General features: G+C 52.2%; 3 protein-coding genes and 1 long non-coding RNA gene across 10 annotated transcripts; 1 reads left to right on the forward strand and 3 right to left on the reverse strand.

The window, feature by feature from the left end:
* Positions 1-306: 306 nt before the first annotated feature.
* CPNE6 (copine 6) lies at positions 307-6,863 on the reverse strand. Its single transcript, XM_027570958.1, has 17 exons — positions 6,737-6,863; positions 5,227-5,398; positions 4,607-4,786; positions 4,193-4,267; positions 3,950-4,024; positions 3,711-3,794; positions 3,530-3,619; positions 3,071-3,175; positions 2,783-2,869; positions 2,508-2,567; positions 2,108-2,241; positions 1,970-2,024; positions 1,835-1,886; positions 1,380-1,513; positions 988-1,224; positions 606-780; positions 307-489 (listed from the first exon to the last, which is right to left on the reverse strand). The coding sequence occupies exons 2-16, from the start codon at positions 5,392-5,394 to the stop codon at positions 643-645; spliced, it is 1,674 nt and encodes a 557-aa protein (XP_027426759.1). The 5' UTR covers positions 5,395-5,398; positions 6,737-6,863; the 3' UTR covers positions 307-489; positions 606-642.
* A 1,931-nt stretch (positions 6,864-8,794) lies between these two features.
* CARMIL3 (capping protein regulator and myosin 1 linker 3) lies at positions 8,795-25,826 on the reverse strand. Of its 4 annotated transcripts, none has more exons than XM_027568843.2 (40): positions 25,648-25,826; positions 24,027-24,121; positions 23,645-23,695; positions 23,472-23,531; positions 23,271-23,386; positions 22,958-23,055; positions 22,647-22,717; positions 22,472-22,545; positions 22,177-22,252; positions 22,004-22,092; positions 21,432-21,526; positions 21,105-21,191; positions 20,785-20,894; positions 20,571-20,648; positions 19,927-20,003; positions 19,741-19,845; positions 19,578-19,647; positions 19,013-19,094; positions 18,790-18,886; positions 18,571-18,625; positions 18,318-18,490; positions 17,957-18,025; positions 17,647-17,740; positions 17,448-17,546; positions 16,897-17,025; positions 16,588-16,701; positions 15,968-16,143; positions 15,090-15,177; positions 14,814-14,951; positions 14,474-14,537; positions 14,122-14,330; positions 13,633-13,733; positions 12,637-12,952; positions 12,131-12,262; positions 11,406-11,472; positions 11,212-11,301; positions 9,629-9,747; positions 9,365-9,545; positions 9,083-9,193; positions 8,795-8,966 (listed from the first exon to the last, which is right to left on the reverse strand). In XM_027568843.2, the coding sequence occupies exons 1-40, from the start codon at positions 25,685-25,687 to the stop codon at positions 8,941-8,943; spliced, it is 4,122 nt and encodes a 1,373-aa protein (XP_027424644.1). In that variant the 5' UTR covers positions 25,688-25,826; the 3' UTR covers positions 8,795-8,940. The 4 variants fall into 4 exon arrangements, 3 of the variants coding, with proteins under 3 accessions (XP_027424644.1, XP_027424643.1, XP_027424642.1); XM_027568842.2 differs by having other exon boundaries at positions 13,633-13,736; XM_027568841.2 differs by having other exon boundaries at positions 8,795-8,969; positions 13,633-13,736.
* A 687-nt stretch (positions 25,827-26,513) lies between these two features.
* Positions 26,514-38,400, reverse strand: LOC113910299 (dehydrogenase/reductase SDR family member 4). 4 transcript variants are annotated; one of them, XM_027572304.2, is made up of 8 exons: positions 38,197-38,397; positions 36,958-37,135; positions 31,644-31,745; positions 29,568-29,638; positions 29,415-29,466; positions 28,979-29,113; positions 28,499-28,554; positions 26,514-27,038 (listed from the first exon to the last, which is right to left on the reverse strand). In XM_027572304.2, the coding sequence occupies exons 1-8, from the start codon at positions 38,325-38,327 to the stop codon at positions 26,924-26,926; spliced, it is 840 nt and encodes a 279-aa protein (XP_027428105.1). In that variant the 5' UTR covers positions 38,328-38,397; the 3' UTR covers positions 26,514-26,923. The 4 variants fall into 4 exon arrangements, with proteins under 4 accessions (XP_027428105.1, XP_027428106.1, XP_027428107.1 ...); XM_027572305.1 differs by lacking the exon at positions 31,644-31,745 and having other exon boundaries at positions 38,197-38,400; XM_027572306.1 differs by lacking the exon at positions 28,979-29,113 and having other exon boundaries at positions 38,197-38,400.
* A 19,041-nt stretch (positions 38,401-57,441) lies between these two features.
* Positions 57,442-59,850, forward strand: LOC113908823. Its single transcript, XR_003515600.1, has 4 exons — positions 57,442-57,502; positions 58,610-58,697; positions 58,952-59,041; positions 59,749-59,850. It is a non-coding gene; the product is annotated as an uncharacterized LOC113908823 (long non-coding RNA).
* Positions 59,851-67,915: the final 8,065 nt, after the last annotated feature.

Consider the following 67,915-nt stretch of genomic DNA (forward strand, 5'->3'; position numbering starts at 1 on the left):
TCTCTAGAGACAGCTGCAAGAGGGCATCAACCTGCCCCTTTGACAGCCCCTCATTACCACCCCGCATCTCTGGTAATTAACCTCCATGGTGCTGGGCCCCCTGGGGTTGGGAGGTGAGGGTAGGGGCTCCTCAGATCCCACTGGCACACAGTTGGGGTGAAACCGCTGAGATACCAGGCTGCGTGGGAGCTCTGGGTCAGATCTGAAAGGTGCTGGTCCTCATTTCTTAATGGTGTGTGTGGATGGGTGGGCGTTATGGACTGTCCATGGACATCTGAGGCATGATAGACAGAGGCTGAGGTGCTAGGAGTGGTTCCCTTTATTAACGACCAGAAAGTCAGGATCACTGAAGAAAATCACAAGGCTGAGGGGTATGGGGCCTGGAGAGAAAGAGCAGGGCTCACCACGCACTTCCAGGACCTAGGGGCCACAGCTGGTCCAAGAGGGAGAGGCACTGGTCACTCGAGTCACAAGGGTCAGGACAGGCACCTGGGACAGGGTGGGATAGTCATCAGCACCTTCCTCCACACCACACCGAGCCCAGATGCGCTCCACCAAGCCCCACCTTGCGCCCCTGTCCACTCCTTTGGGCCCCCGGGACTCACTGAGAGGCTGAGGGAGGGCTGGTCCGGTGGGAGGCAGTCACGGGCTAGGGCTGGGGGTCGTGGCCGGTGTGCAGGGCCTGGGAGCCCCGGGGCTGATGCCCTGGCTGGCGTAGTACTCCACCACCTGCCTGGGCACCTCAGCCAGGACGCACTTGGCAAGCGCAGAAGGTGCGGCCTGGGCGTGGGGGCGGTGACGGGGTTAGCGGGTTAGCTGGCCGGAGAGTGGGGGGCGGGGTCAGGCAAGGGGGCGGGGCTTAGGGGTGGCCTGCGGGGCTCCAGCGTCCTCCGCAGGCCACCAACCCGGTGTGGGAGAGACGGGTCAGATTTGAGGGCCTGAGGAGCTGAGGAGTCCTTCGGCCGGGAGGGGGCGCCGGGCACTCACATCCTTGAAGTCCCGAAAGGGCACGAACTGGACGATGTCGCGGGCCGCAGGCACCCCTCGAGGGCAGCGCAAGGGACCGTCGTCGCCATCCAGCAGCCGCATGTCGGAGAAGTCGGCATTGCCCACACCCACGATGATGATGGACATGGGCAGGCGGGAGGCGCGCACGATGGCTGCGCGGGTCTCGGCCATGTCGCTCACCACGCCGTCCGTGAGCACCAGCAGCACGGAGTACTTCTGAGGGCAGGCAGCGGGGAGGAAGGGTAGGCTCTGTGTGCAAGGGCGTTGGCACCCGCCCCAAGCCCAGGCCCTGGCCCGGCCCCCCCCCCGCCCCCCCGCCCCGGGAGGACACCCCGTGGGGCAGCGCCTGGTTGCCTGCTTCCTCTCCTCACCGTGGCTTGGCCAGTGCTCTGCTCGCGCTGAGCTGGCCCGGCCACGCGGTTGATGATGGGGGCCACGTTGGTGGGGCCATAGAGCTGGATCTGGGGTAGGCACCGGCGGTAGGAGGCAATGACCCCTGAGATCTCTGTAGGTGAGGAGGTGAGGCCAGCAGAGATTAGCAGGGAGCCCTTTTTGACACCCTTAAAGCAAGGAGGTCCTTCCCTGTCTCAGTTCTGCCTGGCCCCCTAAATTCCTGACTAAGTGGGCAAGTTGGATGGTCCAGGCTCTGGGAGAGGAGGCTGGGCAGATGCTGGGCCAGGGGCCCAGAGTCCCAGGAAAGACAGGAGCTGAGTGGTGGGTTGGGCAGGGGCTGTGCTCAGGAGGGTGGAGTCTGTGCCCCTGCATGGGGTGCACAGGCTGTGCAAGCTGTTTGGGGGGGCGGGGCTGGGAAAATCTCCCCTCTTACCTTCACATTCAGGGTTTTCCGGGTCAAAGTTGATAGCAAAGTCATGGGACACCTGTGAGGGTAAGGTGAGAGCAGCAAGATGTCTTTCCTCCTACTCTCCCACCAGATCCTCCCTTCCTCTCAAACCCAGCCTACCTCAAAGTTGGGGGGGATTCGAGCGCCAAAGCCAAACGCTGGAAACCGCTTATCACTGAGGAGAAGAAAAGGCTGTGGGGCCCATTGGGCAAGGCCTCCTTCTCCGTCTCCCTCCTCCCCAGCCTACCCTCCTCCCACCTGTCATAGTCCTGGCAGATGCCTCCCACTGCGCGCAGGGCCTGAAGGTAGTGGTTGGGCTGGCGGGGGCTGAGGCAATGTAGGGACTGGCTGCTCCTTGGGTCCCCATTGGAGGCGGTGAAGTCGATGGCCACCTGGTGGAGGTGGGGAAAGGGTCACACTGCATCCATGAGAGCTCACAGAGAGGCTAGCCCGAGCTAGGGTCTGTAGGGAGGACTAAGGTATATCCAGTCATGCCCACAGGTAGCCCCATCATGGAGTGGGGTGAAGGGTACAAGATGACGATGCTAAGGGTCCCGAGAGGCCCCCAGGAGGGGCAGGGGGGGTTGGGGCTCCTTCTGTTCACTGTGTGTTTAGCCCCTTCCTCTTGCCCGTGTCCCCTATACCCCTGGGCCTTTACCGTGAAGCTGATCTGGCAGCCGCCCATGATATAATCCAGGAAGGTGTGCACCTTCTCCACCTAGCAGGAGGGGAAGAGGTAAAGTAGCACGATGGTCCTTTGAGGAGAGAGCTGGGTGGGGCTTCTGTGGGGGAAGTGGAGGGCAATTTTTGAGGTTGAAGTTCCCGGTGGGATAGGGCAAGCGTTCTCAATTCTCAGAAGAGGAGAAACTGGTCTTTGAAACAAGGACAGGGTTGAATCTGAGGGTCCGACGTGAGGTAGGCACTGGGATTTACCGTGCACTGGGCCAGCACTACGGTCCCCGAGCTCTTGTAGTTCTTCTTCTTATCCCGGTACTTGGGGTTGATACAGTCCCACTGCATCTAGACCCCCCCCACACACCCCACAAGCCCAGAGTCACAGTTCCATCGTGACCCCTTGACTCCCTTCCAGCAGAGCCTCCCAGACCAAGACCCCCAGGGCTCTGTCCTTAGACTGAACCCGGGTACTTTCCACCCTCTCCCCCATCACATATACTGGGCTCTTCGGCCCTCTCAGAATTCTCCCAGGGATCTTGGTGGCACCTCCTGCCCAGGGTTTGCTGTTCCTTCCTGCATCTCCTGGAAGGTGCTGGTGAACTCGCCGATGAAGTCATGCTTCCCGCTCGAGTCATAGTCATACACCAGGAACTGAGAAGGCAAGGAGGGGAGGGGAGAGGGTCAGGGTTGCTTTGCTGTGGTTGCTGGGGGCAGGGGAGGGATTGAGGGAGGTGGGGGCTACCAGTCCCGGGGACCCCAGCAGGTGTCCTCAGCCTGCCCAAAGAGGCTACCTGCTGATCTTTATTCTTTGGCTCCATCTGGCAGGGACTTTGGCCTTGATAAAAGGTACACAAAGTGGGAACGTTGAGCTGGGCCTGGGTCTTTACCCCACTGTGGGAAGGGCTTATCACATGAGGGAGGTGGAAGGGTCTTGACACAGGGCAGTGTCTCAGACAGAGGCCGGCTGCTCGGGTCGGCTGTCCTCTCTTGGCGGGGGGGCTTCACCTTGAGAGGCCGGTGGCCGTCACAGCTGCAGAGCGAGTGCAGGGACAGGCGGAATGGCTCCCAGCTGGGGTTCAGGTTGTTCTTCACCACCTTGGAGAGGCACCAGAGAGCTGGTCACCTCCTAGGCACATCCCCTTACTCTGCTCTTCCTTCCTCCCTCCCCATGGCCCCAGTCACCAACCTCAGTCCTCCAGACGAGCTGGTCACTCTGGTCCCCATTGGTTTTATAGATCTCCATGAAAGGGTCAGACTTGCTGAACAGATCCTGCGGATGCAGAGGAAAGGACCCATGAGCCTGGTGAGGTCGGCAGAGGGAGGCGGCTAACACTGAGAAGGGAGCAGCACCGACTGGTCTTGAGTGGGGTCCTAGGTGCTCTAATAAGGAAGACGGGGGCAGGGGCTAGACTCTGGGGCTCCAACCTTGTTATCCAGCTTGTGGGCTCTGAAGGTGAGCTGCACATAGTCATTGGTGCCAGATACCTCCTCGGCCACAATCTGCAATGGGGATACAAGTGGCAGGATTTCTCCCTACCTCCCAAAGGGCCACCTTTTGCCCTTTCCCTTAGGTGGGGACCAGTCCTGGACATAATGTCACCATGGATGCCCATGCAGGGGGCATTGAATGCCCCACCCAAGGTGGGGGGTACAGGTGACCCTGCCTACCGTGATGGTGGACTTGCCCGCAGTCTTCCCATTCTTCAGCAGCAATGGCTTAGTGACCTTGGTTTGTGACACGATCTGGAGATGGAAGTGGAGGGAGCCCCAGATGTGACACCCCCCACCTGCCTTGGCCAGGTAACAAGGGATGGGGTAATAAGTGTCCTTCGAGTGCTCACAGGGGCTGTACTTGGGCTAGGGTTGGACTTAATTTCCACAGCAGCATTAAGAGTAGGCACCGTTTAGATGAGGAAACTAAGACTCAGAGAGGTTAAGTATCTTGCCCAAGGCTGCACAGCAGGGAATGGGGGAGATGGGGTCCAAAGCCCAGACTGAACTCGCTCCAGAGCTGATTCTCTGTTATTTTGGCTTTCAGAGGCAGAAGCTGACTGGGGGCAGGGGGTGGATGGGAATGCAAACCTGGCCCAAGGTGCATTCTGTTGAACCAAGGAAGGTGTCATTGCTGGGGCCGGTGGCTCCGTCCTCAGCGTCAAACACGTGGAACTGCAGGGGCTGCTTCTCCTCAAAAAAGTACTCAAGGGCCAGCACCCGGGAGAAGACCGGGCTGGAACAGGAGCGTAGCACCTCCGTGCGCTCCACCTGCGGCAGGAGGGGCGAGGGCCCTCTGGGAACCCAGGCTTCTTTACCCTGCCCGGGACCACCCTGTTCATGCTAGCTTTCCTCGGGCTCCCCCATCCCCAGTGACTAGCCCTTCCCTTGCTAGGTTCGACCCTGAACTCAGGGTGCTGCCAGCCCCCTGAACCATCATCAGTCCTTTGGGGCTCCCATAAGGCCTTTGGGAGCTGTGCCACTTCCTCTGGGCCCATCTCAGGACCCTCTGGGACTCTGCGGACTTTGGAAGCTGTAAAATGGTTTGTGTTTGTAATGACGGCACACCTATCTCCAGGGTTACCCCCACAGCCTAGAAGAGGCCCCTCAGGGTCCTCACATTCCCCTATGAGGCTTTCCTTGTCCCTTCCCAGCCCCCCTCCTTCCCAGGCCAGGAGGTTAGTTAAGATAAGACCCGAGCCCATTCTCACCTCCACCCACTGCTCATCAGAGTAGAGCTTGAGCAGCACGCAGGGGTGGGGCTTGGTGAGTGTGTCTCTGTCCAAGAGGCCATGGCAGGACACCCGCAGCTCCACCCGCGAGGCCCCCAGTGTCATGGCTGGGGGCTCAGGCACCCATCCCATCTCAGGGTCCGACATGTCACTGTGGGGACAGAGCAGATGGCCTGGACACTGGAAAGGGAACATCTGCTAGGGGAGGGGTCTGTCTTCTGGGAACCTGGGCCCCACTCCCACCTTGTCCTGCTTCCCGAGGCCCTAGGAGCTCACGGATCTCCTGCTTCCCCCCTACTCACCCCCATGCTTGCCCTCAGCTTGGCTTCCCTGGAGCTGTGAACAGGGAGAGCGGAGGACCTGAGCCTCCCACCCTTGCACAGCCCTGGGCCTCTGTCTCCCCTGCTGGCCTACTATGCGTGGATGGGGCTGGAGAGAGCTTGGGGTGTGTGTGGGGTTCCTGGCAGTCTTGGCTCCTAGGCCATTGATTGATTCAGGCTTTCTGCTACCTCAGCACCTTCTGCTATTTCCCGACTGATGTCTGAGCCAGCACTGCACTCAGTCCTGGCACGAGGGAGCTGAACTGGGGCAAGGGGGTGGGGAAATGGGTGGAGGAGCCCCTGGAAGCCTGAAGGGAACGAGCCTCAGGAACGGAGTCTGCAGTGGGCAGGAGGAGGCAGGTCGTAAGATGCCCGGCGGGGCTGTCCCTCTCCGCCTCCCCCCACTCACCTTCTGGGTGGCTTATGGCAAGGGAAGGGTGCTGGGCTTGGGCCGGTAGAGACAGAGCCCTGTCCCTGCTGAGAGCCCCTCCAGGTTCCTGGCAGGGGCTCCCACTATGACAACTCTCACTTCCCTCCCCACCTCCCCTGTTCTCACACTTCTTGGCAGCACTGGCACTGTCTCTTAGCGACAGGATTTTTGGGGAGCCACAGCCCCCTCCATGCTGCCCGTGGGATGCACGCATACCACCCTCCCCCAGCAGTGGTACCAAGCCTCGGGCAGCAGCAGGCAGGGGTATGCTGGCCCGAGTTCACGGCCGGTCAGTCCATCTATCTGTGTCTGTCCACATCGCTGGGTGAGGCTGTCTGCTCCCGTGTCGTGCTTCCCCCAAGCGAGTGTGCGTTGGTGTGTCTGAATGCCCCCGCCCTGTGTGTCTGTCCCCTAGCCGTGTGTCTGTATCCAGGAGGGTGTGCCAGTTCCCGTACCTCCCTCAGAATTGGGACCCTTCTCTGGCTGGGTACCCCCCTCCCCATAGCGCGTATCTTTCTGGATGTGTGAGGGAGGGTCTGGGTGGGTGGGTGGGGGTCTCTGCCTTCCAGCCACAAGTCTCCCAGTTCTCGCAGGGTCCCTGAGATGGGCAGGGGCATGGGGTGGTGAGGGGATCCGGCAGGACTGGAGACCTCTCTGGGGGCCGGGGGAGACGTTGTTATGGAGACGGGGCCAGGCTGGGCCAGGCTGGGGCTGAGCTAGGGAGGAAGGGGAGGCTCACCTGGGCTCTAGTCGGGGGCTCCTCTCTCCGGCTCTCTGGCCCTGGCCCTGACTCCCTTGCTGCTCCAGCCGCTGGCGCCAGCTCCGGCTCCGGCTCTGCTGCTATTTATGGGGCCTGGATGGGGAGGGGTGGGGGGGCCGCAGCACCAGCTCCCCCCGCACAGACCGGTTGGGAGGGAGAAGAGGGGAGGGGCAGGGCCATTGCCTGGGAGGGAGCCACAGAACGGGGGGAGGAGGGCGGGCTGGGGGCGGCTCAGAGGCAGGACCCCCACAGACACAGTGACACACATCTTCCCCTTCACACCACACCCACAGCCCTGCACACATTGTGGCAGTGCGTGCGTGCACGCACGCACACACACACACACACAGATTCACGCGGGGAGATGATGGAGACACATGCACCCACGACTCATGGGCTCACACGTATCCTGACACACACAGGCGCCAGCACATAAACTCACTGTGACACCACGACAGTTACAGCCCCACAGATACACATAAGGAAACACACCCAGTCTCATAGCACTCTCCACATCACGCTTGTCGAGGATATTCGCAGTAACACATAAAGGAACACGGGGCTATACTTGTCACACACACACCCATTCACACCAACCCAAACACAACAGAATGGAGATCTTCACGTGCTCCTTCGAAACCATCCCGTACCACGCGACATCTCATAGCTTGGAGAATGAGGTCCGGTTCCCTAGCTGCTTTTCAACAGGGACACACAAAGAAACGGATGCAATTGCTTACATTGTCCCCCATCCCGAAGCAGGGGCTGCCAGGAGGGAGATGAGCTGAAGGGGGCTGATTCCAGAGGCATCTTCCCAGTGCCCGCAACTCACCCCACACCCCCCCCCCGAGATTCAACGCGTGTGGTCACATCCTTGTGGGAGGGGCCATGTCACACACAGATCTTGAGGTAACAAGATGTTAGTCCTTCCCTCGTGAGACTGGGGAAAGTGAGCAATTGCCTGGGTTGCTGCATGCCACACGTGAAGACATTTGGGTCCATGGTGACCTGGGATGAGTCCACGAGAGGATTCACTGGAACATCTTTACCCTCCATCCTCTAAGCTACTTGCATATTAAGCTAGCAGCCATTTGTTGAACATCCCCTGGGAGTCGGGGGCTGGGGCTGCTCAGGTGATTGAGAGGTCTAGAGAATAGACAGACCCACAGACAGAGAGATGATAAGCTAACACACAAATGCGATGAAGGGTGACAGGTGCAAAATTACGGACTAGTTCAGGAAGCAACGGGTCACAGAGACGGAGGGTTTAATATGGATGAGTTAGGGGAAGTCATCAGGAAGGGCTTCACAGAGGAAGAGGCGCCTGAACGGAGCCTCGAATGCCGAGGTGGGATGTGTTGGTACACCAATGGGAAGCAATTAATTTGATCATCTCTCAAAGGTGACACTTCTATTCACCTTCAGGCCACCTTACTCTTGAGGTTTCTGACTATTAATGGTACCCCTAAGACAACACAACACCGTTTAATTCCACCCTTCGTGAGCCTGCCTGTGTGTAAGCTTGCACACACACCACACAGCACACTGCCCCCCCGCCCCCGTCTCCTCCCGGTACACCGGAGTCTTCGGATCCCACTGCACTCCCCAGAGCTGGACACACACTGGTACTGATTTCGGTCATTTTGGTCTCTGTTCCAGCCAGCTCGGCCCAGATTCCGCACATGACCCCCTGCCCCCCACTTAGGGGACACTTTTCAGTACCCTCCTATTTAGCACCTCTCAGGTCCATCTCTCTCCTGTCAGAGTCCCATCCCCATCCCTGTGGGGGATTCCTTACTTTCCCCACTGTGGCCAAGCACTGAGCATTAAAGGGGAGCAGATGGTGGGGGGTGGCGGCAGTGAATGGGGGAGACAGCAGAGATGAGGCAGGCAGTGATTTTGTTTTTTTTATTCTATACAAGGAGGGAGAGAGTCCCTGGGGATAGAGGGACAGATCCGCCCTTCCAGGAGAGGAGACGGCCCTGCCCCAAGCTCTGCCTCCCTCTCTCCAGGTCGCTCCCTCCCTCCCTGTCCTCCACCTGCTGTCCTCACACCTCATCCTGCCATCCTGCCCCTGTGGGATGGGCTGGCAGAGGGCCTGGAGGTGTGGGGGGGGGGTGGGGGTCTGAGTCCTTGTGAGGCACATGTTGAGAGGAGGGCTGGGCAGGGTGCTGCAGTGGCTGTCAGTCTGTTCCTGGCTCACTGGTTCCTGCTGGGGACAAATCCGGGGAGTCCTGTTTCCTGGGCAGGGAGAGCCAGCCTCTTGGTGTGGGGTATGCCGTGTCAGGCAGAGGGGAACCGCCCTTTCGCCCACCCCACTGGCACCTGTGGGGTCAGGGGGCTGTCTTCTGTCAGGCTCGAGCTTGTCGCAGGACTGTGCCCGCCGTGTCCTCTTGGGCTTCAGGGGGGCAGTCCGGCGGCCTGGATCTGGGGGCCCTGAAATGACGGTCAAGGCAGGCCTGGCACATGAGTAGGGCTCATCGGCCGCCGGGCACTTATCCAGGCTGTGACTCGTTCCAAGCCCGGGAGGGGGTCCTGATATGGGCAGCAAGGTCCCAGAGGCACCTGACCCCCCCCCCCCCCCCCGCCTCCAGCCAGGGGGCAGACCTTGGACCTCAGGCTCCTCCTGGTCCTGCTGTGAGCCCATCCTCAGCCGGGCTTTGTTCATTCCTGCGGCTGCACCCCCAGCCTCAGCCTCCTCCCTGCTCCCTGGCTCCTGGGGGGGGCGGCGGCCCCTGGGCACAGCCACAGGCTTGGGGGGCCGTGGAGCTAAAGGGGGGTCCTGCAGCTGGCAGAAGAAGAAAAATGCTGGGTCAGTTAGTCTTTTCACCTCGTCGCAGGGCCTCTCCCGACCTCCTTGCCGGCCCTCACCTTGGCATTCCTAGCGGGGACGGTCCTCTCTGGGAATAGGGCCCCCTCCTTGTCCTCCTCCCCGTCCTGAGAGGCGGGGCTGGGGCTCTGGCGGCTGTGGTTGGGGGCACTCTCCTCAGCTGGGGGATGGGAAGAGAGGAGAAGCTGCAGGAAAAGGCATTCGGGAGGCCAGGACTTTTCCCCTCCAAGTAAGTGCATTTGCTCCCGTGTCTCTGCCCTGCACGGCCCCTGCTCTCGTGTTTCCACAGGCCTTGGTCTCCAGGATTGTCCTGAGCCCATCAGCTTTCGGGGGGAGGGGGCGCTCTGGCCTGGCTGTTCCTCTTGAAGAGCAGGGCCTGAGCCTGTTTCCGCTGGGCAGAGCCAGGGCCCAGGGACTGCTGGGCCCGCAGGCATGGCTGCCCAGCCAGGCCTGCAGTGCCCCGGGGCCCTGCCAAGGCTGCAACCTGGCATTCCCAGGACTCTGTCTGCCAGTCTGATTTAGATGGTGAGAGCCTTGGGGAGAGATGCCCTGGCACCCTCCCCCCCCTGCCCCCGGGCGCCTCTGTGGCTTTATGCAATCTGGGCCTGAGGGTGTGCCAACACCGAAGGTGTTGTCTGTGTGTGTATCTGTGAGGTGTGAGTAAAAGGGGGCCTGGAGGGTGCTGGTGGTAGGTGTGTGCACAGTGGAGCACCTGACTCTTGTGGTTTCCTAAATGAGGGATGGAGCCTCGCTTTAGGTGTTTTAACGGGTCTGTGTGTGGGATGGGATAATTGGCAGAGATGGCCTCGGTGCTGGGACGGCCTTGGAGGACGGGCCGGGAGCACAGCCTCTGCGCCACGCCCTTGTGCCCCAGCCTTGGGATGGCAGTGGGGAAAGGGAGCAAGTGTCTACCTCTGTCGGGAGGTTTGTCCATGTCAATGATGTTGTAGGGTCATATTCGAGGCCTGCGGGCAATTAAGTTGATGCCAAGCTGACCGGCTTTCCTTTAGAGGCTCCTTAAGTGAAAGGTACTCCAGCAGAAAGCAAGCATCATACTACAATTTATTTACCCCTTCAGAGTCCTGAAGCCAGAAGGCAAATGACTTGCTTAAGGGCAACACTGGTGGTGGCTGAGCGGGGACTGACACCCACGGCTTCTGACCTCCAAGGCATGGCTCTCGCCCCTTCCTTGTGGCACCTTTCTGAGTGGACTGAGGATGGCTTGGCCAGCTGCTCTTGGAGGAGACCGTAATGTCTGAGGTGGGTCTGGCACGGCTGGTACTTGCCTACCGTCTTACCCAGGTGAGGTGCAGAGAGAGAGGCCTTCTTAATAGGGGTGCCGCTCTGCTGGTGGTGGCCAGAATTCCCTAGAACCATCCACAAAGTGTTGTTCCTATCTCCTAACCCTGGCTGGCAAAGCCACTTTTGTTCTGTGGGACCTTGCTTTGGATTGGCTTGTTTCTTTTGGATGTAGCTTTGTAAATATCCGCAAACCTCTACCCTGGTGACTTCCTCACTGCCCCACCTTGGTTGTAAATTTCCCCAACACGGGGGCTGTGGCTTCTGGTCCTTTGGACACACCCTGGGCTTTCAGTGCAGCTGCCCGGGAACAGGCGATCCATACCTATGTGCCACGTGGCCTCGGCTCGGCGCATGGCGCTGAAGCTTGGCTTGCTGCTTTGCGGTGGTGGTGGGGGCTTCCAGGCTCCGGGCCCTGGAGTGCGGGGAGGGGATGGGAAAGGGGGAAGGGGAAAGGCACATCAGGAGGGGCCCCTGAGAGAGGGGTCAAGGAGAGGAAGTGAGGGTGACCATTCTCACCTGCGTCGTCTGAAGAGCGCCGTTTCTGCCAAGCCTGGACGCTGCCCTCCAGGTCTGGGCCTGTGCCCTGAAATGACATCTGAGTCAGGTCACAAGAAAAATGTCCTCCGCACGGGGGCTGCAGTTAACAAGGGGCTTCTGCTCTGGCATCTCACGCCGTTCTCCTGGCATTGGTCCCTAGACTCTTGGACCCTTTCCCCTCCCCCCCACAGTGGCACCCCTATCCCCTGAGGGGTGTAAGAAATGGTTTACACGAAGGAGCGTACTGTTATTTTAATAGTTCCGTGTTTATTTTCTATGTGGTAGGAAAAAAACATGACTAGTACAATAAGCCCACGATTTGAAAAAATGATCATGCTTAGGACCAGAGTAAGTTAAAAAGGTGAGTTGATTGAAAGAAGACTATGTAAATATAAAAATACAGGTGGTATATGGAGAAAGTAAAAATCAGTCATAAAGGTGGTAATCAAGTCACCAAAGTTTCAGAGAGGGAGGTCTAGAGGTAAGTATTTTTACGACTGCCTGCTTGGCAAGGAGGTAGAGGCTCCCGGCGGCTAGGTGACCAGCCCAGGTTTTCGTGGCCGGCAAGCGTGTGGAATGAGCAGACCTGCAGCTAACACCTTCTAACACCACAGAATCACTCCCCTGGCCCAGCAGGGACGGGGCTGGCAAGGGAAGGCAGACAGGGACCCGTAACAACGGTTGGGTGCCTGGGCTCCCCTCACCTCTCGTTTCCCGTCGAAGCTCCAACCCTTGGCTCTTCCCAACCCAGGAAGGGCAACACCATGGACCCTTGGCTGCTGTGCCGTTGTCCCAGGGGCCAGGCCCCCCTCCCCTGGCTCCGCCCCCTCAGTGCCCTGGAACAAGGCCTCGGGTTTACAAGCAGCTCCTGATGGAGAAGGGGCTCTGTGGGCAGCAAGGGAGTAGGGGAGGGCCCCTGCCCCCCCCACCCCAGCCCTGGGGCTGCCCTGCCCCAACCCTCTGACTCTCCTCTGACCCTCCAGCCCTCCTCTGAGGAGTCCTTCCTTTCCCTCCTTTGCATGCAGCTCTCCCAGCATGCACTGGGTCACCAGGCCTAGACTGCTCAAGAAGTGGGGGCCATTGGGATGACCAAAGTTCCCCAGAACCCCCGAGTCCTAGCATTGTCCCATTAACTGCCCGGGGTAGGGCAAGTGGGTGGGCTATGTACAGAGCAGCAACCGGGGACGGTGCAACACCTTACCTCACTTACCATCTTCCTGTGGAAGGAAGGCCCCCGGCTCCCCCCAAATCCGGGGAGGGGGCCGCTCTCCTCCTCTGGGCTCCAACAGGGGGAGGAGTTATTGCCGAGGCTGGGAGGATCTGGGCTGGGGGGGCTCTCCTGAGTTGGGGGTGGGGGCGGGGGTGGAGGGAGGAGGAGCCCAGTGGTGGGGGACCCTGGCCCCCGGTCCCCCTTGAAGCTCCGGGGCCGGCGAAAGTGAAACAGGCCTCTGCGCCTCTTCTTCTGGAGTGGGGGCAGCGGCGGCTCCGAGAGGCCTGGCCGCAGGGTCCGCAGAGTCCGGGGGTAGCTGGGCAGGGTCGGGGTGTGTTAGTGAGAAAGCCGTGGGCAGATGCAAACGCCAGATGTGGAGGTCGCTCAGGCTCTTAGTGTAGTCCTGGGTCTAATAAGCCTCCCACTCTCCGCTCTCACCCAGCCCCTCCTGCTGCCCCGTAGACCTTTCCATTTCCTTCTCAGGGGAGGTGGCGTCCTCACCTTCCTGTCACAATCCTCCAGCAGCCTCCTTCCCCCCATCTCCTCAGCAGCTCCATCCTCCCAGGCACCCCCACCCCCCCATCCTTCTCTCAGCTTCTCCAGGTGACTCAGTTTCCTCTGGACAGATGCTGGGGAGTCTGCAGGACTGTGACAGAGAATACACCCTCCAGGCCTCTTTCCACTAACTGTCATCCCATGCCAGGGCCTGCTGCCACCCCATCCACCCACCCCTGTCCCCACCATCGCATGGTTCACCATCCCCACCATCCCAGCGTGGTTCACCCTGACCCCAACCTTTCTAGCTGTCCTGAGGAGAGCCAGAGAACATGGGAGTTAAGGGCTGGGTGGGGAAGGATGAAAATGTGGGAAAAAATTCCAGAGAGGCCGGCTTGGGGACCCTGCCACTGGACAGGCCTCCATGATTGCTGCGAGGACACAGGAGTCCTTCAGGGCCTCGAGGCCTGCAGAAAAGGGGACTGTGTCTAGGTGCCACACCTGGAGCTTTCATCCATGACCCTTCGGCTGAAAAAGTCCTCCAGCCCCTCATCCAGGCGTGTGGCCATCCCATTCTCCTGACGCGTCCCGGTCACTGGCACCTGCTGGGAGGAACGTCCTGGAGGGTATCTCGTCTGGATCAGGAAGTCCTCCCCACTGCCCCATCCACTCGAAGCCTTCCCCTTTGGACTTGGCCTTGCCTCTTTTTGGCCCCGTGGAAATTGAGACTTCAGTCCCCCTGGGCATTTCCTAAGCTTGGTGGCTCTTGGCTCTATCCCTCACCCAAATGGGAACAGCCACTGTCTGGCAGACAGAGATTTCCTACCTGGGAAAACTGGAAAATCCCATCCTCTTTTCGGTGGCCTGCCCAGGCCCCCTGCCTGATCCCCCAAGGCTGATGTCTCTGGCATTGGGGTCCTAAAGCTAGAACCTCTGGGCTGTGGCATTGCTAAGTGAAGTTGGTCCCCTTGTGAGGACTTAGGGACTCACACTGGGCCGACCAGGTCCGGGAGGGGTGGTCCGGGGGGGCCGGGGCCTGCCTTGTGTTTGATGCCTTAATTTGTAGCCGTGAGTGGGAAGCTCGGATAGACCCTCCCAGGAGCCACTGCCGGTGGGCTGGCTGCTCCCGAGCCCTGAGAACCAGCCGGGGGGGATCCCCAGGCTCCCCAGCTGGCTTTCCATGTCCTGAGGGCTCCCACCTGTGGGCACAACAGTGTTAGAGGGGCCAGCAGGAGGCACAGGGAGAAAGCAGGCAGGAGAGACAGAATTAAAAGGAAAGGGACCAGGGCCTGGGGAGGGTGAGGGAAGCTGGCGGGTATCAGAATTGAGGCCGGGGACTCACTAATGAAGGCGGACACTGGCCGGATCTTGCGGCAGCGTTTCTGCTTTCTGATGGCCATGGTGTCCTGCAGAAATGGGAGATGAAGGGTCGGGCTGAGCTGCAAGTCCCTGGAGCCTCACCGGAAGCCTCCTATCCCTCACAAACCCGTCTCTTTAGAGCCCCCTCCTGCCTCCCTACCCTTGCATGGCTGAGGCATTGGGATGAGGGAAGAGGCGAGGCTGCATTGGGGTGGGGGATGAGACCAGGCCCAGGGACAGGGGACAGTGCAGTCCAGAGACATGGAAGGGGACAGTGTTTTGGAGGTTCCTAGTTTAAAGTGGGGAGCAGGGGGAGCACTCACAATGTTGGTCCCGAGTTCATCATCTGTGGTCTCCTCATGGTCATGGTTCCGGCCTCGGCCCCGGGAGGACAGATCCTGCCCTTGGCCTGGCCCCAACGGAGGATCTGACAGTGTCTTTAGCTGGGCCAGGTGCCGGGCCTGGGGAAGGACACATGTGAACGGGTTCCCCGGGAAACCACCCACTATCCAGGGCTTTGGGAGATTGTTGCTTGGGAGAGATGGGATGATGTGGGGTAGGGGGTGTGCCTGAGCCTGGCTGGGGTTCAGAAGCCTTACCAGGCTCTTATGGGAGTGGTACAGCTCCTGCAGGATCTCGTCCACTATGGAGTTGGTCAAGTAGGTGACGACTGAGAGCTTCACTTCACTGTGGGCACAGATGGGACTGCTCAGCCCCCCGCCTCCCTGGCCCCCAAGCCTCGGCCCTGCCCTTCCCCAGATGCCTAAGGGACTGGGCAGCTGGCCTGGCCATCCACAGAGGCACCTTAGTCTCCCTTATGTCTCCATAAAGGCATGCCCCATCCCACCCACTGACCCCCAGCATAAGTGTGTGTGGATCGGGAGAGTGAGCCAAGAGGAACTGAGGAGAAGGAGGAGCAAGGGGGCTCCAGGCCAGGCTCCTGGAGTTCCAGTAGAACAGAGCTGGGTAAATTGGGGTGCTGAGTGAACCCTGCTGGTCTCTGCTGTAAGCCCAGAAACCGGCTCTTCTTGACCTTGGCCATTTTACGGATATGTGTGATCATTTTCCTTTGCTTTGGTGAGTGGTGGCACCCAGAATGAGAGCTCTGGCGGGGGAGCAGCAAGAACTGGGGGGGCAGAGTGTAGTCCATGCACCCCTACTCATCAGTTTTGTCCATGCTTCCCAGGAGGCCATGCTCTGTTTCTGGGAGGCGATTCTTGGTGTGCGCGTGACTATGTGTGTGTGTTTACATCTGTGTGTGCACTGCCAGGCTCCTAAAGCCAGTCTCAGCACTTCCATTTCTAGGGCAAAGACCAGTCAGACCCTAAATAGCAAGGTTGCAGTTAGTTAAAGATTTATCCCTTGTAATGGAGATTATGCCATTCATTATTCATTGCTGATAGCTGGGCCCCAAGTCCCTAAGTGCTCTGGGCCAAACCCAGCCCCCATCCCTGCGCCAACCCCCTCCGCCTCTCACTCCAGCTTGTTCTGAATGTCTTGTCCTGCCTGCTCCAGCAGCGCCCCTCGGATGAAGTTCCGGGGCACCGTGACGCGCTCAGCCACATTGCTCAGCATCTTGTTGTGCCCCTCAGCCACTCGCATGGCCACGGGACATAACTCCTGTGTTAGGCTGACCATCGACTCCAGGATCACCTGGTGTGGGGGGAAGGGGGGCCAGAGCCCCAGGGGGGCCCAGGGTCAGGGCTGGCGCCACACTGGAAGAGACTCTAGTCTATTCCAGCCCCGTCTAGTGAGACTGAGGGGCCCACCAACGTTCCAGGGCCGGTTGCCAGGCAGAACCTGGGACACTCAGGCTTCCCAACATTTTGGTCAGTGTCCCTTCCACCCTACCGTATGGACAGGGGAAAGTCAGTCCTCGGATCAGAGTCCAGAGGGGAGAGGTCAGAGTTGGGGGCCAAGGGGAAGCTAGCAGAAAAAAAAAACCCAAGCCCTGTTTTCTAGCAATGCCTGACACCCTGGGAGGGCGGGCGGCCTCAGCTCTGCATTTCCTTCTTGTCCCCAGTAATTTCCCTGTGCTGACCTCAGCCCTCGGCTTTGAGCCTTGGACAGCAGTGGGCTTCCTCCCTCAGGACTTGCCTGCAGCTCCTTGTCCACAGCCTTGGACACCTCGCTGGCAACCGACTCCAACCTCTGCCGCACAGGCCCATCGTTGGCCAGCACGTGGCCCAGCTCGTAGAGGCTGGGGAACAGCTGAGGAAGGAAGGGGTTACCAGCAGAGACTCAGAACTGGGCCCGACCACGTCCCCGGGGGCCCTGGGTTGGGAGGGCAGATGCATGGGTCAGGGCCCGGATATTCCTGGGGTAGTGTGGCTGGCCTTCCTGGGCTCTTGGTCTGCGGGGTTGGCGGGGTGGTGGGGGGGAGCGGCGGCTGCGGAGGGCTCTCACCGCCCGTGAGTTTTTGGCGTCCTTGATGAGGTCCCGAGCATAAAGCAGCTCATCCTGCACAGGCTCCAGGGGGCACAGCCTCAGGGCCCGAACCTCCTCCTGCACTCGGCTGCACAGCCGCTGCAGCATCTGGAGCAGAGCCAGTAGAAGTGTCAGGGGGACCCTTGCACCCTCATCTTCCCAGGTGGGACCCGAGGCACCCCATTTCTGGGTCCCCTGGGGGCAGTGCTCCTGAGGCTGGCACTGACGGGGTGGTGGTGGTGTCTCTGGATGGCCTGTTCTCTCTTCTTCTTGGGAGGCCCTGGAATGTCCAGGGGAGTTCCCGCAGTCCTGCACACTCCTTGTCTGGGGCCCCCCACATGTTCTCGCCAGTTCGAGGCCAAGCCCCAAACATCCTGTCTTCTGCTCTCCCACCGCCCAGTCCAGTGAACGGCCGCCACAGAACGCCTCCTTCATGCCCCGCCCCCTGTGCGTGTGCATGCTCCATCACGTCGCACCTGAGCCCCGCGTGCCCCACGCATGCCCCGTGTGTCCCAGAGGGAAACGTTTACTTGCTCGGCGCTGCTGGTCACCAGGCCCTGCTGCAGCCGGAAGGCCTGCTCCTGGGGGCATGTCTGGGAGTGGTTGTTCCTCACCAAGCACCACTGGATCTGGAGAAGCCAGGGTGGGAGGGGTCAGGGCCTGGGATGTGGGCTGGCCCCTGCCCCCTGCTGTTCTGCCCCCCCACTCCCCCCCAGCTGAGGCCTCTACCTTCTGCCAGACATCCTCGGTGCGCTCGGGGGCGCTGCGGTAGGCTTGGGAGATGTCGCTCACGGGGAAGGACATGAAGCGGAGCGTGTGGTTGCTGTGAGGCACAGTGGCACAGCTTTGGTGAGGAAAAGGTGAGGAGGGGCCCTTGCTCCCCAGGGCCCCCTTGCTGACCATTTCCCTCACCCTTGGCCTTTCTTAACATTTCTGTGCAAACAGGTTGAGCAAGCTGGGGTAGGGGCTGGTGTAGCAGTCCTGGTCCAGGCCCAGGGAGGCTGGGGCTGGGGTCAGGTCAGAGCCCTGGTCCGCTCACCTCTCCAGGGCCCTTGCAATATCCAGAAAGCCCAGGGCAGATGTGTTGTTCCGATCCCATAGGATGGTTCTAAGGGAGACAGTGCACGGCAGCTGGTGACCCCTCCCTCACACAGCCTGCTCTGGAGTCCTCCCTCCTTTCCTGGGTGATGGGGCTGACTCCAAGATGGTTCTGGGCCTGAGGGTGCTCGGAAGCCAGGGTACAAAGCAACGGGGCAAGCAGGGAGGGCATGTGTGTGTATGTGTGTGTGTGGGGGGTTGTGGACGGAGCTCCAGGTTAGGGGGCCTGCAATGAGGCAAGCAGGGAGGGGGCGTAGGGGGTGGGGACTGGGGCTCCAGGTGAGGCCGGCTGTGCACCGCACCTGAGGGAGGAATTGATCTGCAGGGCCTTGGACAGCATCTTGGCTCCGATGTCCTCCATGCCATTGCCGCTCAGGTCCACCTTGGCCAGGCAGGTGTTGCTGCCCAGCGCATTGATGAGGATGCTGGTGCGCAGCTTCAGCCTTGAGTCCGCCACTGACAGCGACTGCAGGGACTATGTGGGCAAAAGCAGGATTAGGCCCGGTCCCTGCAGCCCCTGCCACCGTGGGTCCCTCCCCAGGCCCAGACACTCACACAGTCCTCTTCTTGGATCAGTTGTACCAGCTTGTGGAGGATCTCCTCCAGGGTCCTGTGGGGAGTCAGGGCTCAGAGCAGGAGGGGAGGGGCTGGGGTCACACTATTGGAGGAGCAGGAGGTGACTTGAGCAGGGAGGGGCCGGAGGTAATACAGTGAGCCAAAAGGGTACGTGGATGATGTAGTGAGGTCTGTGGGTATGGGGAGGGGGGCCCTCACTTGGCCTTGACATTGAAGTTCTTGCCCAGGAACAGGTGCTTGAGGGACTTGTTCTTTCCAAGTGCGGGCACCAGCGTCAGGAGGTCCGAGTCGAACCCTGGCCAACAGATGGGAGAGGTCTGGCCTTGAGGCCCGAGGCTCACTGAAGTATCCTCAGGGGTTCTCCCCCATGCTCCAGCCCCTGACCCCACTGGTCCCCAAGAAGGGAAGTGCCCCTACTCACCATTGTCTGACAGATCCAGGCTGCCCACACAGGTGACAGCCCCCAGCTGCTCCTGCAAAGCCTGGGCTCCTGCTGAGCGGAGCTGCAGGGACACGGTGGGGGTGGGGTGGGGAAAAGCAGGGGTAGGGAGAGAGGGCACCTTTAATGCTTAGAGATTAGAGTAGTCACACCAGGACTGAAGGCCATGCCAGGTCTCAGGTGTCAAATCAGGAGGCCCCTTCTCCACACCAGATCCTTCCCTAGGGCTCTCTCCCCTCCCTTTAGTCACAAATATCTCCAGGCTGTGGCTCTGGAGATAGCTCGCTCCTGCCCTCTGGTGGAAAGGTCTGGTATCTCCCACCCCAAAGCTTTCGGGAGGGCGGGGGAGACTGGAGGCTGAAAATGACCTCTGAAGAGGGACACAGACTACAGATTAAGAAGGGAAGCTGGAGGTGTGGTCAGGTCCGAGGGCACAGAGGTGCAGCACAGAGGCAAGATGGAGCCAGGGTCTGATGAAGGTTGGAGAAATGAACAGTGGGGCTATGAGTGGGGGACTGGCAGTGGCCTTGGGGGAAGGAGGGCTCACCTCACAGCTGCTGAGGTCCAGGTGCAGATCACTGAGGTGACTGTTGAGGGAGAGGCCCTGGAGCAGCGCCCTGTGGGAGGAAGGTCAGCAGGCCCACCTCTACCCCTCACCCTCTTCTCTCATGCTTCCCTCTTGGACGCCCCCAACCCTGCACACACCCGACCTGAAGGCCTCCAGGGGCAGCCTCGTGGCCGACAGGTTGACGTGGCTCAGTGTGTAGGCGCTGCTGAAGAACTGCTTGAAGGCCGGTGGGGCCTCGCGGCCCTTCCTGCGGAGACTCCTGGGGTCAGCAAGGGAAGGGGATGCCCATGGCTCGTCCCATCCCTCCCTGCTCCCCTTGTGCTCCAACCTGTGGGAGCAGCTGTTGCGCGCCAGGTTGAGGTAGGTTAGGTGGGAGCAGCAGCCGTGGAGCAGGGCTCCCAGAAGCTGTGGGGAGAGACATGGTGGGTCTCACAGGGGCTGAGAGGGGCGTTGGGAGGGGCTGGCAAGGACCCGTCCCTCCCGCCCCATCAAGGTCCTGGCTCATCACCCTCGGCAGCCAGTCTGTGTGAGCCCCTCTCTGAATGCCCAGTTTGCCTCTTGATGCCTCAGCTTCCCCCTCTGTGGAGAGGGTCTACTTCCTGCCTGACTCCCAGGAGTGGGGGAGACGTTCAGAGGTGGTGACTGTGTAAAGCCAGGGCCACCAGGGTCTCCTAAGGTGCCTGGTTCAAGTGAGAGGGAGAATCCTTTCCTCCTGTTGGGCTCAGCCCTATGCCAGGTGCATGGCTGGGGAATGGAGGGAGGGCTGGCTTTTAGGCACAGCCAGCACAACCCTGGGCAGTGGCCGGGATGGCATACCCCACAGGTGTGAGCTGTGGGCGTTGCTTTAGAATTCAGCTGAACTTGGAGTCATCCCACCAGCTCTGTCCACTCAAGGCAGGGGCGGTGAGGCAGGGACCCACCCTGGCCTCCCTAAATCACCTCAGGCTGGCTCTCCTGTCACCGACCCCTCACCAAGTCAATGGCGCAGTCGGTCCCTGCCAGGTCCAGGTGCACCAGAGCATTGGGCTGGGCCAGGAAACTGTAGAGCGCCTGGGAACAAGGACAGAGGGGCTGCCAGGGAAGGGGTGATAGAGCCCCTCTGCCCCCAAGCTACAGGGCAGAGACTCCCAGGTCCTGAAGCCCGAGCATGCTTCTGCGGGGCTTGAGCTCTCTTCTGTGGACTCACATTGGCCTCGTCTGTGGCGAGCAGCCCAGGGTTCTTGCTCAGGTCCAGGTATCGAAGGGAGCTTGCAAAGGCCGGGTTGGCCCCGAAGGTCTGGCCCAGTGCCTGGAGCCCTGAGCGCAGCGGGCACTGAGCTGGGTTGGCCCCCATACCCACCTCTTCCCCTTCGACACAACTCTTCCCCACGCTACGATGTGGCTCCTTTCCCTCCCTCGGATCCCTGGGATGCTGTATGAGTGTGTTGGTACACTCCAGGACTCAAGGCTCCAGAGGGTGCTAGAGGAGGGTCAGAGGTCAGAGGTCAGGGGCCCCGGTGCAAGTACCTCGAGGGGAAATGGCAGTCTTGGCCAGGCACAGTTTGGTGAGGCCAGTGGGGAAGCAGAGGAGCTGCTGACTCAGACTGAGGAAGCCTGGGGAGCGGAGAGAGACATGGGCCCAGTGAGGGGCTAGCGGTGGGTGCGCGGGGGGGGTGTGTGTGCAGAGTCAGGGTGGGGGCTTGAAGTGGGTACAGGCCTGGGGTCAAGGACAGCAGTATTGGGGCAAGGGCTGGCATCAGGCCGGAGAGCCCCTGTTCAGCCCTGGGTTGGGCTCTGGGCGAGGACAGGGGTCTGTATTGTGGTGGGGGTATAGGATTCAGGGCTGGGGCTCACCCTTGTCCTCGATGGGGTTGTGGGACAGAGTGAGGGCATGCAGCACACAGCTCCCGTTCTCCCCAAACACCCCGGCCAGCTTCTGGACAAAGTCCCTTCAGGGAAGGGGAGGAAGGATTTGTTTGTCCCAGCCCCTGGGCTTCCCCTCTTCCTCCACTGGCCTGCCTGCATGGGGCTGCAGAGGTCAGAGTTCCCCACAGGTGGGGACCAGCTTGGGGCCTGCCTGGGAGCTTGTCATCACTCTGAAGGACCTGGGAAGTTGTGTCAAGACAAAGCCGAGCTTTGGGTCCTTGAGACTAGAGCAGCCCACCCTGCTGGGTAGTTGATAGAAGAAGGGGATGGGGCAGGGAGCATACTGGGAGAGGCCGTGGAGCTGGGGGGCTAGGAGGCTTAGCTCTGAGTCCCAGCTTGACCATAAACTTGCTTTGTGCCCTTTTTGGGCCTAAATCTCCTTTTCTATAAAGTGAGGGGCTGGAGGAGATAGCGTGGAGGCCCGTATCATGCTCTGAGGTTCTGGCACCCTAAGACTACATCAATGGGGCACCACTGCCCAGGGAGGAGGATGGCCTCACGTCTTAAGCCCGGCGTTGTCCAGCACCAGCTCTTCGAGGCTCCCCGACTTGCTCAGGGTATGTAGCACCTGTTCTAGCACTTCAGAGCCCTAAGGACAGAGGGGGTTTTTCTGATCAGGAGCCAGAGAGGGCGCTACTCTCTGGCCCCTCCTCCCACCCCTCCTAGTCCCTACCAGCCGCAGATCCTTGCAGTAGAGTTTGGTGAACCACTGGTTGTAGGCCAGGGCTGCCACCATTAGGGCCAAGTCTCTGTGGGCAGATTGAAAGGGCAGGAAAGTGGTGAGCAGAAGAATCTAGGGATGGGGTGGTTGGCCTGGGAAAGTCTAGCCAGGTAGAAGGCAAGGGGGAGTGGAGTTGGGGAGATAGAGCTGGGCTGCAGGTAGGACTAGAAGAGGGAGCCTGGAAGGGCCAGGGTCGGGGCTGAGGCTGGAAGGGGGTGGGGACAAAGTCTTTGCTCCGTCTGCTTACCGGCTTTCCAAGTGGCTGAAATCCAAAAGATTGAACTCGCGGTTATCCTCGGCATGATAGATGGTGTCCACATCCTTGGAGAGGTGGAACTGGCTCACACCTGCTCCCCCCCTCCTCCCCTGCTCCCTCCCTCCGGGTCCCACCTGCCCACCTGCTGGGTCCCTGCCCAACGTACCCATTGCACCTCCTCACGGCAGTGCAGCCCATTGTAGTCACACAGAGCAGCATAGGTCTCGGAGAAGCCACCTATGGGGCAGGACACAAGCTGACTCCATGAGGAGTAAGGGCGAGGGGAATAGGCTTGGGGTTCAAGGAAAGGTCAAGGTCATTTTATGTGGCCAGTGTCCCGGGTTCCTGCTACACCGTGAACCTCTGAGGTCTGGGAGCTATGGAGTCCTCATGGCAGGCAAAGCCCCAGGTGCAGAGGACTTTGGACAAGGGCAGGGTGGTTGAGGTTCCACTCGCATCAAGTCTGCCCCTGCTCACCGCAGACACTGTGAGTGGTAGATGTGGAAGTCTCGGAGTTGGGGGATGTGTCTCGGGGCCCTTCTGGGGTGTCAGCATTTCCACGCCGGATTAGACATCTGGAAAATGAGCAAATCCATCCCAGAGAGGGGTGGGAAGAGGCTCTCAGTTTTTTCTCTGCTATAGCTTCTGGGTCCCAGGGAAGAAGCAGGAGTGGGGACATGAGGGCTCTTCCCCTCAGTGTTCCAGGAGCCCAGGGCCAGGGGAAGGAGGGAAGGAGGGAGAAGTATCCTTGTTGTCTAACCCTTTGAGAGACTCCGCCTTTGCCACTCACCCGGGGCCAGGGCAGACCTTGGAGAGGGCAGAGCTCACATGTCGAGTCACCTGGTCTACGCTCTCAGCCGATGGCAGCCGCATGCTCACCACGCCACGCTCAGTCTCCACTAGGATCTGGAGGAAAGGGAGCACCACGGCCTCAGATATCAACTCCTTCCTCCTGCTAGCCCAAGAGCAGGGCCCAAGTCATGCCACTCACCTGGTTCTGACTGAGTGTGTTGAAGGCGCGGATTTCTAGGACATTGAAGGAGCTCTCCACCTGTGGGCGGGGGGGGGGGGGGGCACGGGGATGCTCATCTTGAGCTTAGGGCCTGGCTGCCTGATTCTGGAGGGAGCGTGACAGGTGCACCCCTGCTCCTCAGCCCGACTCACCTTGGCTGGGACTTTAAGGGGGAAAAGATGGAGGCGCCAGGAGGTCAGGGCCTTCGGAGAGAGGAAAAGAACATCAGCAGCAAACGGTGGCTCCTGGGGCCTAGGCCTCCTGTCCCCCCTCAGTCCCCTCAGCCTGTGTGCAACCCCTGTCAGCAGTGGCCCCCTGCTCTCGGGTCCTTCCTTTCTCTCATGCCCCACCCCAGGCTCCTGGACATCCACCCAGTCCAGCCTGCCCCTTTCCCCAGACTTCATCTCCTCTGCGTCGCCACCATCCCCAGTCTCCCCTGCCTCCCAGTCTCCTTGTTCTCAGCAGCCCAGCTGCCCCTGATTATACCCCCTCTGCCTGCCCCCAACCCCCCCAGCCCAAGCCCAGGGCCCTCACCAGAACTCGATCCTCAAACTTCTTGGGCTTTGTCTCCAGCTTCACCCGATGTTGTTGGAGCACAGCCCCTTGGCTTAGGCACCTCCTGATGCTGTCTGTGGGTGGGTGGGGGGCCTGCTCAGAGCTCCCCTTACCCCCTGGCCACCCCCACCTCCCCAGGGCTCTCCAGGAGTGGGGTCAGATGAGAGGAGAAATAAACAGGGAGAGAGAGCTTTCCTTCTTGGGTGGCTTTTCTCTTCCTATCAGAGAGGAGGGGGGGTGTGGAGAAAACTCTGGCTCCTGATGTTCCTGAGTCAGGGGACAGTTGCTGAGTGACACTGTCTGTGGGAGGGTGTGTCTTACACTTCTGAGGGTGTGAAGGATTTTTCCAACCCATGCACTCCAGCAGCCATTGACACATACATAGTGAGTCAGTATGTGGGGGCGTGGGGGTGTCCCTTTGACTATATTCTGGGTGGTCTGGGTGTGAGCATCTGCCTTTTACTATGCATGTGTTCCTGCCTTCTGAGGACACCAGGGAGCCCGAGCGTGGCCTTGGCAGGGGTGGATAGGTGAATGAGTGTGCTGTGTTTGTAGTTGTGAAAGACAGCTCTGCTGCGGGGGTGGGGGGTGGGGTGGTGGTGGTGGTGAGGAGTTAAGTGTTTACGAGAGCTCAATACCCATTTCCTAGCAAAACCATCCAGATATCCCAGTGTGTGTATGTGTGTGTGTGTGTGTGTGTGTGTGGTGGGGGTGCAGTTTCTTTAAAGATGTGTGTACACACACATCTGATGATTGTGTTTGTGTGTGTGTGTGTGTGTGTGTGTGTGTGTGTGTGTAGGTATGGGAAACTGCCACGGTGCACCATGCCTCTGAGTATCCTTGAGCGTCCTGGTGTCTGCGTGGGCTAGCCTGCACTCCCCGGCCTGGGGCAGGGGGCGAGAGAGGGTTATGGTAGTGCTGGGGGGGTCGGGCCTTGGTGTGGGCTGAGTCTGAGAACCGTGCGAACAGGAGAGACCTTGAGGTGTGGGTATGAGTAGGGAGAGGGGGCAGGCTAAGACGGGGCCTCCGGGAGGCGAGCTGCAGAGACCCTGCTCTTGGTTTTAGCTCCAGTCCGGGCCCTCTTCCCTGACTCCCTTCTTTGCCCCACTGGCCTGGGAGCTGCCGGGCTGCCAGAGGGGCTCCCAGGGCCAGTTCCGGGGCGGGGCCGGGAGGAGGGAGGGTACTGAGCCAAGAGGCGGTCAGGACCAGGGGCAGCTCCCTTGGCCCGGCGGGGCGGGCCGGGCCGGGCCCCGCCCGGCGGGGAAGCGGGGACTCTCCGGAGGAGAGACTGGACACCTCACCGAGGGATGGGCTAGGATCAGTGAGCGTCAGCCCCAGGGAGCGCCAGGGGACTGCACCTGTCACCGAAGATCGGGACGGGCGGCTCTGGGACTGGAAGGTCCTGACAGGGTGAGGCGAGGCGGGCAGTGGAGGATGCTCCGGGGACAGCGATGCCCCGAGCTAGGATGCAGGGGCAGGGGGCTGCCTTGGAGTCGGAACGCATGGGGCGCGGGGAGAGGGGGAGGCACCGCGGGGAGGAACGCACTGGGTCTGGGATGCTCCGGGACGGGGCGTCCCGGAGACCACCGCAGCCTCGTACCTTGCAGCTCGCGGGTGAGCTCCGCGCTGGGCTTGGCCATGGCGGCCGCTGCTGCTGCCGTTGCTGCAGAGGAGCCGCCGCCGCCGGGGAGCCGCGGCACATGCTAGACCTGGCTCCGGTAGGGCCCGGGCGCTGAGCGCTGCAGCAGCCGCCGAGCCCGCTCCTGTCAGGGGCGGCTGCGCGAGCGCTCCTCCCCCCTCCCCCCCCCCGCCAAGCCTGGGAGCCCGGGTCTCCCGCCCCGCCGGGAGAGGTGCGGGACTGAGCATGCGCGCCGCGCCTCCGAGCCGCGTGAGACCCCGCGCGCGCCCGCGCCCACCCCTCCCGCCCGCTCCCGCGTGCGACGCCCTGTGCGTGTCGCCTGGAGCCTGGGCTGTCTCCCGGGCGGGGGTGGCGTCCACTTCCCGTGCCATCCACTCCTCGGGCACCGTGAGCACAACCCATTTCTTTCATTTGTGGGCCTGGGTAGCCCTCCCCGGGTCATCCTTGCAAGGCCCCTCCCTTTTGCCCTATTGCTTGGGACGCGTCCAGCTCCTACCCGCGAGGGAACTCAGGGCCGAGGGCGATGCCAGGAGAGGACCTGGCCAAATCTGGGGGGTGTTCATTCTTCCTCCCGCTTGCCCAGCCCCGGGGATCCCTGCAGCGTCCTTGGCACCAACCCCACGGGTGTGAGGCCCAGAGTAACACCCGGGAGTTTCCGTGCCACCTCCTCCCAGCTGGCAGTTCTGCAGACACATCCACCCCTGAGCAACAAGCTTAGGTCCTGGAGACAGGGAGGAGGATTAGGGGGATGCAGAGATGTAGTCCACAAAGAATCGCTGCTTGGCTACCACACCTATGTACCCCACAATGAAAAATGATCACACCAATTCAAAGCAACATGATCATCCGCATTTTATTTGCATCTCTTTGCAAGTTGTTGATTTTCTGCCCTGCTCTTTCCACCTGGGTTCCTTCAGTCCCATCTCCCTCAAATTCCTCCATGTCCAGGGGGAAGAAAAATATATTAGTTGGTTTTTGCCAAGGTAGACTCAGCTTTCTCAGCAGGCCTGCCCTTTGCTCTCAGGGGAAGTCTTTATCCAAGGCTACAGCAATAGCGGGAATCATAAGACCATACCTTGACCACAGGGAAGGCTGGATCTTTTCACAGGGCAGAACTGATTTGGGGGGTGGGCTGGGGTGTAAGGTGAGCAGTATATCAGGCAGAGGTGGGAAAGGCTAGTCGATGAGTGCAGGAATTGGAGCCCAGTCTCTGCCCTGGTGAGGTCTCTCCCGGTCCTCAGAGGCGGGATGGGGCCCCTCCACTCACTACCACTGTCTCCCCAGTGATGTAGCTGGCGTCTTCAGAGCACAGGAAAGACACGATACCTGCACAGTCATCTGGCTTGCCTATCCTGCGGAAGAGGGGCAACAAGGAAGGGAGGAAAACATCAGTCAGACCCCCTGACCTGGCCCACAGGGAATGAATTTGCTTAATCAAAAAATATCAGGTGATTTATTAAGACCAGCTTACAAGCTTTCTGTCAATCAAACGGAGTTAGCATGAAGATAAGCTGTGATAATAAATACTGCATCCTGCAAAACCCATCACACATTATATTCAAATAATACAGAGACATTCTGTTTTTTAGACAACTCAGGACAGCAAAATCCAAAGTCATACAGATAAACCGGTGAGCAGCGATTTTATTTGTTTCGCACATGTGTATACTGTTCAAGTGTCAGGGAGTCTGTGAGACAGTAAACGGTTTGTTTTAAATGGTTGCATTTGTATAGCTTCAACTCACAGACAATTTTTTCAGGAATCTGTTTTTGTCCCTTAAAGTCAGGTTCATTTTGGGAGAATGTGCTAATTCTCAGTGTTTGTATCAGTGATTGCATAGTTAGGGAACGGTGTAACCTTAACTGCCATAGAATGCTCTAGAGGTGGGTAGAGTGGGCACCTCAAACCTAGAAGACCTGGAGTAGTGTGGTTCTCCATCCTCTCCCCACTCACCGCCCCCCCTCCATCCCACCAAAAAAGATGCCTAGGTCCTACACTGGACCAATTGAAAAAGAATCTTTGGGAGTAGAGCCTGAGCATCTGCAGTTTCACAAGTGCCCAGATGATTCTAATGCACATTCAAGACCAAGAAGCATAGGTGGAGACATTCACCGGGGCCCCAGGATGACAATACCCTGACTTGTGAGTGAGTTGTGAACTAGGTGTGCAGCTCATGCCTGACATCAAACAGCTTGGGGTGCACTGAGGGGGTCTGGAATGTCTGGGCCAGTAAAGAGTAGGCATTGCTGGAATGTGTCCTTGAGGGGACAAGACAGAGAAACCAAAAGCTGGAGAGAGGCAGGGAAGTTAGAAGAAAAGGAGCCAGACAAAGTGGCCTGAAAGGTCTGGCTAGCCCTGTGGGGAAGAGATGGGTGAGTTTTCTTAGCAAGGGGAGGTTCGGGGCTTAGTGAAGCTCTTCATTCCTTTTATTTGGATTGTAGGATCATCAGTCTGAGCTTTGGAAACATGGCATTTTACTCATGGTTTTGGTTTTGGTCTTGGTCCCCGGGCACTAGGCATCCCCAGAGGTGGAGGCCACACAACCAGGCGGAAAGAGGAGTCAGGGCTTCTCCCAGGGCAGTGCTCTGCTGAAACCCAGAGCCTCTGTGTTTGCTTTTTGCAATGGAAGTGGACCCCTCGCACGTGCCACTACGGCGATGTAGTGTGCAGGGACTTGTGAAGTGTGTGTTTGTGGGAGGACAGAGCACGCTCATGTTGTCTGTGGGACCAAAAGACAGTGAGCCGCGGGCTGTGGGACGGACCTGACCTCTCGTTCTTGTACTTCCCAACCTTCTCCTGTGACAGCCTTACCTTCTTATGTGCAAGGTTTCTTTGATGTTCTTCTCTCTTGCCTTGTCCATCCACAACTGCAGGAAAAAGGGGCGTCTCTTTATGTGGCAGAAGAGGAGACGGAGGGCCAGAGGGGGAGAAAGTGCTGCCCTCGTGTCAACTGAGAGGAAGGCTGGAGAGAAGCCCCTTCCGCTTCCCAGTCCTCCTCCGCTCCCAGTGGCTCCCCACAGCCCTCTTCCGTTTCATTCTTTGCAGGTGCTAGTGAGGTTGTTGCTGGGTCTCCCCAGTCCTCATCCCCTTAAGGATATGGAACCATGTGAGCAGAGTCTGAATTCCTGTCTCCACAGCACACCTCAAGAAAGGGTGCCTGTGGGGTCTGATGTGAACAGGCGGCTGGTATCGAGGCGGGGGGGAATGTCGAAAAGCCCAGGGAGGGGGGGCGGAAGATACTGGGCTCCGTCGTCTAGGAAGATGCCCCTTTGGGGTCCCCGCAGTCCTCACCACTTGGCTGAAGCTAGTCTTAATGAGTCCCGGTGCCAGGCAGTTCACCCTAATGTTCCTTTGGTCCAGCTCTCTGGCCAGGTTCTTGGTGAGGCCCAGCAGGGCAGTTTTACTAACATTGTAGGGGCCCAGGCCCTGGAGAGAGGAGATAGTGGGTTAGTGTCTTTGCTTCCAGTTCATTCTTGGTTCTTATCGGAAGGCATAAAGGGCGGTCGAATAATAGGGCATCTCCTCCAAGGGAGGGTGCCAGCTAGAAAACTGTCTTGTGGGTGAACCACCCCTAGGTTAGGGTGTGTGGAGGCAAGGCATCTATTTTGTGGGAAGGGGCTTGGTGCCGTGATTCCAAAAGGGGACACACACTTCTTAGGGTGGCTGGGGGAGTGGAAAAATGTAGGATGGGGGGCGGAATGGAAGTAGCAAAGAAGGGGGCTCTTACAGGAAACGGAAGGTAGGCTCCCATGGAGGCCACGATCACCACCGAGCCACCCCTGGAAAAAGAAGAGAGTGACCCTCTTCCCAGAGGGGACCCTGGCCCTCAGCCCACATAAGGCCCACCGCGCCCAGGCTCCCTCTCGCTGTCTGTCTGTACCCTCGTTTCTCCATCTCTGGCACCACTGCTTTTGTCATGAGGGCTGTGGCCTTCACGTTAACGTCCAGAATCTGAAACCGAGAGAGAAGGAGAAAGAGCATGAGGGAAGGGCTGGAGAAGGCAGGGCAATGAGGACTCCCAGCGGGGCTCCTGGGATGTCTGTTGGGCCCTGGTGCAGATCTCCGAGATGCTTTACCTGGACCTGACAAGTGCAGAAGCCGAGGCCCAGGGAGAAGCCCCTTTCACCAGCTTATTCAGCTAGAGAATGACACATTAGGCTCGGGTGAGAAAGAAAGGACCCTGGTCCCTCTTGTATCCTAACCAGCTGAGCATGATTTGGCCTATATTAGCAGGGCCGCTTTGGATTTGAGCTGGATTTTCTGTGTTTCTTCCAACTAGGGAGAACTTGGAATTGGGCTGGTCTACTGGACCCACCCCAGAATGGGCCACGCTGCTCTGGGAAAACGTGGCCTGACCTCGGGCACTGGGCTGGTTCCAACATTTCTCTGGCTTCTGAGCTTAAGGAGTCAGATGCTTTTGGCCCTCCAGGATGGACTGTCTGGCTGGCCATTTATTGGAAAGTGGGATCATGAAGGGGCACTTTGCGGGGAGCTGGGACATAGTCTCCAGTCAAAACCCCACATCCGTCATGTAAAACAATTGCATGACCCTCGTTTACATTGTTCTAGGCACTGCTGGGATATTCCCCTTCTGTGCCCCCCCATGCCGACTTATTATTTTGAAATTTTTAATCTTACAGAAAAGTTGCAATAGAAGTACGATGAATATCCAGATATCGTTTACCTGGATTCACCAATTGTTCACATGTTCCCCCATGTGTCCTATCTATGTGTCTGTATAGTTTTTTTCCTGAATAGTCATCACAATGTTCTATCAGTAGAACTTTAGCATTTTTTTCCAAAGTATAAGGACATTCTTACACACCTCCATCCATTATCACACCAAGAAATTTAACATCGGTAATAATGATTTTACCTAATAGGCTGTCCCTAACAAAATTTCCCCAATTGTCTCCCCACATGTCCTTATTTTAAAAAATCCAGAGTTTAATCAAGGATCAGCCATTGAATTTATATTTGATGTACTGTGACATTTTAAAAAATGCAAATTAAAAAGAAAAATCACTTGGTTTAAAACTGATTTTCATGGGGTCTTTATTCAGACTGCTCATGAAAGATGTTTCTCTACTTTAAAGAATATCGATCAGGAACTGACTCACTTAGGCACATTTGGCACTTTGGTCTTTATGTCTGTGAAAGACTGATAAACAAACTATAATATTTTAGTATCCTTAAACTTCAGTGCTGAGAAGTTATTGATGACATCAGAGTGAAAAGCCAAACCAGGGGAGATCATAAAAAATTTAGCATTTCCAAATCATGTGGGAATATTAACCTTAGTAAACAAAGACAAATATTTTAATTAAGACTTCATAATTAAAAACTGTAGGTGTGTGAAATGTATCATAAATGTAATTATGCATGCTCACATAAAACCCAATATTCCACACTTGAATTTATAGACATCTGGATCTCAGATTTCCTTGACATTGCAGTTAAGAAGAAAAGAGCACGGGTCTTTTTCAAAGGTTGTAAGCTACAAAGCGGTAACTTAGGTCATTTCGCTTAACTAGCAGCTATTAAAGTTTTCCAGCTAATGCGAAATCATTCTTTTTTGGCCGCTGAAAAGGGGATGGAGGTTGTGTAGGCTTAAGCGTATTAGCTATTAGCAGATAGCTGCCACGTCTCTGCTGGAAGTACACCCGAAGAAGAGCCTGGATGAGTACGTGGAGGAGAGAGCTGGAGAGTGAAGCAGAAGAAGGCTAGCCAGGAGCAAATGGAAGAGCCAAACTGGGGAGAAGCAGAAATGAAATGGGGGCAAGGAAAGAGGAAGCCACCCCCCCACCTGCCCTCTACCAGGTGCACTCCAGGTGTGTGCAGATCACAAGGATTCCTCACATTTCCATGGCACTTGACAAACGTTTTCTAAAAGCAGCCTGAGTTTGTTCTGGCCATTTTCTGAGGCCTGTTCCCTGCTCCTTCAATCCCCTCTCACCTTGTCCCACACCTCCTCGGTGACATCCATTAGGTTTCCAAAGAAAGGGTTGACGGCAGCATTGGAGACCAGGATGTCAATGCCCCCATGAAGGTTCACGGCCTAGAGAGAGGAGTAAGGTCTGAAGTAGGACTGCAGGTCAGTAAGGGAGGTGCATTTATCAATGTGGATAAAGAATTCCTTCTTAGGAACAAAATGATGTCAAAATGACATCTCTTTTTCTTGAAACATCTCTCTCCCCAGCTACCCTAAGTTCTGCTGCTAAACATTTTGGGTCTAGTTTCTTTTGCAGGCTTTTCTTCCTGCCCCCCCCCCCCCGCCCCTCTCCTAGGGCTGTTGTTGACCTTTTACTCTTTACACTTTCCCTTTGGGGGAGCTCCTCTATTCTCATGGCTTCAGGTCCCACCTCAAAATCCATTTCCAGACCCTTTCACTTTTCGCAGAGTTCCAGCCCCATTTGCCCAAGTGCTTACTTTCCAGTTCTCCTTGACTGAGTTAGCATGATCTCAAACTCAATCTGTCCACACCTACCTGAATGGAGAAACTGTTTATTTTATTTATTTATACTTATATTTTGGTGAAGATTTTATTTATTTATTTGAGGGAGAGTGAGAGTACACATGTGCCCAAGCATGAGTCGGGGGGGGGGGGCGGCTAGGGGCAGAGGGCAAGGGAGAAGCAGACTCCCTGCTGAGCAGGGAGCCCATCACGAGGCTCGATCCCAGGACCCTGAGATCATGACCTGAGTGCAGGCAGACGCTTAACCGACTGAGCCACCCAGGCACCCCAAGAAACTGTTTTAGATAGACCAACAGAATGTCACCACTGGGAGGGACCTTTAGATCACCCAGCCCAATGTCCTCATGGCACAGGGGCCGAAACTGAGTTCCGTGGATTTCTCAGTAATGACATACGGGGGCTGGCTAAGGAAAAGGAGGAAGCCTGCTCACTGGGTCTTTGGGAGAGGCCAAGTAATCTGCTCAGGGCACAAAGCTAGTTAGTTAGTGGTGGCAGATCTGAGAACCGGTCTCCCTTCTACCGCAGAGCTAATCCTTCAGAGTCCTCTGAAAGTGAGTTGGGGTCACTGTGAAACTGGTTACCCAGGAGCCACGGTAGTGAAGACACCAGCCTGGGCTTAAAGCGGTTTCCCATTCAGTTATGATGTCATTTTCTCTCCCCTCCCCCTTTTGTGGCTTGGAGGCATGGAAGATTCAAGGCAGAAACCGAGATTTAAACTGGGGAAGCCAAGAAAGGCAACATCTCACCTTGCTAATAAATTGAAAGTAGACGGCGAAGGCATATGCCAGCGTAATGAGTGACCAAACGGAATCTGCCAACAGTACATGACTCTGAAACCAGACTATGCATTTGCCCAGAACAGGCAATTCTGATGCTTTGGGCGAGCAGCACTAAACGGGCCCTTGATCAACTTTGTGCTTCATGATTTGGCGCACAGAGGGGTGTTATTAACAATGTGTGCCATCTGCTAGCTCCCGTTTTAACTAATTATTCTTGCTAACTAGGTGCTAAGTTCAGTTGCTTCCACACTGCTGAAGGAATGGCTTGGGCTGTCAACATGTAAATTTAACAAAATTTAAAATCACATAAGCTTTTAAAACCGGTATCGATACTGTCTGGTGCTAAGTTTTGGTGTCCTGGCACAAAGCCCCAGTCACCTGCCTTGGCTCTGTGTAAGTCTCGCCTATGGACTTGTGACGAGCGAAGTGCACTATAAGCTAGAAAGGGATGGGTGCAGGGCGCCTGGGTGGCTCAGTCATTAAACATCTGCCTTCAGCTCAGGTCACGATCCCAGCATCCTGGGATCAAGACCCACAGTGGGTTCCCTGCTCAGCAGGGAGCCTGTTTCTCCCTCTCCAGCTCCCCCTGCTTGTGTTCCCTCTCTCACTGTCTCTCTCTGTCAAATAAATAAAGTCTTAAAAAAAAAAAAAAGAAAGAAAGGGATGGGTGCTGTGCCCTGCAGGTGTGTGGTTGGGGGGCAGGGAGCCTAGCAGCTCGGAGAGGGGAGAAGTCTAGGTTTTGACTGAACAGGGAACCATAGAAGATTCATGAGAAAGGCACTATGACCGCCCAGGTGTCTCCTAAGCCTGCCCTAAATTGTGTGCTCACTACACTAAAGAGGTTAGGAGTTGGGTGCTCTGTTTTCTAATAGGTATATTTTTTTAGAAAAAGTATAGTCAAGTGGAGAAGTGACTGATCTGGATTCTGCTCCCCTACGCTTTTGAGAAGCTTTGCAGTGCAGATTAGGAAGCCACTGGATAGTAACCATTCTTTTTATTTACTTATTTTTTTGAGAGAGAGAGAGAGAGCGCAAGTGCGTGTACTTTGGGGGGGCGGGCAAAGGGAGAGAGAGAATCTTTTTTTTTTTCTTATTAAGTTTGTAAATTTTAATTCAGGTGTACAATATAGTGATTCAATAATTCCATACATTTCTCAGTGCTTCTCATCAAGATAAATGTATTCTTAATTCCCTTCACCTATTTCACGCATCCCCCCAACCCACCTCCCATTTGGTAACCCTCTGTTCTCCATAGTTAAGAGTCTGTGTTTTGTTTCACCTCTTTTTATTCCCCTTTGTTTGTTTCTTAAATTTCACATATGAGAGAAATCATATGATATTTGTCTTTATCTGACTGGCTTATTTTGCTTAGCATTATATTCCCAGGGAGAGAGAAAATCTTAAGCAGACTCCTCAGTCAGCTCAGAGCCCCAGTTGGGGCTCATTGTCATGACCCTGAGGCCATGACCTGAGCAGAAATCAAGAGTCGGAGGCTTAACTGACTGAGTCAGCCAGGCGCCCCGGATAGTAACCCTTCTTAAGGAGCAGCTTTCCCCATTGTAGGGTAACAGCTGACAATAGGCAGAGCCCGTAGCCGATAGCTAATAAGTACCCTCTCCAGTCATTTTCCATCCTGACATTGGCCATACAGATTATTTGAGGGTTGTGTGTGTGTGTGTGTGTGTGTGTGTGTGTGTGTGTGTGTGTGTGTTTTAAGATTGTATTTATTTGTCATAGGGAGAGAGAGAGAGTGTGCACAAGCAGGGGGAGCGGCAGGCAGAGGGGGAAGCAGACTCCTCACTGAGCAGGGAGCCTGATGCGGGACTCGACCCCGGGACCCTGGGATTATGACCTGAGCCAGAGGCAGACGCTTAACCGATTGAGCCATCCAGGCGCCTCTGTGTGTGTGTTTTTAAAGATTTTATTTATTTGAGAGAGAGAGCATGAGCGAGAGAGAGAGCACAAGCAGGGGGAGAGGCAGAGGCAGAGGGAGAAGCAGACTCCCCGCTGAGCAAGGAGCCTGATGTGGGACTCGATCCTAAGACCCCAGGATCATGACCTGAGCCGAAGGCAGACACTTAATGACTGGGCCACCCAGGCGCCCCTGAGAATTGTTTTTGACTCATCCCTCATATTTCCCATTTCTTGACACTGGGTGAGGAAGAAAAAAATCTTGCTGGGTTCTCACTCAATGTCTCCTGGGTGTATCCCTTCTGGTCCCATTGCCGTTGCTCTAGACCTGAATGACAGCCACAGCTTCCTTGCTAACATCCTTGGCTCAGAGTCTTTTCTACTCTAATAGATCCGCTTACTGGTGCCAGATTATCTTTTTCAAATATATCCATTTTCATCTTGCTCAAAACCTCACATGGCTTACTTCCTCCAAGAACATCTAAACTTCTTTGGGAGGCTACGGAGCCCCTGTCCCTTACCCTTCCCACCAGGCCATTTTCCAGTGGCACTCCCAAATCTGTGCTCTCTGCTGTGAATTCACAGTGCTCCGCTCTCCCCGTCGGTCCCTCCTTGGCTGGCTGCTCATTTTGCAGGGTCATCTGGAACCCTGTCCCTCCTCCATCTGCCCAGCCTCACCCCCTCCTAGAGGTCTAGCTCAAGCCCCACCTCTGAGCCAGGGCTGTAGTTCAGGGTAAGTGGACCTTGTAGGGCTGAGAGGTTGCTTCCCCAGCAGGATTTTGACATTAAGTTGCTAGGCACATTTCATATGGCTAGTCAGCAATTGGCCCCGGATCCCAGATGGCTCTCTTCACCCTCAGGATCAAGGTCCCAATCTCAGACAAGGTGACTTTCTTTCTTCAATGTTTACTTATTTATTTTAGAGGAGGTGGGGAGGGGCAGAGGGAGAAGGAGAGAGAGAGAATCTTAAGCAGGTTCCACGCTCAGCGCAGAGCCCTCGATCTCAGGACCCCAAGATCATGACCTGAGCTGAAATCAGGAGCTGGGTGCTTAACCGGCTGAGCCACCCAGGTACCCCAAGGTGACTTTCTTGGACATACATCTGGCTTTCTCCAGTGCACAGTTGGGCATCTGCCAAATGGCTCCCTAAAAATGGAATGACTTTATCCTATCATACCACCGTTTACCATTGTTTAAGGGACCCCTCTTCTATGATTACAAAGTTATTTCTGCCAGCCTTCCAGTCTGTTATACTTTCCATTTAGGGTAGAGTCTCCTTTCTACTCCAGGGAATAAAGTGGGTGTCCTGAGCCTGAGGGAAGAGCAGCCTCCTTTGCCAGATATTCATGTTTTCTTGTGTCGCTGGAAGGCTGGTGCCAAGTACCAACTCTACACTGGCTTTGACACTTTCTTTGAGACTAACATCCAAGTGGGCATGAAAGGCCTGATCCGATGCTAATGGAGAAATGCCTGGTGGTCTGTAGTCAGCTTGGCAGGTCTGGATTGACTCACAGCTCTTTCTAACTGGCTGTGGGACTCAGGATGTTGCTCCAGCTTTCAGAGCAGAATGTTCTGAACGTTCCGAAACTGGGAGAATAGTTCTTGCCTTGCTTGGATTGTTGTCAGGTTTAGAGGTAACCAGGGAAGGCTCTGGACAAAGTGAATGACACACAGTAGGTGGCTGAAACATGGTGGGCTGCCTCCCAGAAGAGGTTCCCAGGGACTTGACTCTACAAGCTAAAGAACAGGGGATTGATTATTAGCCCCTGGGTGGAGACATCTATTTTGCAATTGTATTTACCTTTCTCATCTGCCCAATTAGATTGGAAACTACTGGAGAACCAGGGCCAGCTGTTGTCCTGGGTAACCCAAGGGATGACGCAGGGTTGAAGCATTAGAGTGGTTTTTGATTCTCTGACGGGGATGGGATGATTCTCAGAGATATCATAGAAAGGCACACAATAAAAATGTGTTGGTCGATTTGTATGCAGAACGACCGGTCATGTTTTAGTTAATAGTGCTGGCTCCTAGGAAAGCAGGGAAGGAGGCTCAGGCTGACTCCCTTCCCCTACCTCCTGGCTCTGTGCCCATACCCTTGTTGCTCACCGTGGCCACCAGCCGCTTCCGGTCCTCGGTCTTCCCCACGTGGCACACGGTGCCTGCCACGCTCAGCCCCTCCTCCTGCAGCACGGCCACTGCCCGGTCCACGTTCTGCTGCTTCCGACTGCTGATGACCACGTGGGCCCCGTCCCGGGCCAGGCGCCGGGCGATGGCGAAGCCGATCCTGCGGCAGAGAGAGATGCCCGTCAATGCCAGTACAGGGGAAACGGTTGAGAGATGGGCTCCGAAGTCAGAATGCCCAGGTCTGAATTCCTGGTCTCCCTCGGTAGGACCTCCTGTCTGCTTTATGTGTAAAAGAGCCATTACCATACAGATGGACGTGCTTAGCGTGTTTTTAGCACTCATTTACTTACTTTTCCTAGGGTTTTGGCCCTCAGGCTAGGTTCTCAGGAACTGACATTACCTTCCACAGGCATCCCCACAGTGACATGCCCCACACCCTGTAGGGACTGAGGGGAGAGAAATGAGCCAGAGGGGTAGCAACAGCCCCTTGCATGATTGGAGGGTCTCACTTGAAAGAGCCCCTGTCCCCAGATACTTCCCTTACTGGTCTACAGCTTCTCAAAATTGTTAAATTATGTGTGGGGGTGCATGTGAAAGGGTGGGTCTCTAGTAAAAAATGTCATTTTTTTAACATTATGCCCCTGGGAGTAAGGGTTCCACACTTGGCAGATGTGAGTCATCAGCATTTCGCATACATTTGTACTTTAGATTTGTGTAGTGCAGGCATCTAGCAAAGTCCTGTGGGGATGAGAAACGGATAGAACAGGTCGGGCAAGGGCAAAATGTACTGAGCTAACCAAAAACCTGCACACATGGGTCTTGTGTCCTGTCCAGGAAAGGGGCGCCAAATGGGGTGTCTGGAACATCTCCACAGTCCATGGAGGCCGTGGGATAGGATTTTTGAAATCTGGACTGTCTTGGATTTCTTGGTGTTTGGTCTTCCCAGACTCTAGCTGGGGCCGCTTGACTTGGTCAGCCCAGAGCCCTGGGAGACTGAAGTGGCGCAGTTGAGCCAGGGGCAGCAGTGACAGGAGACTGGCAGCAAGCGGGGCCAAAGCGAGAGGATTGCGAGGCGCTGCAGGCCGACCACGTGGTTCCTGTCTTCGGGAATCAGACTGCCTGGCAGTGAGGTCGGAGGGCTCGGCCCGGAAGCAAAGGTCATGGGGTTAGTACCTGTTTCCAGAGAGCGGAGGCCTCAGAGCCTCCGGCCGCGGCACTCACCCGTCGGTGGAGGCCGTGACTAGAGCCACCTTATTGGCGAGCGGGCCCCGGAGCGCCATCCCGGAGCTGGCCATCCGCACAGACCTCCACGCCCCGGCGCAGCTGGCTGGCAAGAGCACTGCCTTCCGCATGGCGCCGTCTCGCCGTAAACTCAAGGGCGGTAATAACCCGAGAAGGACGGTAACGAGGAACGGGCCTCCTCCCCGCCCCGCCCCCCGCCCGGCTGCCAGATCTCCGCCCCGCTCCCCGCCCGCGCTGGCGCTGGGCGGCTAGCGAGCCCCGCCCGGCGCCGGCTCCTCGCAGCCAGAGCGCGCTGTGGCCGCGGGGCGCCCCCTGCCGGCGCACGGCCCGCCGCGCCCCGCTGGCCTCGGCTGGACCCTGGCCGGCATGGGACTGGGCGGTCCCCCCAGGTTTCCTCGAGGGCCCGCTCCTTTGCGGGAACCCACACACTTCCCCGCCCTCAGGCAACGTCCCGCCGCTTGATCCTGCTATTTTTCCGGAGTGGGGGAGCTTTGAGTTGGTTGCTTTACCTTCCCGGAACTTCAAGATGGACCTCCATCTCCAGGAAAGTCTGGGTCTACGTATGTGATAGCTCACAAGAGGGCAAATGTTTTGAGATTGCCCATGGTCCATACGGAGTCACCAGGTGAGGGTCTCAGGTGAGGGTGGAGGAGCCTGGGAGAGAGATGTGATGAGGAGGAGCAGCTGGGCTAGGGTGTGGCACTGCCCTTCACACTGGCTCATGGGTCTCCTCTATCCTCACAGGCCTGGAGGGCAGACTCTGATCACTATGGTAACCAGTGTGCAGGGGGAAAGATCCTGACTGGACTAGACTTCTGGTACCCTCCACCCCAAGAGGACTGCCCCATCGTACAGGGCCTAAGTGGTAGCAAGAGGTGAGAGGGTCTCCCAGCCAGTGGTGGAAACACAAACTCAGGGGTACGCAATTCTCCATAATCACCATGTCCCCAGGTCTTAGCCTCCATCCCGGTTCAATAAATATTTACAGAATGTAAAAGCACTTTATAAACTGGAAACTACGAAACACATAGTAATTATTGTCACCACAGAGTTACTATTATTGTTGCTACAGGCCAGGCTCTTCATCTGTAAACAGAGGATGCTGGGGGAGATGAATAAAGTCCTCTCGAGCTATAAATTCTGTGTCCAAGACTTCACCCTACACTTCTGCCGAGCAGGCTGAAATGATCTCCCTTCTGGGTTTCTGGGAGAATTAACAAATCTGGATGGCTTATGGGACACTGTAGAAAGGCCCCAACAGACCCAAGTGTCAGTGGCTGAATTGACTTAACCCAGGGGCTTCCAAATGCCAGACTGAGAAGTGGTGCTGATCTATGGCAAAGTTTGCACTTGTTCCAGGCAAACTGAGACAGAGAAAGACAATATAGTGAGTTTCATAAAGCTAAGCTTATTTAACCTGACAGTTCTTTATTTGGGATATGCTTTTGCTCCTTTGTGTGTGTGTGTGTATGTGTGTGTGTTAGTCTTTTTGTTAAGAAAAGATGATGAAAGCAGATGGGTAGGTTGAGAAGAGTGTTAGTTGGTGAAATCACCAGTCTGGCAACTCTATGTCAGTCCTTACAATTAGAGGAAAGAGAATCCTGGGCTATGAAATTCAGTTCTGGGAATCGCTGTTTAATAGAATTCATACTTGCTAGAGATTCATTTAGTATATGTGTAGTTCTGCAGAGCAGCTAAAAAGGTATTTCAGTGTTCAAAAGGGAGTGTCTGGGTAGCAAGTGATTTATCAGGCGTGCACTGGATTTAGAGTATATTCCTCAACCAAGGAGCTACAGCTGTGGTACTCAGCTTTGGTACTCAGCACATCCTGATGAGATAAGAGAGCTTGAGTCTAATTTTCCCCATGTCCGGGGAAAACTGACTCTCACTGGTGCCCCTCAGTCTGAACCTCATGAATTATTGACAACAGAGGCTGGATAGCATGACACTCTTCTTCCTCCTTCCCCGTTCAGAGCTAATGCACTGTGGGAACCCTTCCCAGTGCTCTCCACCTGTGGGCCTGTGGGGACAGTATGTAGGAGGATGGGAGCTCGGGTTCTCAGGGCTTTGGGTTCACAGGGACAGGCCTCCAGGGCAGATCTGATCTCTCTTCATCTCCTGCCCAGAAGTGAGCAGCCAGATCCAGGCGCTGAGGTTGTGGGAGGGAGAGGGAGACCACACCTCAAAGAACAAAGTGTTCTGAAAAAATAGAATTCTGGCCTGGGAGCTTGGTGAACATCACATGGCCCCTCCTTGTCTGGTCAGGGTTGATATTTGGTCTCCAGCACCATTTCTTTGGGGAGAGCACAAGGCACATTAGGGAAGGGGTCTGTGGACAGGAAATGATAGCGGGAAGAAAAGGGGTGTGGGAGTCTAGCTCCTACTCTTCATCAGGCTGGTTTGCTGGGGCTGGGGGTGGGATGGGGGGATAGGAAATCTTTGGGGGAAATACGTGGGTGTGCAGGAGTCTCTTTGAAATGGGGAACAGTAATAAGCAATGGGATTGCTCTTGTATGTATGGAGGTGGTACCATCTGCAGGTCCTGAGGAAATGCCTTCATTGTTGGGAAGACGTTCCCATCTTCCTTGAGGGCTGATGTTCACCTGGGATGGTACTTAAATCTTGCATTTTGCAATAATCATCCTAGATGGGTCACTGACACGAGTCAGGACTGGGCAGGGTGGGAGGGCTGGGGGATAACAGCGACCTTTGCTGAACGCCCACTTACTAAGTGTGGCAAGTGCTTGGTGCTTTTTATAAATTTTATTGAATTTTTCTAATCTGGTGAGGCATTTATATCCCCACATGTGAAATCAGAACGAGTCATGACAATCTGACCTGCTGTGTGTGTTGAATAGCTATGCTTCGTTTTTCTGACACTGTTGGGGAATGACAGTTCTCATAGAAATTAATTTTCTCTGAATTGAAATTTTACTTTCAGCACTGTTATTTGAATCATTAAATATCTAGTCTTTAAGTTATACAAATAACACATGTTCAGGATTTTAAAAGGAGACAGAAGGTTTTAAAGTGAAAAATAAAAAAGTAACTCTTCCCTCTGCTGCTTCTACTTGCTCCCATATAGCTCTTGGTCTGGTGTATCCTTCTAGAAGTTTCCTATGCATTACATGCATTTTTCCCTTAAAAATGTTTCCTACGAATGGAAGAACACTATACATACTATCCTTCAAACTGCTTGCTTCTTTTCTTTCTCCCGTTTTCTCCTTTATTTCCTTCATTTCTTAAAATATGTTCTTAGAGAATGTTCTGAGTGGTACACAATAGATCTACTTTTTTCTCTCCCTTTTAAAAATAGCTGTACAGTGTTCTATTGTGTGGATATTCCATAATTTATTTAGCCAGTCTCCTACTGATGAACACTTAAGTCACTTCCCGTGTTTTGCTATTTCAAACAATGCTACAGTGTACAAGCTTGGGTGTATGTATTTTTTGTGTTTGGTGCAAATACTTTTGTGCCCTGGGTCAAATGTTTTCAATTGAGGGCTATGATCAAATTACCTTAAAAAAGGTTTGATCAGGGGCGCCTGGGTGGCTCAGTTGGTTAAGCGACTGCCTCCGGCTCAGGTCATGATCCTGGAGTCCCGGGATCGAGTCCCACATTGGGCTCCCTGCTCGGCAGGGAGTCTGCTTTTCCCTCTGACCCTCCCCCCTCTCATGTGCTCTCTCTCATTCTCTCTCTCTTTCAAATAAATAAATAAAATCTTTAAAAAAAAAGGTTTGACTAGTTCTGATGGATTTACCTATCGTCCTACCCTCTTCTACCTAGTACATAGAACGGTTTAAACTTCGGTTGACGTCAGAAGCTCATAAGAATGGCAACACAGCGTGGCCTCAGTGGCTGGGAGCCTGTAGAGACTGCTGGGTCCTGCTGACCCGCAGCCTGTATGCTTGATGTGTACTCCTGCCCATGTTTGCCATCGAAGATGCCAGCCCCATGATGCCAGATCTTAGGATTTTTTAAACAGAAGGTAGAAATCTCTATTTTAATATGAACTCTTTGATTTTTTAATGTAGGCAACTAATTTACTTAAAAAAAGCACCCCCAAAACAAAACCCAAAACTAAAGCAGTGAACGTATCTGTCAGTGACAGAGACTGACATGGTCTCTGCTTATTCAAATGCTATGGCTTGCTTGGGGTGCCTGGCTGGCTCAGTCTGCAGAGCATGCGACTCTTGATCTCGGGTGTGAGTTCAAGCCCTATGTTAGGTGTTAAGTTTACATAAGACAAAACAAAACATATTAAAAAAAATATAAATGCAATGGCTTATTTATTTTGTGAGATACTGACCTATCTAGAATCTCCTAACTCTGTTGTATAGCTTATTCAGTTTCTGGTTTTTCAATTTTTATCCCCGGTTGCCCTGTATTTAGGCAACTGTTCATGAACACCATTTAGTTTCATGCATCCAGTCTTTGTACAGGTCCTTTACAGGAACTCTGTGCAGTGGTAGGCAAAAGAGTCTTATAAGACAGGCATTAGCTTCTCTTTTCCCTTACGCCCAGGATTGCTTTTTGCTGCTGTATTAGGAATGCGTGGTGGTGGTGGTGGTGGATGTTCCCCAGTCTATTCTCAGGTAGCAGTTGGCCCCATCTTGGGCTTCAGTGCTCTCTGCTGCTGGTCACTTCTGGGAACTCCAGGATTCTAACTTTCTTGTGGTTTCCACGTGGATGCTGAGATGCAAGCTTTGGGGAAGGGACAAGGTGGGGAAGGCCACACTTCCCCAGCTGCCTCATTCTTTATTCTTCACAATTCCATCACACCAAGAAATTCACAGAGGAATTATGGGTAGCGTGAATTACAATATAGAGGGACAGATCCCGCAAAAGGAATGCCTAATATGACTTCCTCTCGGGTCCCTTTTAGGCATAAATTCCCTGTTTTCAAAATTGTGGTTTCCCCCTTTCCTCTGGCAGAGACAGTCCTTGTGAGATGCAGATGTGGAGATGCAGAAAAGAGCTCAGATTCTCCTTCTAGAAAGGACTCATGCTGGCTGCTGGGAGCCTGATTAGCTGCCAGCCTTCAGCTGACAGTTAACTCCTTCTCAGGCTGGCCTCAGCCATTGACTGAGCAGGACAGCGGAACAAGGACCTTCCCGTTTCTGCCTAACACGGGTCTTCTCTGACACGCCATCTTTGCTTAAAAGCTTCCTGTTGGGCTGGCCTTATCGTCATATCTGTGTCTTTGGGTCCAACAGCTCCTCCTCCTCTGTCCTGCTTCTTCTCTCTCCTTTTGCAGGTGTTTATCCCACTCAACACTCTGCCTCCTGACTCTAACCAGGCATCTGCTTTGCTGAGGACTCACTGGCAGCCTCTTTTGTTACCAAAACCCAAGGTTGGCTGCTTGGCATTTGAAAGCCAATACTCCAGAGACAAGTGTCGGTTGGGAAGGAAAGGTTGCCTTATTTAGGAAGTGGGTAACCCCGGAAGACGGCAGACCATCTCCAAAGTCCTGCACCAAGCAGGGAGTTTTTAAAGGAGAAGCAGGTGAGGGTCCATATGCATGGGAAGCAGTCGTATAGTTAATTATTCTTGATATGATCTCAAGCAAACTTGCTAGCATCAGGGAAGGATAGTTTCTAGTGTGGTCAAGGTTATCTTCTTAGAATACATGGTTCTTTATTTCCCCAGAGTCGGTATTCTGTTGACGTCTCAAAGAAGCTATAATTAGTCAAGCTATCAGCTAGAGGGCACAGGTCAGTGGGTTAAAGGTATATAGCCTTGAAACACAGTTAACATTTTCTTCAGAATCTTTCCAATGCAACAACGGGAGTTGTTCTCCCAGAGAATCTATGCTTGTCCTGGAATCAGAGCCTCAGAGTACTCTGAAGCAAGAGTCTCCTGAAGCTATTAATTCCTGCCAGTTTGACTTACATGATGGGGGGTGTTGGTAGAAAATTGCAGGGTGGGCTTTGGCTGGCTCTGGCCAGCACCATAGTGCAAGTCCAGTTCTGGAACTCCATGTGTTTCCCGTGAGATCTCACTGGTAGGATGAGACGAAGAAATGTCCCCTCGCCTGAGGTTAGAGGAGCCTGTCCCCATTTTCCTATGACGAACTGAAAACACACACACACACACACACACACCCTCTTCTAAGACCCAACAGCCATTCTTAGGGACCATGCTACCCAAAGCTACATTAAAAAAGAGAACCGAGTCCCTAGAGGTGCCAGGCTGCCCTCTCTGGAGATAACATTTGACATTATTATGCAAAGCAGTTTCAGTTCCTTTACCTTGCTTTTAGAACAGTGTAAGAAGCCTGTGGTATGAAATGAATAAGCCCTGTCACAAGCCTTGCCAAAGGACAGAGCAGTCTACTTCTGAGGGCTTTCTCTTTTGTTGGGCCAGATCAAATTCTTGAGCAAAACGGCACTCCTTTTAATCTCTGCAAAAGAAATGGGGGTCGTTTAAAATTTATTATCCTTTTGTCTCATGCAAACCCGTGGGAGTGAAGGGGATGGGTGTGTTTGTCCTTCTGGTTGCATATGTTCTACCCACTCATTTTGAATGTAATGACAGAGGGATTGTTCTTATCTTTTGATACTTCTTAAAAAACCTAAGAATCACACAATACACACATTCTGCACCTTGTTTTTAAAAAAGCCTTTTTATTTTGAAGCAATGATAGACTCCAAAGTAGTACCTAGTGTCCCAGTGTATGCTTCCTTCAACTTCCCTCAATGATGACACCTTACAGAGGTGACATCTGTAATACAATATCAAGACCAGGACATTGGGTGCCTGGGTGGCTCAGTTGGTTAAGCGACTGCCTTCAGTTCAGGTCATGATCCTGGAGTCCCAGGATCGAGTCCCACATCGGGCTCCCCGCTCAGTGGGGAGTCTGCTTCTTCCTCTGACCTTCCCCCGTCTTGTGCTCTCTATCTCATTCTCTCTCTCAAATAAATAAATAAAATCTTTAAAAAAAAAAGACCGGGACATTGACATTGATGCAATACAGTTAACTAGAACAAAGGCCCTATTCAGTGTCCATTTTTTATGTGCATTCATGTGTGTGGGTATCTGCTGTTCAACCTGTTTGGTATGTCTTGGAGAGCTTTGACTAGCAGGGCCATACAGACCTACTTCATTCTTGTTCCTTCTTAAATTATCTGGATGGACTATTATTTGTCAGTCCCCTATTATTTTTAGTTGTTTTTGACTTTCCTCAAATACAGATGATGTTGCAATAGCATCTTTGTACACATAGCTAGGAGAACTCCTACTAAACCCACATTAATAGTTGAGTCATTAAGCCAAGGGGTATGTACCTTTGGCATTTGATAGAGATTGTCAGTTGCCCTCCAGAAAACCTTATCCTTCTCCGGTCTCAGGGAACCTTCCCAAAGGGCAATTCAGTGTGACGGCGCCCAGTTCCTTGCAGCCTCCTGGTGTGTAGTTTCACCAAATATCTTAATTTTTGCCAATCTGGGTGAAAACACTTTTTTTTTAAATTTACATTTCTTTATTAAGATGATTGAATATTTTTTCGTATGTTTACAGGTATTTGTATTTCTTGTTTCATAAACTGCTTATTCATGTCCTTTGTCCACTTTTATTGGGTTGTTTACTCTGTTTTCTTGTCTATTCTTTATGAAAGGACATTAACCGTTTTATTGTCATGAGTTGAAAATATTTTTCTGTTTGACTTTTGAATTTATGTTTTTTTTTTAAAGATTTTATTTATTTACTTGACAGAGAGAGACAGCGAGAGAGGGAACACAAGCACGGGGAGTGGGAGAGGGAGAAGCAGGCTTCCCACAGCGCAGGGAGCCCAATGCGGGGCTCGATCCCAGGACCCTGGGATCATGACCTGAGCTGAAGGCAGACACTTAAGGACTGAGCCACCCAGGCACCCCAGATTTATGTCTTTTTAATGTCATGTAGATGTTTTAAATTTTTATGGAATCAAATTTATTTATCTTTTCTTTTATGGCTTCTGAGTTTTATGTCATGCTCAGAAAAGCCTTTCTTACTCCAAGAGTATAAAGAAATTCACTCATGTTTTCATGTAGTTACTCAATATGTGTGTGTATGTTTAAATCTTTGGGCCATCTGATACTTGTTTTTGTATGAGAAGTGAGATAGAGATCCAAATTAACTTTTTTCCCCAATGGTTAGCCAGTTATCTCAGCCCTGTTGGACTTTTCCCCCCATGCCTTGATTTCTTTATTATTCCCATATGTATTTGAGCCTATTTCTGGGTTCTATTTCATTCCATTGATTTGTCTATCTGTTCCCAAGTCAGGATTTTAATAGCTATTGCAGAGAGGAAAAAAGAAAGTGGAAAAAGTGCCATAAAATAATTTCAGATAGAATGGCATGTCAATTCAAAGGAGGGAGAGAGTATTTTTAGTTCGGGTGGTCTGGAAAAGCTTTATGAAAGAGAGACATTTAAGGCGGAGCTCAAATGAGCTTCATTAGTCAAAGGGGAAAAAAAACAAAGACGTGGAGGCAGGCGGCGGTGAATATTTGTGCAGATTCCTGTTGTATCCATGCAAAGGAGCCCATACTCCACCACTTGGGTTTTTATGCATGCATGTCTTGAATACAGTCAAGAGCATAAAGAAATTTTTGTACTACTCTTTTGAGTCATTTTGAGGATACATTTATTAACCATTATAGCTACAAGTTGAGCACCTACTGTTTGCTAGGGATATCTATGTCAATTCTGATTCTCACCACAAGGAGCAAAGTTGATATTATTATTCTCATTTTAGGAATGAGGAAAAGCCTCAAGCAGGTAAAATAACATCATAAGTGGCTGCGCTGAGATTCAAATCCATGGCAAATAAGAAACCAAAATGCAGCAATGAAAAACCAGAGTAGAAAACGTAGCAGTCTCTCTTCTGCCCACGTCACTTGGGATCTCTGTACTTCCGGGTGCGGCAGGGGAAATCCAGGCCTGCTCTTTCCTCAAAGCCAGCATGTTGTTGGAAGGGACAGGAGAGCCAGGGCCCTAAGAATGTTCCTTCCCTCCCTCCACAGCTCTTTTTTTTTTTTTTTAAATATTTTATTTATTCATTTGAGAGAGAGAATGAGATAGAGAGAGTACATGAGAGGGGGGAGGGTCAGAGGGAGAACCAGACTCCCTGCCGAGCAGGGAGCCCAATGCGGGACTCGATCCAGGGACTCCAGGATCATGACCTGAGCCGAAGGCAGTTGCTTAACCAACTGAGCCACCCAGGCACCCCCCTCCACAGCTCTTAACCAAAGACCGTTGGAGATGAGATATACATACTCTAGCTCTTTTTGTCTTCTCACTGAGATGCCTTTGACGTGTGACCCACGGTGTCCCCCTAAGCCCTGCCAAGTCCAGATTACCCTCTTTGTGACTTGGCTCGATATTGCACCTTACATGGTCTAGACTCCCCAACTCCTCTAAATCTTTTCCCTGAAAATATTCATTAATAAATCTCTTTCACATGCATCTTTCTCTAAGGCAGTACTGTTTTAAGAAAGCTTTGTTTCAGTTATGTAGAGGCGTGTGTGTGCATGCATGCATATGTGTGTCTGTATCTTGTGTAGCTGTTTAACCTGCATTTCTTCCTGGGGAGCTAAAAAGGTTGAAAGCCACTGTCCTATAGCACATTAAGCTGTCTCTATTTGTGTTGAATTCACTGAGCTGGAAAGTTTCCTGGGTGCTCCAGAATCAGAACTGCAGATCATTTTCCAGGTCTTATTGCCTATTTGAGTACAGCGACTTAAAATATATTGAATAAAAATGTATTAGTCATGGGTCTAGAGAGCACCATCAACTTTGACACAATTGGTTAGGCTGTTCTTTGAACTTCTTTGGGCAGTCAAGCCTGCCGAATAGCTTTCAAAGTCCAGATTTCCCTTTGCTAAGTTTGGTAAATACGGTATAAAGATCATGATGGTTGAGTGTTAATTTTTTGCAGACTGGCAGAAATAGGAAGACCAAGTTTGCCTTGGAGCAGAGCCAGAGGGTATGCCTGACTGCACAGCTGGATAGTCATCCCAGAGCTCTGGCCTTCGGTGGAGAGAGGTGGGGTGTTCAGAATTGCTCTGCATTGACCCTGAGGGGATAAATGCAGCACCTAAAAGGAAGGGAAGATGACACATCACAATACTCACCAACAGCTAGTGACACCTAGCAAAGAGGTCTGGCGAGTTTCTGTTGGTCAGATCAGTAGAGATCCCAGGGCAGACCTGGAAGCCATGAGTGAAGAGAAAAGAGTACCGGTTCCCAAAGTACAGCAGAGATGGAATCTGGAAGGCAGTGCAAAGAAAGGGCAAGACACCCAACTTCCCAGCAAAGCCTTGGGAGCCCTGTCATCGTGGTGTCAGTTGAAGATCCTTATTTGTCAGTACATGATGTAAGATGGGGTCCATATTTAGTAAAGAGCTAAGATGTGTTGAAAATTCAATGGAATGGTTAAGGAAAAAGGAAGGAGAGCGCAGCTTATGAGGTTTTGACTGAAGACAGCTTAAGTGAAGAATTTATAGGGTTTCTAATATTGTCCCAGGGAAGAGCCATGTCTTCTGGTAGATGTGGCCATTCTGGTCACCCTAAAGGTGGACTGCAGTGTGGGAGATGGCTGCTTGTTAGCACGGTCAAGTTCTGGTTGAAGGATCCTTCAGCACCAGCCAACTCCCTCCCCACTGATTCCGAATTCACTTCACTGCTTTCGGATTGTTACTCCAGGTAGGAGGTGTGGATCGCAGCTAACACCTTTCCTCATCACTGGGGGTGACATTCCCCACTGAAATCTACTCCGTTGGCTTTTGAGACTAAATCAATTTCATGTGAGTTTGGGTTGTGAGAGTCAGTATCATATTCCCCGCCAAGGTGTTGACTATCCAAGTTCTAGGCTGACCAGTCCAGAGAGCCATGCCAGGGGTCAGGACCCTGCGAGGCCCAGCCTGAAATGCGCAGTCAGATCTCACAGGTTCCAAGACCACAGAGGAGTATCAGACCCCCGCCCGGCTGAGGGGCAAACCCTGGGGGACGAAGTATAAGCTGGTTGCTGACTATTGGAGAGACTCTAGAACTCAGCCACAAAGTGCGTATTCACATGGGGGTGGGGCGAGAGAAAGCTTTGACTTGAGGGAGCAGAGCAGCAGTGAAATGTGTGTAGGGGTTAGTTTTGTCCTCAGTTTCTGTCCTGACTACAGTTTCTGGGAAATTGAGAAAGAAGCCTTTAGGCTCTCAATTCCAGTGGTGAAGAGAGACTCCCTAGCTCAGGGTTCTATCTCTGTCAGACATTCAGGTGGGGTGAGGTGGCTCCCTTGAAGCATGGTGGGGCGGGATGGCTCATAGTGCCCAAGAATACAATATTTTAAGCTTTATAATATTCACATAGTACTTTCACATAAACCTCATATTGTAATTGTTGCAAGGATACACATTTTTTTCCCAAAGCAGATTCTAATTAATCAACAGTATGCTGATTAAGCATCTTCCGGAGAAGCACTGTGCTAAACACTGTAAGAGATTCAAGATTTACAGCATGAACTTAGTCTTTGCACTCAAGGAATTTACACTCTAACTAAGGGGCTAGGACATGTCAAACATGGAAACATCCAGAAAACAACTGCTAAAAAAAAGTGCTAAACTAAGTGTTATTTATCTGCACCTCTTTCCCACCCTTCTATTGAGTCTCCCTACCCCCACCCCACCAGGTCTCCCTGGCTCCAGGGAGAAGGGAGGAAGCTCCAGGCAGTCTTTCCTTCCCCCCCCCCATGCCCCACCCGCTCCTCACTCCAGTGTCTTAGTCCCCTCCCTGCCCACAAGACTCTGAAAGGGTAGTTGGGAGTAGGCGTTCCTGGAGATCTCTACAGAAAATGGACGCAGCAAAGGTGATCAGGTCAGATAAAAATAGGTCTAATGTTTTTGAACGTTTTCTGTTAAAACTGAATGGGTTTGGTTCGTGGAATGGACAGCTTGTTAAGTTGATAAGCATCTGCTGGGTCTCACACCTGCAGAAGGACAATAAAAGGCCATCGGGAGACCAGGGTGTGGACTTCTTGGGGGCTCCTTTGGTTGCTTTGCCAGATTCTCTCATTATGCCTTTATTATACCCATATTCTTAAAATAAACATTCCTCCCAGACTAGTGCTAATGCTGTGAGTGTAATCATTTGTGTGTGGTCCTTTGAACTAGACAGGTTCAAGAGAGTGACAGAAGTATTACCGGAACCAGTTTCTGCTACTGGGCCAGCCTTACTCAACAGGAGCTCCCAGAAGAGAATTGAGGTCTATAGAGTATTATTCAGGTGACTACTTTCTCGATTCTCCCAAGGATGGTACATAGCTAGGACCATTCTAGAAGCAGGTTAATTTGTTACATGCAATAGATGCCTTAGGGCATTAGGGCTTCATTTTCTCATGGAGCCCAGAGTCTCAAGCAACACCTGGACTCCCTCCTTTTCTTGGCCTGACTCAGTTACCATAACTGACCCATCATGATCTTTTTTTTTTTTTTAAGATTTTATTTATTTGTCAGAGGGAGAGAGTGAGAGAGCACAAGCAGGGGGAGCGGCAAGCAGAGGGAGAAGCAGACTCCCCACTGAGCAAGAAGCCTGATGCGGGACTCAATCCCAGGACCCTGGGATCATGACCTGAGCCCAAGGCAAGACGCTTAACTGACTGAGCCACCCAGGCGTCCCACCCATCATGACTTCTTGAGTCATGAGTTTTGACACTGAGTAAATGGAGTTCCAAGGCAAGACCAGAGAGCCCTGTGGGTTGTAGTATGTTGAGTTGGAATGTTATTAGTTGTACTAGGGTCTAATACGAACCTAGATTGGGCAGTGAACTTGGAAAGAGGAGAAGACTCTCAAACATGCTCTCTCCCTCATTCCGTATCAGGGAACTCTGTAAGGCAGGGTTGCTTGGAATGGCCATACATTTGAGTAATGACTCTGGTCTGTAGTCTGCAGTTGGAAAACCTCCATTCACAAAACACATTTTAGATCTTGTAAACAGTGATTTAAATGGCCAAGGTTAAGGAAGTATGTCTGCCTCATCTGATCTCTAAGTTTAGAGCTTTTATGATTTGGCAAGAGGAGTCGAGGTATTGAGTGACTCTGGAACTCGTCAATACTGACGGGCTAAGCGGAGAAGATCAGGGTGCCCTGAGCTCAACAGGACAACAACAGGAACCTGTCAAGACAAGACTAGGAACCTGTTGGTTCACAGGAGCTCAGCACCTCAGCCACTGGCTCCCCCATCTTCAATCTCACCGTGCAGGGCTGGGCTGGGAGGACGCCTAGAAAATCCTGTCATGTTGCAGCTTCAGTGTTTGGGAAAACATTTTCTCTGAGGTGGGGTTGGCCTGGGCATTGCCTGACTCCCATGCTTTTGGAGGTTGCCGGGGCGGGGGCGGGGTGGACGATAATTCCTCCACGATTCCGGTTCTGCCCTTGGCTGGACCAGGCAGAGCTTAGCCAGCAGACAGAACAACTCCATTCCTGCTTCTCTGTGGCCGCCGGGAACGGAATCCTGCTTGAAAGCCCCCGCTTTCCCCTTTCGCTACAGACCCTTCCTTTTCTGCCCTGCTGGAGCCAGGAGGCTGAGAAGCGGCTTTCAGACTCGCTGTGCGGCCACCATGGCTTGGTGTAAAGGCCCACTTACTTAGAGTCTCTAGTGTTACCTGTGGAGCTACAGAATTCATTCGTATTTTAGATCAGGCCTCTCTGCTCCACGTTCCTATGTAATTCCCTTTTGAAATACTTATAAAATTGTTTATTTAGTATTTGTTTTCTGTGATCAACTATGAGCAACACCAGTTGGGAACCGAGCCTGTCTTGCTCACTGCTGTATCCCTATTCCCAAGTGCAACAGCATCGTCCTGGGCACTTCAAAGAGGGAATTTAAAATGGACTGGATCACACAGGTAAGGGACAGAGGGGAGAGCTGAATGGGCTGAAGAAACAACCAGCTCTTAGCACCCACAGGAAGCTGCTGCTACCATTAGGGCTAGAAGGACACAGGGGAGGGATGGTGCTGGTAAAATCAGAAGCTGAGGCTGGACCCTGGCAGGGACTGTCCAGGACCCTGAAGGGAGGGGCTGTCTGGTGAGGAGGTGGGCCTGTTGCAGGAAAATGATGCTCAAAATTCGGAGAGAGGGATGGAAAAAATAACCTGGTTTCTCTTCCTTCCCAACCTCTCACCCATTGCTAGGGCCTCCCACTGGCCATTCCAGCTGGAGGGCAGTTGGCAAGGGTAAACAGGGAACAGTGTTTGCTGAGGACACAGAAGAGATCTGAGAGCAAATAGCCATGACAGGCGCAAGGTGAAGAACAAATATTTCTTGCTTACACAAATGAGTAGGCAAAGGGACACGCGCTCATTATTGGCTGATCAGTGTTTAACGGAGCCATATCCTCGCATTCACAGGCTGTCAAAACTATTCCACCCCTCACTTCTCTGCTAATGGTTGCCTCAGGTGTCTTCTTGAGACATAAGTTTGGCCCATGTAAATGAAGTATAACTGAAGTTCAAAGGGGAGGCAAGAGCCTGGGGTCAGAAACTTCATTCTGAATTGCCTAAATTGAAAAAAATGTTCTCTTGCGGGGATTACCCAACGTACCAGTAAAGATGTTAGGCCCTTCAACATGGCCCTGTTTGAAATCCCAACCTAATTTTGAGCCTCACATCTAACAGCTGCAAGGATAGCGTGCCTCAAAATGACACAAGTCCCCCATTTCTGAGGCAAGCACCTAGCCTGTCCCTCAGGGGTAGGCCCTGGGTTAGGGTTTCAGGTCACTCGGGCCGAGCCACCAGAGACTTTCTTCCCAGGTGGGCTCCCGTGCCCTTGCCAAGGCCCGGAAGGCTGCTATTCCACAGTTCGTCCACCAGAGGGCCTCAGGGCTGCCCCTCAGCGTCCACATTGGGTGGGGACTTGGGGCTTCACCCAAGCCCGGCTGTGCGAGCAGTCCTGTGGGCTCCACTCTTTGGCACCTCATGTGGTGGAGCAGATCTGGGGGAGCAGAGCTGCCATGCTTCTAGAGGTTCAGTTCCCTCACTGTCTCTTTCACAGGTTCATTTTACGTTTAATAACAGTTGATTTGAAAAGTTTACAAATGAGGAAATCAGAATAGGTCTGTGTGTGGGTGGGTGGGCATTTTGAAGGTGAGGTAGCAGGAAGTGGGGATAATTCTGGTCACATCAATGAATGCCCGAACTTGCAGGTTAAATATTATTTAGTGTTGAAGAAATTCAGAGCTGGAAGAAGACCTTGGAAGTAATTCAGCGTCTCCCTCATTTGTAGCTAGAGAAACCAACATAACTTTTGCTGCTTGCAAGATGCCTGGAAGGTTCAGAAACTTTAGGAATGCAGTCAATACACTGAGTTATTAAGGGGTTTGTGGTAAGATTTTATTTCAGTACTCCATCTTTGCTCCCATTTTCTTAGGTGTAACATGAACCTTAACAGCAGCAACAAAGCACAAAAAGGCATTTTCCGATTTTCTGTTGAAAAAGGTTGACTCTCGGTTCTAATCCCATCTTTGGCCCTTGGGTTCTTTCCAGACTCTATTGAACCAGAGGATAGAAAGACCCGACAGGGTAGGGAAATTATCCAGAAAGATGGTGGAGTGAATAGAAACCCAATCAAACTCCTAATCACAAATTCTATTAAAATCAATCAGGAATTTTACTAAAGAATTTCCAGTAATACAGCAGATATCAGTCACTAGGGTAACTTAAGGGAGAATGCATTAAGATGGAAAAATTAATGTGGCTCCCTGAAAAAGTGTCATCACTCAAAAAAGAAGAGAGAACATACAAAAAGCTTTGTTTTAATTAACCCTGACAAAGAGCAACCACAGGGAGCCACACACAGAATTCAGAAAACGGCTGGAGCCTCTTTTCAAAGAAATGAAGAAGATACCATATCCTCTCAAGCGAGAGAAGGTCAGAATTAAAAAGAATGAGAGTAATGATCATTGCAAAAGACAAACTGAGGGTGTTGTTTAGGCTGCGCAAAGCAGAAATTACACAACTCGGTTAAAAAAAAAAACAAGACAAAAAACCCTTGAGCAATATATCCAGAATTTTAAGAAACTAAACTAAGAAATGAAGCATTTCAGGAGGGCCATTCTGAGGAATAGAGCTCAGCACCGCAATTTCTGCATAGTTAGACTTCCTGGATTAGCAGACAAAATAAAAGGCACTAAGTCAATAGTTAAAAATGCAATAATATCTTCTCCAGAACCAATAGGAGATGAGATTTGAAGTGAGAAGAATCATATGATTTCATAGAGTCCATCCATAGAACATTTCAAGAGCGACTTGCTATTTACAACACAGTTCACACGCTCCTGCGTCTTCTCATTTGCCCTTTACAAAAATTATGTGAGGTGGACAGGTATTATTTTCTTTCATTTTACTGATAGAAATTAGCCTCTGAGAAACTGAGTGATTTGTCCAGAGATATAACTAGTTAGTACAGAGTCCACGTTCAAGTCCAAGTCTCGCTCTCTAAAGTGGGAGGGTCTTATACACATTTTACACACTAAGGAAAATACATCTGCAATGACACTCAAAAAGAGAAGATCACTTTTAAAAGAATGTAGATTGGAAACACTATTGCCCTTTCTAGTAACATAAAAAGAGCTTGGTGGATATGGAACATATCACCAAGGATGGGGGAGTAGAGAGAGAGAGAGAGAGAGAGGGAGAGAGAGTTGGGAGAGGGAGAGAGAATGAGAATGTGCCCATTCACTCATGACCCTGCCAAACTGCTCTCCATGTGGGACGCTACAAACACCTCTCCAAGGTCCTAGAAAGCCAACTGGTCACCTTTTTCCAGTTAGCTCTAAGGACTGCTTCCAACAGAAATCAACATGAAACACAGAAACCTAAATAGGTGGCACTGACTTGAGTTATCTATTACAAAAATACGTAAGTGAGAACAGTATGAGGAAGCGTTTTTTGTTGATAATTATAATTATTATATTTTATGGAATGGAAGTAAGATGTATCCTCCTTTCTGTATGAGGCATTGTAAACTTCTGTCACCTTTCTAAGAGCTATTTGGCTAAATGTGACAGGAACTATCCCTTACACTCAATACTACCACTCTGGGAACTTATCCTAATGCAATAATTCAAAGAAGAAAGTTATAGGTGGTTATACTGATATTATTTATAATTGTTAAAACTTGAAATAAAAACCCAATAATTGGGTTTTAGCCCAAATGAATATTACATAAGCCATTAAAAATAATGAAAATGAAATGTGTGTTTGAAATTAGCAATGGGAGTAGATCTAAACTTTTCACATTACCATGATTAAACAATGAAAAACGTGTGCATATAGATAAAAATTAGAATGCAGTTTAGAGAAATGACATGAATTTATTTAGGGAGTGGGATTGAAGCTGAGCTTTCTAATTTCTTTCTTTAAATAATTTTTAATTTATAAATGATTAAGAAATTGCCAATGCTGTTGCTGAAATATGGCCAGTCCCATCCAGGTCAGAGATCTGTGGGCTCTTCGGAAGGATGAGAAACTGCTCACAGTCACAGTGTCTCAGTGGGGGAACTGGGGGGCCTGTGGGCCTGGGGGCCAGGGCTGAGAAGAGACTTCATTTGCACTCTATCTTCTTTGATGCCTTTTGAATTTTGTATCCTGTGCGTGTGGCACCAATTACGAAAATGACATCCAGGTGCAATAAATCTCCATTGACTCTATTTCTGATCCAAAAATTGGGCCAAATGGTCTGATGATGGGACAGAATAGTTGAAATCAGTGTGGCCTTGGAAAATCCAGAGCATTTCGTCAGTGTGCCAAATCATTGGAAGGGTGGGGAGTGGAAGCCATGCTGAGGCTAGACAGAGGGCACGGGGTGGGAGTAGGTCTTCCTGGGAGTCCAGCTGAAACGGTGGAGATCTGGTCAGACCTTGGAGTTGAGGGCCAAGGAGCGGAGGGCTGCAGTGTGAAAGGTGAAGGTGAGTAGAGATGGTGATAAAGCCCCAGAAGGGCTAGTGCAAGTGCCGCCGTCGGCCAGCAGAGGGCGGTGTGGGCCGCGTGGCACGGGAGGTTAGCGGGGATGGAAGCCACGGGGGGTAGGTCTTGGAGTGGGGCCAGAGCCTCTGGCTTGTGAAGTGGGGACACCGCGGAGGCTTGGAACAAGGGGAGGGTCCGGGGGCGGGTTGCTGTGGCCAAGGTTAAGTGGGAGGAAGCAGACGCTCCAGCCTGGACCCAGGGATCCAGGGCCGCTGGCATTGAGTAGCAGCAGATTTTTTTTTTTTTAAGATTTATTTATTTATTTTTGGCGGGGGTGGGGAGAGAGAGAGAGAGATTGTGCGTGTGAACAGGGGGAGGGGCAGAGGAAGAGGGAAAGGGAGAATCTCAAGCAGACTCCTCGCTGAGCACAGAGCCCCATGTGGGTTCGAGTCCTGCTTTGGAGACCAGCTCTGTGACTGTAATCCTTGTTTTGTCATCTTCAAATATGGGTTTATATTACCTGGAGGCAGAATGGGGAGGCAACAGTGAGGCCACCTGCACGCATTTGGAGATGGGGAGCTAAGTGCTCTCTGATCTAGAAAATCTGAGCTAGAAAATCAGCATAAAACAGATCAAAGCAGAGAAGCGCCAGGTCACCTTGAAGGAGGCAGAAAGACTCTCAGGCCACTTGAGAAGGACTGAAGCCTGAATAAAAATATTAAGTTGTTTGAACAAGAGCTGAGGAACCACAGAGCCCTGAGGAGTGGCAGGTGTCTACACTGGCTAGGCGCTGCTCGGGTGAGGGACAAGTATGATGTTTTTGTGTAAAGGGGTGCCTCTGACTGCTCTGATCCCATCAAACATTTGAGTCATGGTCACATGCTCCCCAAGGAACCCTTGCCTTTCCCCATAGCCTGCCCCACAGGGAGGATAGAACTTCCTATTGGAAGGTGAGAGTAAGCGGTCCCCTTGGGAGTTGTTTCTCATTGTTCGCCAAAATAGTTAAAAACACCAACTTCGGAACCAGGTTCAAATTCCAGCTCTGCCTCCCCTGTCTTCAGTGGCCCCCAAGGAGCTCTGTCCTCCCAAGGGAGTAAAGGCCCTGTTGGGTGAGGGCGCTGCTTCATCCTGTGACTAGCTCTGGGCCCGGCAGTGCTGCCCTGCATGCCACACCTGGGCCTTCTTCTGGGAGGTCACCGGTGTCTCCTGGGCCGTCATCCTGCATAGCAGTGAGGTGACAGTCATGGCACTGCCCCAGCGGGAGGTCCTGCCCCTGGCACCGCTGTCCCCGCTGAGGAGAAAGTGGACACAAAGAAGAAAAGAGCAGAGAGCAGGCATAATGGACAAACGGTAAATGAATGAATGAAATTGCCTGCTTACTTACCCCATCCTCCAGGGTTGGCAGCCCCCTGGGATACAGATATGCGTGGAAATTGTACAGCCCTATATGAAAAGGAAGGAGGACTCAATCTATTGTGTTAGGGGAGGGAAGCAGAGGAGATTTCATTTGTTTTGAAGAAAAGTCCAAGAGTTTTCTAGAGCTTGCAGATAGAGGATGTGGTTTGCATGAATCTTGGAGTGGGGGACGGGTTGCAGGGAGCTGAGGGGGCTGCAGCCTGGCTTCGGGTGGCAGAATGGGTGGGAGACAAGGCCCAGCAGTCTGATGGGGACCAGATCCCATGAGTATGAACGGTGACAAAGTATGCTGTGTTGATAAGTTTTGATTTCATCCTACAGGCAATGGGAATTTCAAGCAAGTGAGTGACAAAAGGAAATTTGCATTTTATTTTATTATTATTTTTTAAAGATTTTATTTACTTATTTGACAGAGAAAGAGAGACAGTGAGAAAGAGAACACAAGCAGGGGGAGTCGGAGAGGGAGAAGCAGACTCTGCTGAGCAGGGAGCCCGATGTGGGGCTCGATTGCAGGACCCGGGGATCATGACCTGAGCCGAAGGCAGACGCCCAACCAACTGAGCCACCCAGGCGCCCCGGGAATTTGCATTTTAGATGTGAGATCCTTGAGAGCTGGGGAGATATCTTATCCACCCCTGTGTCTTTAGTAAGAGACATACAATTTCATTCCTGGTAAGACATCAACATTTGGTACATGCGTGAAAGAGAGCGCTGGTGGTTCTGGAGAAGAGGTGGGCATGAGGGAGACCACCAAGGAGGCCAGGTGGGGAGCGCTGAGGGTGTGAGCAAAGGGAGCAGTAGGGCTCTGGAGGAGGTGATGACGTTTGAGACCTGTAGAATCAGACCGTTTGGTGACTGGCTGTGATGGGAGCCCGGCTGGATGAAGATAAAGCAAAGGTGACTTTATGATTTCTGGCTAGGGTGATGGGGGCAAAGCTACTAAAAACTAGAAAGAAAAGAGGAGGAAGAACTGACTTGCTAATGTCTAGGACAACACAGTATGAAGTGCTCAGTGGACGTAATGATTTTTTCTTCTCTCAGTAATGTTTCCTGAAAGCAAGGCTGTCATTGTAACACTGCTGATCAACTCTTCCAAGTCTTTGAGGGGACCAATAGTTGCAGTTTCAAGGTAGCATTAAAACACACACACACACACACATTACAGGGGCGCCTGGGTGGCTCAGTTGGTTGACGGTCTGCCTTTGGCTTAGGTCATGATCTCGGGGTCCTGGGATTGAGTCCCGAGTTGGGCTCCCTGCTCAGTGGGGAGCCTGCTTCCCCCTCTCCCTCTGCCGTTCCGCCTGCTTGTGCTCTCTCGCTCTCTGTCAAATAAATAAATAAAATCTTTAAAAAAAGTTACAATTATCACCCATATTATTTTAGGTCATAGGGATGATGGGACATCTCTGGAAAGGGCAACTCTAAGCACCTGTGTTTCAACTGGAACATTACAAATACACAACTGAATGAAAGGTACAGAGATTTTCCTTATACCCTCCACCCCCACCCCCCAACCTCCCTCATCGTCAACATCTGCCACCAGAGTAGCACATTTGTTACAACTCATGAATCTACATTGACACGTCATTATCACCCGGAACCTAAAACTACTCTAAAATATAAAATCTATCAGTTACAAAACCCCCAGACAACCGTATACTTGCAGATGTTGCGCACGTATCATGTACAACTATATACTGCTATCTGTGGTGGAGACCGGCAGGACTGTCTGGTGTGGGACTCTGACCCTGGGCCTCTCTCTAAGTCGTGTAACAATGAGCCAGCTCTCAGATCCAATGTCCCACGGGATGGAGGGCTATCAAGTTCTCTGAGGAAGCTGAGGTATGTTGGAGAATCCCCCTAAACCGTAGGCACCTAAGATTAGAACCGCGTGGTGTGCATATGTAAAATATTTATTCCCCCCCATGGGGCCACCTTTAGGTACACATCTCATAAAACAGCAGAGTACAAGGTGCCGGGGTGGGGCGTGGGGAGTGCGGTGCTGGACATCTCCATAGCACATGCCATTGATTTGGCCCCAGCATGCTGCTCCTCGGGAGGCTGGGAGGGCAGGCAGCTGGCTCCCCATTCCACCTGCACCAAGTGATGCTGGTTGGTGTCTGTCCTGAGCCCTTTACGGAACTGCTGTGCTGTCTTATTCCCGATCCTGCTTTCTGTAGATGAGAAGACAATCTGTCGGGGGGCCGGCAGCACTGAAGACCACTGTAGTTTGCAGAGCAAAATTTACTGTTTCATCTGAGTCTTGGTTATTTCTACCGCCGGATTTAACAAAACTCTAATGTTAAATTTAAAGTAGCACGAGGGTTTTATAAAGACCTTGCATAATAAATTCCAGCCCATATGGCCTCATTCGCAGAATCTGAAAGGCTGGTATTTACTTTTCTTACTATTTCCAAGGGAAAAAAAGGTTTAGATCTGCTTCTTCCCAGGCCTCCCAAATAATGGTGGTGTATTTTCTGTCTAATGGCAGGGACAGAGGCCCTCTTCTGCTGACTTTATTGGTCAGGTTTGAGTTAATGGTAGTGGTTTGTTTGAAGTAGATTTTTGTATGTGTGTGTTTGAGGTAAAATACACGCAAAGAGACAGATAGAATAGTCCTTGGGGTTCTCCCTGTGACCAGGAAGTTTTTATCTTTAAAAAAAATTCTCTTTTCTTTGAGAATGAAAAATAACACTTAACAATCTTAGTTGGCTTTAGAGTTGGTCCAAATGGGGGATAACAAAATCTCATCAGTGACATTTTCAGGTTTAATATGACTATATTTATATACTTATAAGGACCAGGTGTATATAAAAACATTCATTTTTGATGAAAACTGTAGGTGCTTATTAAAGCACTTTGACTTCTTTCTTATCCAGTCACTGCTACCTGAAAATATCTCCGAATATTATGTTAAGGGAAAATATTTTGAAAAAAGTGGAAAGTTATGTGAGAAGACACATAATCCCAAATCACAGAAACGAAATGGGGCAATATATGTAAACAATGTGTGCGTGCGTGTGTGTAAATTCTGTATGCCATATATTTCCTACCGTCCACTCTGCAATAGAGAATATTATTCTTTTCTTGTAGATTCAGGAACACAATTGGCAATGACAGATTTCTAGTGACCTCTAGAAATCTTGATAAGATCGACCCAAAATGGGAACCTGTAGTTAAGCTTCGTCTTGGTGGCACAAGATAAAGGAGGGAGCTCAGGAATTGAGGGGCAGGCTCTACTAGCTATTTCACCACCATGTGGTTTTATGTGGTTCTTGCCGAACTGGCTCAGGCAGAAGACAGCGTGCCAGGGTTATAGACCTGGGGATGACTCAGAACGAAGCCTCCAACTCTCAAGTGCACGATCAGGAGCTCTGCACCCAGGAGAACAAGGAGAAAAATGCTAGCCAACCCATTCCTTTTCTTTCTCCAACTTCCAAACATTATAATACCCCTGTTTTTTATGTGTTTTTCTGGAAGGAATGGTTAGAATGCCTAGGGTGGTCAGGGAGAGAGGAAAGTGGTAAAAAGGCATTTGCTGCAAAGCGATGGGGAAAAAAATGGAATTGCTCTGTGCATGGCTGGTTGAGTTCTTCCAGCCGTATCCACGATAAAGAGAATAAACAATCAGGGATTTTCCTCCTGGACAATTACTATTACATAGACTACCGGTGGGATCCGAAGCATTGCCACCATGGACGGCTTGGAAGAGAACCATTATGAAGAGTCATTTGTAATGGGATTTTACTTCTGGTCCTAAAAAAATTTGATACCCAAATTTGTAATACAAATGATTAGAAAGGCCTGAAGAACGTTAATGGCAGAGTTTGTTAAATGGTATATTCACCATGAATACCCCATCTTTCTAATTCACGTGCCTTGCTTGGGCATATTGAATATATCAACTGTGATCTATCTGGACTGAAATGGACCTGATTAAGACAGCATTCTGGAAGAGGAGTTTTCCCCGCTGCCCACTGCTGACTTAAAGTTTGACTGCAGTCATTCCTAAAAGACATTCAACAAAATTTCTTAGATGAATTGATCTCAAGCACAGCTCAGGGTTTACTAATTTGTGGGGAATTAGTGGGAAGCTTGTAGGGAAGCTAAGGAGTGTCCTCATCCATGAAGGATGTGAAAGGAGGGGTTTTGGCTTTGGTGAATGCTGCTTATGTCAGCGGCTAGTTTTTAAGAAGTATGAAAGGCAGAGGTCACCAAAACATCAAGTGCACACTGGTTCTTGAGAAGGAGGTTCATGGCAGGACATTGTTAGATGTGCAAATGTGCAGAGCTTGAGGCCCGGGGTCGGGGGTGTATGTGCAACACTTCCCAGACGCAGATGACCAGTGGTGGCAGTGTGGCCAGGAAGGGGAATACCAAGACTTCACCCCCAAGTGGTGTTAGGGCCAATAGAGAAAGCCTGCTTGACACTAAGTCTCCGGGGGCTACCTGGAGCCTACCTGGCCACCAGGTAACAAGATCTGAATTTTGAGCTGCCCAAAGCCAGTGGTGTTTGCCCACATCTTAGTTTTGAGACAAGATTTTTTACTCCCTTTGACAAGAGATTCTTTGATTTGAAATTGAGAGTGGTGAAAACAAAATATGGCCTGGATTCTGTTTCATCCCCCCACTGGTCTGACGTCACCTGTGTACTGTAATCCACTTCTGGCAATAACCACCCAGAATTAGCGCTGACTCCATGAGTGGAGGGCTCAGTCCTCCACAACACTGCTCCTACTTCAGATGTCAGGCACACTTTGGGGGTTCCCAGGTCACCTGCCCTATTGACCAATGGGTTACAAATTTGGGAGGTTCCTACAGCCCCTTCAGGGTTTGGTAATTTGCTAAAAGCACTATAGTTAAGGACTATACATTTATTGTAAAGGATACAGAACAGGACCAACCAGATGAAGAGATACATGGTGCAAGGTCTAGAAGGCTCCTGAATGCAGTCTCTGGGAGAATCAGGAGCTGTCACCCTCCCGGCCCATCAATGTGCTCATCAACCAAGAAGCACTTCTGAGCTTCTGTGTCCAGTTTTTACTGGGGTTTTATTATGTAGGTGCAATTGATTAAATCATTGACTAAGTAATTGAATGTGCTCCCCAACTCTCCTCCTCACCCTTGAGGTGGGGCTGTTGCTCAGTCCCAACCTTCTAAGGAGGTTGTTAGTCTTTGTAGTGACCAGCCCCCATCCTGAAGCTATCCAGGAACCCCCACCCCCAGCCCATCATCTTATTAGCATAAACTCAGGTATGATCCAGAGGCTCATGAATAGCAAGTACACGTCTATCACTTGGGAAATTCCCAGGATTTTAGAAGCTCTGTGTCAGGAACCTGGGACAAAGACCAGACAAACTCTGTTAAAGCATGAGCATACAGGTCACGTGGGCATGTTTCTATATAATGAACTCTAAATGATATAGAGAGGGTTCTGGTATGTTTCCCACACTGGAGCCAGCACACAGAGAAAAGTCCATATGAGAACACAGCAAGAAGCTGGCTGTCTGCAAGCCAAGGAGAGAGGTGTCAGGAGAAAGCAGACCTGCTGATACCCTCGTCTTGGACTTCCAGCCTCTAGAACTGTGAGAAATAAATGTCTGTTGTTTAAACACCCCGTTGGTGAGGTTTTGTTATGGGAGCCTTAGCAGACGAATATGGGGCCTTTGTTAATGCATTTGCTCAAAGTTTGCCTTGCCAGTTTTGTTCCTGAGGAGACTCTAAGGTGTTCTCCAAGGTGCGTGCTGCTAATTTGCCGGCATGGGGACGGCGTCTGGCTCTGTGTTGGGGTGGGGATTCTGCCTGTGCAGCTGTTCCGTGTTGACCCTTCTGTGGTCTATTCTATCCTTTTCTGCTCACAGCTGTGCTGTCCAAGGCTGTTCTTTACCTGCATTTTGTGAGAATTCTTGTTCATACCATTAAATCTGTCCTGGACTGGAGCTGCCCCAGGGCTGTTTTGGTTGAATGATCTTATGCCCACTGTCAGGTGGATTAGTCTTGTCAAGTATAATCATTCTGTTGGGAAACTATAGGAAACAGATGCAGAAGAACTGGGTGAATTCTACCTGAGCACATATAGCTAGTTAGTAAGATAACTGAAATTAGAATACCAAATTCTGGCCTCATATTTAACTGTTTTTCCACTCTAACCGTGAATGGTCTCACATTTGTGAGTAAAATAATGGAAAATTTTTGTTGACGATCTTTACACCTCTCAAAATGTGTGGAACCATAGCAAACTACTTGTCCTGTTAGTGGCACCTCATTAGAGTCTGGGACTACAGGAACCAGAAGAAGCAACTAATAGCAATAAGCTCGATTTTTCTTAATGTTCCCCTTCAGAGGTTCTGAGCAAAGACAGCTAAGAATCCAGATCACCCAAAAGTGCCAATTAAGGGAACTTGACTGCATATCCAGATGACAAAACTGCTGCCAATCATCTAGAGATTTCTCTTCAGTGTCTACTTTGTAAAAAGTGGCAGGTGAATTCATCCATACCAGGCGCTGTCATGTTCATACCTTCAGCTTTAAAAATCAATGAGAAAGAAGACTTCGGTTTTCCCACCGGAGATAAAGTGTTCTAAAAACATCTTATTATAAATTACTTGTTTGTGGACACCCAAAAGGTTCCATAAAAGATGAGCTATGGATATAATTCAAGGGAGATGTAGTTTAAGGTTTTATGAGATTAAAAAGCAAGGATGCACAGAAAGTTTCCAGCTCTTCCGGTCGATCTGATGGACCCTTGAGTTCTTCCCTTGATTATCTCGTTCCTTTGCCAGCAGTCCTCATGTGGAAATGAATAGAATGCAGATGATTAACTCAGAAATAGGCAGGTCATCTGATGAAGAGGAAGAATAGCCATCTGCCAGGAGGACCTGTTCTACTAAACCTTCTGCATCTCCTCTAAGGTTTAAAGGCTTTTGTGTCTTTCTCATCCAGCTTGTCCGGGGTCTTCAGGCTCAAGCCTTCGTGCTGGAGATACCTGCCTCCTTTGCCCATATTCACACAAATCCCCAAGTACCGTGTTTCATGATTTAGAAGAGTTTTTCCCTTTTTAACGAGGATCCAATCAGGAGAAGATCAGCAAATGCAGCAGTTTTAGAATTAATCATTTTGTTTGTTTTGTGTTTAAAACCCAAGTTATTAACTACTTCAAAATAGATCTTCAAAATGGAGTGAACCAATTGTAAGCAAAATTCTAGTGCACAGCCTTGCACATCACAAGGCCCTGCCTCCCCTCAGCATATGTCTAAATAGTTGTAGATTGTTTTCTCAATCTGTGTGCGTCATTAATGGAGGCAGATGGAAAAGCAGCTTAGCTCCTTGTCCCTTTCCTCTGTTGGCGCCTATACTTGAGGTCTTCTTTTTGCCCCTACAGACGCGCTTTCCACCCATCCACTCCCAGCCAGGGAGGCTGGCCCCTGTGGATGTCATCAACATACTCGCCTTCTGGCTACAGTGGGGTTTGGCTAATGGAAGCCATCGGCAGGAGGCGGAGATGGTGGGTCCGGAGGAGGTGGAGGTGTGTATTCCAGAGGCTTGCTTCCTTCCAATTCAAGAGGGAATGCTGTGTCCCACTTCCGATGAGTGGCCCTTTCCTTGTAGCTACGCTCTGGGGGTGCCCAGAATCTCTCTTTCCTGAGACCCTTCTGGCCTAGAGGGGGTAACCAGGGTATGAAGTAGCCATTGTTGTTTCATAAGCCCTGCCTGTGGCTCCGTGAACAGGGCCTTTATTAAAGTCGCCACCAGCCTGGTTTGCATGAGCCATGTGTTAACAGCTGGCTCTGATCCCACTCTGGGTTCCTCTCTCTCTTTTTGTCCTCTCTCGTTCACCCTGTCCCTTCCTCTCCTCCCATTCCCTCCCTCGGACTACCGTCTTTCCTTTCTATCCCTACCTCCTCTCTCTGATCTTCATTTCCTTTTTTCCTCTCTATCACCTAGTTTCATACTATTCATTACAGTAATACTGCATTTATTTACCTTACTTCGGAGGTGGAGTTGAGTTTCACTTAATGAAAATCTGAAAGAGTTTGAAAACTATAAAAGCAAGCTGTTATTGCTGCTGGGAATGTAAAATGGTATAAGCACTTTAGAAAACAGTCGGGCAGTTTTCTGAAAAGTAAAACACACATCTATAATATGATCTAGCCATTCCACTAATAGGTATTTACGCCCCCCCCCGCCCAATTGAAAGCATATAAAGATTTTTACATAAGTGTTCATAGCATTTTTATTTATAATAGGCCCAAAGGGAAACAACTCAAACGTGAACCAACAGGTGAGTGTATAAACAAAGTGTAGTATTATCTATGCAATGGAATGCTGTTTAACAGCCAAAGGGAATGAACTATTGATATGCACACAACATGGTTGAATCTTGAAATTATGAGGTAGAGTTGAAAGACGCCAGACAAAAAAGGTGCATACTGTAGGACTTCACCTATATAAAATGAACTAGTCCGTAGTGAGAAAAAAAAGCTGGTGGTTGCCTGGGGCGGGGGGGGGGGGTGGGGGGCCCAGGGAGGGCAGGAATGAGGGATTGCAGAGGTGCATGAGCTAACTTTTGGAGGTCATGAATATGCTCACTATCTTGATTGTTATGATGGTTTCGTAAGTGTATGCATGTCAAAACTTATCAAATTGTGCACTTTATGTGCGGTTATCCCTCAATAAAGCTGTTAAAAAAACACACACACAACGATGGGCTTAAAGATGGTATATTATTACCAAATTGCCATAAACGTAGTGATTTAAAATAATATGCGTTTATTGTCTTATAGTTCTGGTGGTCAGAAGTCCAAAATCTGTCTCACTGGGCTACAGTCAAGGTGTTGGTGGGGCTGGTTCCTTTTGGAGGCTTTCAGAGGACAGTCCATTTTTCCTCGTGTTTTTTAGCTTCTAGTAGCCACCTGTATCTCTTGGTCTGTGGTTCCTTCCCCCACCTTCAAAGGGCATCCAATCTCTGCTGCCATCATCACATCACCTTCTCCTTCTCTGTAGTAAGAGTTCCCTCTGCCTCCCTCTTGTAAGTACACTTGTGATCACATTTAGGGCCCACCCTGATGACCCAGGATGACCTCCCCATCTCAAGATCCTTTTTCTTTTTAAATAATTTTTTAAAAAGATTTTATTTACTTATTTGATAGACAGAGACAGCGAGAGAGGGAACACAAGCAGGGAATGGGAGAGGGAGAAGCAGGCCTCCCGCCGAGCAGGGAGCCCGATCCCAGGACCCTGGGACCACGACCTGAGCCGAAGGCAGACGCTTAACGACTGAGCCACCCAGGCGCCCCCTCCCCATCTCAAGATCCTTAACCACATCTGCAATGTGCTCTTTGCCATATAAGGAAACATTTATAGGTTCTGGGGATTAGGACATTCCTATCTTCAGGGGCCATTACTAAGCCCGCCTCAGATGGTACATTGTTTGCGCTGCAAAAAGCATCGGACTCTTGATTTCGGCTCAGGTCATGATCTCAGGGTCATGGGATCGAGGCTGCTTAAGATCCTCTCTCTCTCTCCCTCTGCCCCTCCCCGCCCCCCACTCATACACACACACTCTCTCTCTCTCAAAAAAATGCATGTTGCTTAGTGTCTGGGAATGCCTTATCCCTCTCTGTTTTGCACTGAAGTATTTATAAATAGCCCTGGCTCTTGAAGAGAAGAGGACAACTTCCAGGTTGGATACTACCTGGAAAACTCTCTGTGCAGGAGTCACCATGTTACTCCAGTGCACCATTACAAGGCATCCCTAGTATAGCGACTTAAACATTTCAAACCCATTCTCACATGGGCCATGATTTTTCTTGCAGAGAGGGCTCAGATGGCTAGGGGAAGGATGGCCATTTAAGCAAATATTGCCATCCTGTCCAAAGCTATTGCCTATTTTTACAGGCTTCTATCTACCCTTTGTTAACTCATCTCTAATCATATCCCCCTTTAAAACACTGCCTTGGTCAGTTTGACTGGTGAGGTGCTGGGAAAATCTTCACCACCTGATTGCTCCGTGGAAAACAAACACCAGGACCCATATGTAGAGATATGCTTCTAGAGACGCTGCTGAGATGGGACTCTCATTCCTAGAGGAGGATGGACCCTTGGGCTTTGCTGACCCTCAACCTGGCCTTGTGGAGCTTTCTCAGAGGAGGGGAGGCTGGGGAAAGGGTGTGTTGTGCTGGGAATGAGGTCAGAAAGAGACTTTGCCTTTTAAGAAGCCCCCCCAAGGGGGCGCCTGGGTGGCTCAGTTGGTTAAGCGACTGCCTTTGGCTCAGATCATGATCCTGGAGTCCCGGGATCGAATCCTGCATCAGGCTCCCTGCTCGGTGAGGAACCTGCTTCTCCCTC

The sequence above is a fragment of the Zalophus californianus genome, chromosome 6, assembly GCF_009762305.2.
Source record: "Zalophus californianus isolate mZalCal1 chromosome 6, mZalCal1.pri.v2, whole genome shotgun sequence".
Lineage (NCBI taxonomy): Eukaryota > Metazoa > Chordata > Mammalia > Carnivora > Otariidae > Zalophus > Zalophus californianus.

What these genes read in the sequence shown, in the direction of transcription:
- CARMIL3 (XM_027568841.2), bottom strand. Translation starts at nt 25,687, where the DNA reads ATGGCCAAGCCCAGCGCGGAGCTCACCCGCGAGCTGCAAG. An exon ending in CCGAGGATGTCTGGCAGAAG is followed by an intron (nt 17,547 to 17,646) that starts GTAGAGGCCTCA and finishes TGGCTTCTCCAG; the next exon opens with ATCCAGTGGTGCTTGGTGAG. An exon ending in CTTCCTTCCACAGGAAGATG is followed by an intron (nt 12,263 to 12,636) that starts GTAAGTGAGGTA and finishes GCCTTGTTCCAG; the next exon opens with GGCACTGAGGGGGCGGAGCC.
- LOC113910299 (XM_027572304.2), bottom strand. Translation starts at nt 38,327, where the DNA reads ATGCGGAAGGCAGTGCTCTTGCCAGCCAGCTGCGCCGGGGCGTGGAGG. An exon ending in CCGAGGAGGTGTGGGACAAG is followed by an intron (nt 29,639 to 31,643) that starts GTGAGAGGGGAT and finishes TCTCGGTTTCAG; the next exon opens with ATTCTGGACGTTAACGTGAA. An exon ending in GAGCCTACCTTCCGTTTCCT is followed by an intron (nt 29,114 to 29,414) that starts GTAAGAGCCCCC and finishes TCCTCTCTCCAG; the next exon opens with GGCCTGGGCCCCTACAATGT.
- CPNE6 (XM_027570958.1), bottom strand. Translation starts at nt 5,394, where the DNA reads ATGTCGGACCCTGAGATGGGATGGGTGCCTGAGCCCCCAGCCATGACA. An exon ending in GCTGCCAGATCAGCTTCACG is followed by an intron (nt 2,242 to 2,507) that starts GTAAAGGCCCAG and finishes CACCTCCACCAG; the next exon opens with GTGGCCATCGACTTCACCGC. An exon ending in ATCTGCCAGGACTATGACAG is followed by an intron (nt 2,025 to 2,107) that starts GTGGGAGGAGGG and finishes TCTTCTCCTCAG; the next exon opens with TGATAAGCGGTTTCCAGCGT.